Here is a 72,089-nt window from a genome sequence, read left to right on the forward strand (position 1 = left end):
TTGCCTTCAGGTTCATCACTGATGCAACTGAATGATTTCCTATCCATTTGCATAAGAAGTAGGTTTCATACTTAGGAAGTACCATAAAGGGGGTGTAGAAAATGGTCCGGAACACTCAAGCTTATACTGATGCCCTCTTATTTTTCAGACCATTACCACAGAATGTCAGTGTGTATTTCAGCACTTACAAGAAGGCAGAATAACAGCACAGCGCTGGAGGAGTCAGTGGTCAGATTTCAGTAAAGCAAATAGTGATTTATATATATCTGTCCGTTAGTGGAAGGAGAGCCTTTGCGCCTGCCTCAGTGCGTAGCTATAAGGTTAGAAATTGGCATCTACAGACCTTAGTGGTTCACCCTGGAATGGCTAAGTTGCAGGCTGAGCAAGGCTAAATCCTGGATCCTGACAGACATTGGTTTGTTTTGAGACATAGTCTCTTAGCATAGCCTCTGCTGCTGACTTTGCAAGTAGCTGGGCTGGCTGGAGATGTTACGCTATCATCTCTTTACTACCAAACTTGCTGCTGAAGAGTATCCTCCTGGTAAATCTTGTAATGGAAATAAGTGTGTTTGCCTCATTCACTGCAGGCATAGCTAGAAGGTTTAATTAAAGCTGCTGATCACCTTGCAGACTGGACTGATGTGGATTAGGGAGGGTTCGTACAATCTCTTTTGTTAGCAGGGCTCTGCAAGCGGTAACCTGTAGCTCATGGGTTATGAGGAGCAACTGGGAGCAGTAGCATGTTCATCCCACACAACTAGATCTGAAAAAGGGTATACATATGCAGAAAAGCTTGTTCTTACTCAAAGTGGTACTACTTCGGTTTGTATTGCTATAGTTAAAAAGGAAGGACTTCCCCTTCTCAAACACAATTGTTCCTACTACAGCTTTGTATTTTAGCTATGAGCTGTACCAGTATAAGCAATTTTAATATCATATTGCTACCTCTATGCTAGGAGGTCTGTATTTGCCTAATAATTTTGCTGAAAACATTACACCCTTTACTGAAATTGTTATGTGGCTAGAACTGTGAAGACCAAGCCTTAAAAAGCAGTTTGGGCAAGTATTTGTGATTTCTCAGTAATGCTACTCTTGGCAGGCAAATAATTTAAAATGTTAAGTCAGGATCTTTTTTTTCAGATAGTCTGCGCTGCTCATAATAAATGTAGTAGAATAAATAGGACAGTTCTTCACCTCTGCTATGGAGCACAAATATATAAAAGCTGTCTTAATGCTTTATTGACTGTGTATTGGTTTTATTCCTGGCCTGCAATTTGTGAAGAGATACTCAGAAAAGGAAGTGAAAAAGTGTTTTAAACTTGAACTAGTTTTGATTTCTAGCAGACTTGTTGCAACATCTATACAGGCGCCTTTGGGAACGTGACTATTCTCAAAAGAAACGTTTCATGCCTGCTTAAATGCTATTGTAGGTTTACTAGTTTAACATCAGCAAATGGAGTGGCAGGTCATCCCAGGGCTCATGACTAGAATGACTGTAATCTGTTTCTTCACTTTTTTTTTTTCTTATTTTAGCATACTATTTGATTCATTAGGGCATATAGTATATTTTGCATTTCAGAACATATTGCAAAACTGGTGCAATATGGCTATATTGCATAGCCATTGCTAAAAAGATTATGATGTGGGTAGAAGGAGATTTCAGAAGCATTCAGTATAAAGAGATCAGTTTGGGATCTTAACATCTCATTTCAAAGGACATTCTCTTATGGAATATGTTAGGGTGATGAAGACTATTGCTGACTTTGTATCAAAATGGGAAAAAATCACTTATTGAAATTAACTCCTCAACCATAAATAAAAGGTTCTAAAAGTAACAAACAATGAAATGAAGAAGAAACTGTGATTCCAGATACTTGTCAGATGAGAAAAAATACAAATACTGTGATGATGAGACTGATATGGCTAGGTGTGGTTATGGTTTATAGTGTCATGCTCTATGCAAGATGAAGGGGATTTTGAGGGAATGAGGAGCTACCAGCTGGTGCAGTTTTTTTACTTGTGAAGATGGGTCTAGTAAGTGAAAAATATATATGTGGCGTAGTTCCTCTGATATGAACAATGCTGTGCTTATTTACACCTGTGGGGTGTCATGCGTGTTTGGTTACAGTGATCTTAAAATAATATCAGCTGAATAAAACTAATTATGTGCACAGGTTTCTCCACAATCTGTACAAAATTGTAGATCACTAATTGCAACTGTTTATGCTTGGTGCTGCCTACTGTTGTCTACATTGATGAGCCTTACTAATATGACTAACATTCCCAAAAGCGGAATTTACAGGGCTCTTATGCTGTGCTACAGAAAGAGGCTGGGAGTTCTAAGGGTGGTGGGATGTCTGGTGGAATAGTTTTCAACACCACCACATGCTTTGAAAGGATTGACGATTCACATAATATATGCCCAATACTTCACGTTGTTTTTGTTTCTGGCCTACGGGTTTTTTTTGCCTATGTCCACAAAAATACTCTTTGCCCTGGGGAGGATGGGAACAGGAAGAAAGGTGAAAATAGTAGCGCCTCAAAGCCGAGAATAGGAAACTGAAACTTTGTTAAGAAAAGCTAAGATTTTTGATGTTCAAAGCACAATTGGTTATTTAGCTTCTCAATACATTATTTGTTCCCTGTTTCTCTAGTCCAGTTGTCATTTCTAATATATCCCTCTTCATAATGTCTGGTGTTAGGAATTAGGGCAAAATTTCTAATACTGGGGAAGTGTAGTAGACAGAAAGTCTGTAATCTGGGCTATGATAGTATATTTGTTCTCAGAGAGACAGCAAAACTAATTCTAATACCAACAGAATTCTAATAGCAACAGAAGATACCTGGAGACTAGTTTAAGGGCAGATTTAAGTGTCTTATTGATTGAGGAGATTTTAATTTAAAAGGTTAATACATTCTCCCACTGCGCATCCAGGAGAGAATTTTACAAAGTTCAGTTTTCAAAAGCCATTAATGACATGTATTCCAGAATTAGAAAAAAACATGGGATATGCATTGAACATGCATTGAAATGTGACCCTAGTTATTGCACAAAAAATGATAACCTGTAGCATCTCCATCTCAAAAAATATGCTGCGTAGGCAGCAGCTGAGAACACCACCACCAAAGAGAGAGGGAAATGATTTCATCTTAAATGGTCTTGTTTAAATGGCATGAGGCTTGTAGGTGTCAAAATCCATCATTCTCGGGTCTTCCTCCTTAACCACTGAAATCTTGCGTAAGACAAAATGAGGCTATCCAGATGCAATAAAACTGAATAGGGAAAATGTTGGGCAATACCTGCTGACATCACTGTAACTGGACATAGACTGTATGTGACTACAGTCAACTGAAGTATGTAAACTTTACTGAACTGTGGCGTGATGCTAAGATGAAGCTTAGTCATGCTAGAACCCTAAAGTCTTTTGAGGGGAATCCACTTCTGTGGAATTTGATACCCAAAAGAACTGAAAAGGCAGAAATTTTCTCAAGGTTAGAGGATGACCAGGTCCACGGGGTGGTCACGAAGCTGACAATTCATGCGGGTCTAGAACTTGTCGTTCTTAAGAAGAATCAGTGCTTGACTGGAAAAAGTGAAAGTGATGCCGGTGTATGTGTGCTGCAGCTTTAAGTTTGTCACATAAGCCTAGCAGAAGGGGGCTGAGTTGAAAGCTCTGCCAGGAGTAGGAGGAGGGGGAAAAGCAGCTTAAGGTAGGAGTTTCCAAAGCTTCTGACCAGTGCATGACTGTTAGCCTCACTCTTTCTCTGGTACCACTGCTCAGCTGTGTCACTGAACCTTTACAGAAACACTGCCGAAAACTGCATTTGATAGAGTTTTGCAGGCCAGCCTTACAGCATTGAGCTTGGCCTCATGGACCATACTTTGGGAGCGCCTTCTTAAGGGGAATTCTGGTCTACTTGTTCTAACAGCCTTCTCAATTCATTGTCAGGAGAGTGAAACTCTTTGGGGGATTCTGTGCTATTGTCATTTGACATGGTGGCTGTCGGGGGTTGTAGATGGTTTAGAGGCATATGGGGGGTGCTGGCCTATCACAGATTCCCTGGGAGCTGCTGTGGTCCAGGGGGGGCCTTGCAGCCTATTCTCTCTTGCAGAAGGGGCATGCTTTGCCACCCCCAAGGAACAATAATGTTCAGACAAAGAACATTTTTTCCAGATCTCTTTTGCAAACATGGAGCTGAGCACAGAACCCTTTCTGAGCCAGAAGGAAGCTGCAGATTTTTGTATCTTTGCTGCACCTCGAAGCCAGGGCAAGTACTGGGCAGATGCATCTTTGGCAGGTGATGTTTTGGGACCATTTGAGTGATGTTCTAGTTCTTGCTGTTCTAAAATCAGAGAAAGACCTTCTGAAACCTAAACAGACATTTTTTTCTATCCCTCCCCATAAAAAGCTCTACCAAATTATGAAGAAATGAATAGTGAAAACTGTAGCACTTAGAAAAGCAGAACTGAGTGCCCTGAAGCCATCAGAGGAGCTCTGATTACTGAGGCAATAAGCTGATTTTGGTGGACCTTCGCAGTATCTACCATATAACTGAGATCAGTTTTGGGTCTGCACCACGGGTGGAATATGCAGGACAGAGCCAGGCATATTCTCTCAGGCAGTATCTTCTTAGGGGATGTCCAAATGAGATATAATGAGCAGATATACCAACTCACCACTATGAAAATGAAGAGGTCCTCCTCCCTTCTGTGCCCTTTTAATTCCCGTCATATAATTTGTGTTTTTCCTCACACCTGTATTTCTCCAGTATGAGTGCCACAGCTATCAAAAGGCACAGGAGCTTACCTAGTTGTGAGCAGGGGAGGAGGAAAGAGAGGAGCTGGGGCAGGGAAAGAGTGAAGCAGGAGGAGAATAAAGGGGTCCTCATCCTTTCACCAGCAGGGAACCATTAGGCTGGCTTATCTACCGGAAAAACTGTAAACTTAGAGCTGTGGCTTTATGCCACTTAAAGCAGTTTTTTAACCTATTCAAATTAAAGAGTTTTCCTTCATCTTATTTTTTTGTATGTAAATACCTTTTTTTTTTTTTTCTCGCTCAACGTGAGGAAGTGATAGCTGAATTGCATTGTTAGCTCTTTATGTGCCTGAACTTTCCTACTTATGCTGAGTTTAATGACCTAGATGATGGTCTCTTCTTGTTCCATGATGTATGTTTCATGTCCTCTGTAATTCATTTTTTCACATGAATGATTTCATCTCTAATAAAATCTTCAGCTAAAGAAAAAAGAGATAAGCAGAAGTCAAACAACAACAACATCCTGAGTATCGTCCATATGAGACTTACATTTAAAATGTGAAGTAAACTTCACTGCTTTACTACATGCAGTTGTTCCCATGAACATTCGGATTAGCGCTAGAAGACATGGGCCATAAATACAATTGTCCTTAGAAGCAATGACTAAATAGGGAAAGGCAGGTCAAATATCAACCAACAAATTTTAGCCTTGCTCCCATGATGATTATACACAAATAGCTAAACTTAGGCACATTCTCCTAAATACAGACAAATTAATTAAGGCCAGAGAGAATTTAATGTGGTTCAGAGCCTGCTAAGAAAAGCAAAGTTGTATTAGTTGGTAAGTCTGATTTCCTGCTCTCAGTGCACAAATTGACTTGACTGACTGATGACTTCAGCACTCGGCTGTCCAAAACAAAAACTTGTACATTTTACCCAAGACTGTAGACTTTTTTTTTTACTACTGGAGATCCTACTATCTGTAAAAGAACCTCGGGGAAGCCTAGGTGTAGAATTTTGGGGAATTAAACTTCCTATACGCTCTCTGGTTTTAAAAAATTTTGTTCCTCAAATGGTAACAAAATCTGCCAACAACTAGACCCATTTTAAGTGATAAAGGATTAGCGTTAAGGGATCTTGCATTTAGACTTTAGTACATCTGTCAGGGAGTGGTTCTTTCTATTTTCTAGAAGAAAGAAATTGAACCAAAAATCCTAAGAATCATGTGACTTTGGAGCCAGCCCATACCTCCACCACTGGGTGCAGTGGTGAAGACATCCTGTGGTTTGAAGCTGTGCTGTGGGGCTTGAGGCAAGCAATGGGTCTGCATCTGAAGCCAGGATGATAAGTTTCTTAGCTGAAAAAAGAATTATTCCTCTGCAGAAGCCAATGAAGAAGCCATCCTGCCATGCCGGTGTGAATTCCTGGCCTGGCAAGCAACAAGGAGTAGGAAGGCTCAGGTCCAGAGGCATAGAGGCTGGGTAGGGAAGGGATCATGGCTAAAGAATTAATTTCTTATTGATCATTTTTTATTGATTAAATTCTTACTGGTCATGTTATCTACCCCAACTGTATTTGGAATGGCAGGGATCAGGAGAGAGGCCAGATTTGCTAGTATGTAGGAGCCTGTGAAAATTAGCCTTTGGCCTCAGCAGCCCTTTGCATACAGCTGTGATGCAGCTATGCCAGGATGCCTGCCAACTCATACCTAATCAGGCTCTTTGGCTGGGCCTAGACTCGAGGGTTTTGCTTGTTGTTGATTATAATTAGCAGTAACTCAAGATTTTCAGTGCATGTAGAAACAGAGCTGGTAGTGAGAGAGAATAGGGGCAGAGCCCTTGGCAGGGAAGGGGTCACAGAGCCGCGACGTTGGGCAGCGGACAGTAACAGGAGGAAATGAATGGGAAACACTGTCACGAAGCGCACCCGAAAAATGAGGAACATGAGAAAAAGGGATGACCTGGAATATGGTGTGTTCCTGCCATTTTACTCTGGCAGTGCGGTGTGCAAGGGATAAAAGGGTTCCACATTTCTGCCATTTCTTACACATCCTTGTCATATTGGCTGGTTTGAAGGCTTATATCAGAGCATTCATTTTAATTTTTTATTTATTTGTGAAAGCTGCTGTAGAGGAATTTGTAGGTCCTTCAGTGTTGACATTTTCCTCCTTTGTCATTTCTTTATTAAAGCAAAGACCAACCCCCAATCTTTTATATTTCTTAACTAATTTTTATTGAGATGTGTATTACATCTTTCTTGCCTGGGGAAATTCCCATTTGTCTTGAGCACTCAGTAATTTCTGCTGTTTCCTGCAGAAAGCCGTTCTCCTCGGTGAGCTGTGCTTCAAAGACACTTGCTCTGAGATGCAGGCTCCAAAAGCCGCGCCGTTTGCTCTATCTTGTCGGCTTTAAGCAATCACATAGTAAGAGCTTCTCCTAACACAAACAAACAAAACTTCCTAAAACCTGAGTGTCCTTATAAGGGTGCTGATGGAACAGTGCAAATTAAACAAAATCAAATTAGTGCTATTTTTTTAACCTACTTTTATGACCTGTTTTAAGTTTAAATTTCAAATAAGCACAAAGATTAGAAACGGAGAGTGAGATAAAGGATCTCTCTGTCTCTCTCTCTCTCCAGCACGTCCACTCTGTGCATGTGCCAGCACAGCATGAGGATCTAGCTTTACGCTTTTCATGAGTTTCTATGGACATGTGCAGATGTTGTTCCTGAGATTATTTCATATGGCAGTAGGGTAGATAAAACCTGTTTAAAAAGTAGAGAATCCATACTGTGAAGCTGCAGAAAACATCCCGGTGGACTTTGGGACAGATGTGGGATTTGCTCCACTTTAAACCAACTTTTAAAAGGGGTTCAAATGTCAGTGTGATATATCCCCTTTAAAGAGATGGCTAGCACTTCCGTGATCTGCTCTGTTGAAGGGTGACTCCAGAGTGTGATAGACTACTTTTGGCTCGTAGTGGTAGATTTACAGCTCCTAACTCCACGAGCAGACACACACTCTTCATGTATGCTGCGTAGCAGCCCATCAGGGGAGCAGAGTAATGACTCTGTAGATATCTGATCAATCGCAGGAAATAGGTGGTGCACAGTTCTCGCTAATCTCTAATCAGAGATCAACTGCATGGGAGAAATTTCTTACTTCTCTCCATGGTTATATAGTATGGCCTTGAGTTTTTTATTTTAGATAAGATCTGATAAGAGATTAAGGACATGATAAGAAACTGTTTTATATGAATTTTTGGAGGCCATTAACATTCCACTGAACGGTACAACTGTCAAGCTCAAACCAGCTCTCCTGGTGCTCTGTGCAGATGCAATAGCAGACCACTGAGTCACAGGAAATGATTCAGTCAACATTTCTAAACTTCTAATGTGTATTTTATGGAAGAAACGATGTAAATGTTTAGACAGTTATGGTTTTGGAGACAAATATTGCAATTTTATGGAGTTAAGAGTTTGACGTGTCGGAATTGGGAAGCATAGTTGTCAATTTGCTGAACATCTGAAGCTGTTCAATTACTGTATGTGGTTCCAGAGTGGGATGTATTTTCTTTGGCTAGTGTAATATGGTATTGTATTGAGGTATAACAGATTGCACATCAGAAAATCAAAGGAAAATTACATTTTAATCACCCAGGATTCCCTCTGCAGTGCTGCAGGCGAATTTGTATAGACCTCTACACAATTCTCCTTAGTTTCTTGTCTAGTCATACTGTCAATACAGTGATATGACCTCTCATGGCAGGTTATCCTCTGCCTAATTGACCTCACTGGGATAAGCTGCTTTAGAAAGTTAAGAGAAAATGTTTCCTCTCGCATTTTAATTTCATTAATTGCAACAGATATGATGCTGGAAACTGAAAAGTCACCTTTTCTTATATCAGTTTCCTGCTGTTAGAGTGTTTTTTGTATTTTTAAAGTATTGTATTTCAGTAAGATTTTTAAAAATGTTTTACTTTGTAAAGAAGTTGAATGTACCTGCAGTGTGCTATGGCTTAAAGGACATGAAATCAATATTACAATATTACAAAACTATTATTCCTCGGTATGCTGCTGTGAATCTGAAATAGCTCTAATAAAGCCAGTGCAGATTCTCTAAATTTACACTGATTTAACTGAGAGCCATCTGGGCCTAAGTATTAAGTTTCATGATTAAAACATAAGCATCGAGGCATAAGAACTTTAGAGTTCTTATTACTTGTTGTCGTTAAAGAGTCCATGGCAGGACTTTCAAAAACAGACCTGTTAGCATCAGCACCCTTGTCAAATTCCAGCTTTAAGTATATAACTTTCATGTGCATAAATTGTCCTTACAAGAAAAATATCCCAGGAGGCAGCTTTTGCAAATGAGCAGTTATCTGGTTAATGTGCCAGATGTAGAGAAAACTAAATCTAGGATACGAACCTGGATGAGAAAACTCTTCTCTTCCCCTTTCTTTGCAGAAAAATGGTAAGACCATCCACCCCGATCTGCTTTTTTAGAAAAAGAAAAAAACCATTTGTTATCCCTGCAGCAATAGCGATTAAATATATGGCACCTGCATAGTCAAGGTTGAAACACAAGCAAACAGCACTCACCCCCTTTTTCTGGGGACAACAGAGCATTCATCCGCTTCTGAATTGTGCCAGAGTTCATCTGCCTTTTCATTTCTTACTTTGCTGCTGGTGTGTGAGAATCGATATTTGGGCCTGAGAAGGTGGGAAAACTGCAGAATGTCTAGTACTTCTGGCTATAACAGGGGAGGACAGGCATGCCAAAGCCAGTAATGTCTTTGTTGTTCTACATTTCCGTCTAGAGGTGGACAAGGCTAACCCAAAATGGAGAGAGAGATCCCTTTTGATGTCCCTGCAACGTTGAACAAGCAGGATGAATAGTCACCCTCGAGAACGCAGGGCATGTGGTGACCAACTGATTTGGTTCAAGCTGGCCAATGCGTTTTGTTACGTGTGGTAACTATGACTGTTCTAATTAACCAAGTACCTGCTATGTAATTCCTGATGATGGGGTCTTTGGTGTCAGGTTGTTTGCAAGGAAAATGTAAAATGAAGGAGAGGAGGGAGGAAGACCTAAGATTCAACAGATGCTCAACTGGCAAACATAAATAGCTTTCACTGAAAATTGTTCTGAAAGGAATGTAACGACAATGTTTCTTTTTTATCTCCAGCATGACTTTTTTAAAGCAAAAGGCAATAAAGCAGTTAAAAAATTTGCGGTATCAGTGACGTAAGTAGCAAAAGAGTCAAAAATTTTTTAAAGAAAATAAATTTCCTTTGTTCAACTGCCTGTGACAGCTAGTTTTGAAACTTTAGTTCTGAAGCTTCTGCATTTCCTTTTAAAAAGCTTAAAACAAATATTTTTAATAATGCCATTTAAAATTATGTACTGTCTCAGAATCACAGAATCACAGAATCGTTTAGGTTGGAAGGGACCTCTGGAGATCACCCAGTCCAACCCCCCTGCTCAAGCAGGGGCCTCTAGAGCAGATTGCCCAGGATCACATCCAGACGGGTTTTGAATATCTCCAGCGAAGGAGACTCCACTACCTCTCTGGGCAACCTGTTCCAATGCTCTGTCACCCTCACAGTGAAGAAGTTTTTTCTCAGGTTCAGGTGGAACTTCCTGTGGTTCAGTTTCTGCCCATTGCCTCTTGTCCTGTCGCTGGGCACCACGGAGAAGAGGCTGGCCTCATCCTCTCGACACTCCCCCTTCAGATACTTGTACACGTTGATGAGATCCCCTCTCAATCTTCTCTTCTCCAGGCTGAACAGGCCCAGCTCTTGCAGTCTTTCTTCATAGGAGAGGTGCTCCAGCCCTCTAATCATCTTGGTAGCCCTCCGCTGGGCTCTCTCCAGGAGTGCCATGTCTCTCTTGTACTGGGGAGCCCAGAACTGGACACAGTACTCCAGGTGAGGCCTCCCCAGGGCTGAGTAGAGGGGCAGGATCACCTCCCTCCACCTGCTGGCAACACTCTGCCTAATGCACCCCAGGAGACCATTGGCCTTCTTGGCCACAAGGGCACACTGCTGGCTCGTGTTTAACTTGTTGTCCACCAGCACTCCCAGGTCCTTCTCTGCAGAGCTACTTTCCAGCAGGTCAACCCCCAGCCTGTACTGGTGCATGGGATTATTCCTGCCTAGGTGCAGGACCTTGCACTTGCCTTTGTTGAACTTCAGGAGGTTCCTCTCCGCCCACCTCTCCAGCCTGTCCAGGTCCCTCGGAATGGCAGCACAGTCTTCTGGTGTGTTCGCCTCTCCTCCCAGTTTAGTATCATCAGCAAACTTGCTGAGGGTGCACTCTGTCCCTTCCTCCAGGTCATTGATGAATATATTGAACAAGACTGGACCAGTCTCCTTGAAAGGACAGAGAAACTGATCTTTATGGAGCTTACACTATGCATTCCTTTATTATAACTTTAAATTAATAACATCTTTTTTTTAAAACTATAATATCTGTGAAATTTTCTGGGCAACAGGTGGCCAGAAATAAATTATTTTTGCAAAAAACAAAAAATTCCTATGGATTTCCTGATATATGCAATGAACTGAAATTTAATGAAGCTACTATTAACTGATTTGTCAAGCTTATATTCCTCACTTATCTATAAATCCTTTTCAATATATGTATTTCATAATACATATAAGTACTCTTGCAGAGTACTTATTACTGCTAATATCAAGTTGGCTTAAAGTAAATAATTCAAGGACTGTTATTATAGCTAAGGCTTAATATTGAAATTGTTCATAATGCATGATTATAGAAATTACTTTGACCCATGGTTTATCTGACTAGCACAACAGACAAAACGTTGATGCTTCTTAGTGTACGACTTCTTTAAATTGCTATAGTTCTGTTGAGGCCAAAGGAGTTGTAAAATGACTCTGCAGTAGCAGAGCAAAAAAGAGAGGAGGAAAATGTTAAACTGCAGTTTAAGACCTGTTTATGGAATTACATATAGTAATGAAATTCAAGAAATGTGAAGTCCTGCACCTGGGAAGGAAGAACCCCATGCAAGAGTAGGGGACAGAGTGTGTGGGGAGCAGATCTGCGGAAAAGCACGTGGGGCTCATGGTAGGCAGCAAGCTGGACATGAGCCAGCAGCACGCCCTGGCAGCAAGGGCGGCCAACAGCATCCTGGGCCGTACTACAAGGAATATAGCCAGGTGACGGAGGGAAATGATGATCTCTCTTTTCTCAGCACTTGTTAGACCATATTTACAATACTGTGTCCGATTGCGGGCCTCCCGGTACAAGAAGGACATCGATAGGCTGGAGAGAGCTCAGCAGAGGGCCATAATCAGGGGATTATGGAGCACTTGCCCTGTGTGGGGAGGCTGAGGGAATGGGATTCATTCAGCCTGGCTTTGGGACACCTAATAGCAGTGCTCCTGTAGCTATGAGGAGGTCATCGAGAAGATGGGGTGAGGCTCTTCTTTATGGTGCATAGTGGAAGGACAAGAAACATGATTCAAGCTTAAGCAGAAACAAGAGATGTTCAGACTGGGTATAAGGAAAACTTTTTCACCATGAGGACAGCCAGATATTGGGAGACGTTGCCTAGGGAGTTTGGGCAGTCTCCATGCTTGGAGGATTTTGACCTTTGACTCAATAAAGCCCTGAGTAGCCCCATCTGACCACAGAGCTGAGCCTGCTTGGCGGAGGAGGTTGGACTGGGTGACCTCTTGATGTCCCTTCTAACCTGAATTGTCCTATGATTCCGTGCAATTTTATTGTAGCAGTCACTTTCTTTTCTGTAAGGTTGAAAAACTGTGGAAGAAAGTATTATTTTCAGAGTTTACATTCTGTCCCATTTGAATCTTAAGTACTTTTTTTCATTTGTGCTAAATGTGATTTGATATACATGAAACACATTGTATCTGACACAGAAGACTCTAAAGTTTTTGAGTCTATGATCAAAAGACATTTCGATAATTGCGTATTTTCCCTCAAGTACAAATATTGCCCTGCTCATTTGGGCAGAGGAATAAATATTCCTCTCCCCCATTTTAATTTGAGATGAAATTGATGGAGTGTGACTTGCTATCAAGTAAACAGTTATTTTACGTATTGTGTATAATTTAAAAAGGTAATTTTTGAATTGAAAGAATTACTTGTGTTCAACTACTGTTCATGAACTGTTTTCACTTTATGTCTTGGCTGTTTGAGAGGACCTAAGAATATATTCAAGTCAGTATTAGATGCAGTAATTACATTTTCTGGTTTTGAAAGTTCTTAATTTCTTGAACAGCCCTTACAATAGGCTCATGTGAGCTAAAAATAAACTTCAGACCATTCATATTAACTGAGTAATAACAGGCCACAGAAAAAAGCAGTATCCAGCTATGATGAAAACAGGAAGTTCATTACACAAGCTGCCCTTTCCAGATAGGTATGAATTCTTAAAGGCTTAACTAAAATAATAATCCCTCAAAGTTTTTAATAAAAGTAGAGAGTTGCCTATTGTTCATAGCTCAGTGGAAACGAAAAATATGTACCCCAGTACATTGTGAAAGATTTGCTGTGTTCTGGGAAACAACGCTATTTCCATTTAGTTATCGGTAACCCTGATTTCAATTTTAAGCCACTACGGATTTGATCCTGCAACGGATCTGCAGAAAGGTATCTTAGCCCTATCCAGCAAAGCTGCATAATACCTTTAAGCCTGGGAACATGGTGCGATTGAAATGTAAAAGTTGCCTCTGACTGACTAGGGTCAGAACTGAGTGCTGAAATCGTCATGGATGTTGAAGCTCTCTGTGCTTCAGCATCTCCCAGGAAACCACATTGCTCCTCTGAAGCAGTAGTGTCCTTTCCACCTTCCCTTGAGAAGCAGAGATGGCAACAGGATTCTTCCCTACGAAGCAGCGAGTGAAGCAATAGCTAGATCCAGACTACACCCGGAGAGGTTTCGCTAGAGACACGCTACTCTTTATTTCAGTGGTAAGAAATGGTTAAAAGAAATAACCCCAAAGAAGGCCTGGGTTTTGGAAGCAAGAAACCTAAAGCCAAGAGGCTGAGTGGAACAACAGGGACTCACTCCTAATCCCAATCCAGGATCCAAAATGCACTTGACTGCGAAGGGTGGGAGGCAAAAGCGTGCTCACCACCTTCTTCTTCTGTTATCACGTCCTATCACGCTGGTATCTCGGAGCAGATAAAAATCCCAGATGAGGAATGGAATATTTCGCCATTTCTAGAGCTATTGTTTCCAGTTTTCTGCAGGTTTAGGCATACGTTGTCTGATCATTTCTTGTCTGGTCACATTTTCATGTTTTACTTTGTAGTTGACAAGAACTGTGTGTGTGTGGGGGGGGGGGGCATGTGTGTGTATGTACATTTTTAGTAAAAGCTTTGTGTCATGATTCAAGCAACTGGGAATCTAAGGCCTCTAGTACATGTGTTTTAAGTAAGTTTTGACCTATATGGAAAGTAGTTAAATTTTTATGGGTGTTGAGCATTTGCAGTCTTTTTGACTTCAAGGATAATCATCAATTCCAAGCGTCAGGCCATTTTTATTTATATGAAAGTATATGCTTTGGTGGAAAAAAGTTTTGCCCTTCCTGCTTGCCTTTCCATACAATAGGTTCTGCCTTTCCAGAACCCACAGCTGGACTTAGCTGTAGAATGCAAATGTTTGTTCCCCAAATCTATACCAGATTATTGCAAAATCTTTCACTGAATGATCAGAAAACAGAGTAAAATATATAAATTATATGACATAGAAATGTAGTACATTACATAAAACATATAATACAATATATATTTTCTGAGGGAATTGGGTAGTTAATGATCATAATTATAATACAACAATTTGCCCCCCTTTTTTTTTGTGCCAGACAACAGAATGGGTACTCAGACTTCTGCCAGCCTATGGAATCAACCCATGTTAGATTGAGCTCTCTGAAGAAAAATGGAGAACATGCCATTCCACAAAGCCACGTTGCATGTGATTTAGGGGTAGGGAATTCTGCTCTTCTGAGGGAAGCATGAAATACAAGATTAAATTAAGTCAAATGCCAAAGTTAATTTAAGCTTGTGTTTCCCTCTTTCCTAATCTGTGCCTGACAGCCCATGGTGCTGTCAATCCCTTCCTAACACTGTGTGATAGACAGTGAGGCTGCAGCGTTAAACACGCCAGAAACGGGCCCGAGCCACTGAGGCCGTCTCAGCCCTCTGAGGCCCAGCAGGTCAAATTTTGCTGTCCAAAATCTTACTCTCTCACTTTCTTCGTGTCAGAGATATTTTCTTTGAATGAAATCTATTTGAAATCTAACATTGAAATGATTGCATGGACTGCTTATTAATTTACTTTGTCATTAACAATCATGTTACTGAGTGATAAGACTTCTAAAATAGAATTTACAGAGGATAAACTATGGATAGTCTATGTGGAAATCTCATTATGGCCTTACAGATACTTACTAATCAAAATGCACTTTTTTTTCCTATCACAATTAGTTTTAGGATTTATCACTGAAGATAAGACAGCAGTAGGAAGAAAGAAACTGTAAAAAATTAGCCATCGTGGAACGACCAGTGTCTGTGCTAGCAAACTCTCTTACCCTGCGGAAGGCACTGTTAAGTTTGCAAGCAGGGAAGCAGTCTGCCAGGGTTATTTCTTTGCTCTGAGTTTGCCTCTACGTTGCTTGGCAGAGGGAAAGGCTGCCCAAGGCAGTGCCACTGAGGGGGGTGAAGATTACACTGGTTCAGATGCACTTGTACACGCTCAAGGTGGGAGAAGGTGCCAGACTGCAGGGAAAATCAGTGAGAAGAGGCTCATGGCAAGGGACTGGAAGTCTGCAGCTGCAGGAGAAAGGTGGCTGAGAGGAGCAGGCGTGCAGCCAGGAAGAGAAGTTTCCTCAGGACCTGTGGGGCCCAGGCCCTCTCTGCTGAAGCTGGGCATGGAAGCAAGGACCTTCCCGCAAGGACACAGTAAGTTGGGGTGGGGGAAGCTGTTTATAACCGCTTTCATTTTTGTTCCCTCTCATATAGCCACTATGAATTTGCTCTATTTAAAAAGTTCAGTATTGCATTTTTGGGTCTATTTTTTTGGATTTAAGAGCTTTTGGTCTTCTTTGGAGAGCCCACTCTGAAGAAAAGGTCTAGATAGATCTGCCCTGAAGCTCTGGTCAACCTCGGGTCCTGCTGCCCACCCAACGAGTGTAGAGAAGGCCTGTTTTTTCTCAGCCCCTTCCTCTTCTTGGCTGCTAGTGAAGAGCAGTTGTGTGCACAAGTGAGCATCCAGTGCATGCAGCTTCCCTGTGTGCACCAAATGCTTTTTCCAGTACGCAGACAGGGTGTTTTGGATGTAGGACCATCTTATTTGCATTTTGGGGGTTCACGCTTTCTTTGATGTGCTAGTGGGACAAATTACAGCAGCTTAAGCATGCCCTGTCGGAGAAGTGCCATTTTCTTAGCTCAGGACCCAGCCAGCCAGCAGTGATAGAGAGTGTTGCCTGCCCAAGAAGGGGCATGGCTCAGCCTAGCCATGACCATCCTCATGTCTTGTAGCACTGGTTGATCAATAGCGCCTTTTCACTGCTCTTTTCCTTGCATCGCTGGGATGCCAGGTGTACCACTGGGGAAGCTCGCGCCACCTTTCAGGGAGCACACCCTTCCAGAGCATGACCCTGCCTCTGAGGCCTTGTGTAGGAACCTGTGGGTATATGGTGAACATGGTGCAATTCAATTCTGTCTCACCCGGCATTTTCAGAATGTGTTTGCATGACAAAAAAAAAGTCAGTGTGTATTTTCCTTGCCAGATGAAATCATGTCAGGCTTTTATGTTTGTTCTGACTTGGATGCTTTTTATCTAATTCTGCTCATCCAATAAAATGACCTCCTGAAATTAAGATGTTTGAAAGTCAGAATTGACTATTTCCACTCAGCAGGATAGAACACAGTCATATTATTAAATAATGACAATGCTGATTTACTGTCAACAAATTCTTCGTAGAAGCTAAACACATTAGACAGTCTGTGCAGATTATACTGGTATAAACCCAGAGCAATGGACAAACTATTGCCATTATGATCTTATCACACGCTTTTGGTTTTCAAACTGGAAAAGAACTGATATTTCATGTATTAATTAAATGACCGTCTGATCCTCAAAGGCTTAGTATTGTGTTTCAGAAATAAATAACTCTCATAATTCTTGCAATATATGACTGGAGAAAGCTTCTTTGTAAACTTAAGACAAGGTTTCCTGTGGAATCTCCTCCAATTTAAAAATTAGAAGTCACGTCATTCCCTACTTGTTTTGGCTATGTTTAGCTCAAGGATTACAATGAGTATTTCCACTTTTAACCACTTCCTGCTCCAGCATATTTCTGTTTGCTGCTGCTCTAGCTGCACTAAGTCCTAGCTTGAACTGCTGTGTTGATTGCAAGCACCTGGGAAGATGCAGTTCTCTTAAAGCTTGAAGCCTGGAATGGGACACCTCCAAATGAAGGGAAGGGGGAGAAGATGCAAAATTATCACAGAGGCTTGTAGCTCTGACATCCTTTTGGCGTGTAGCACTTTTTCTACATTAAAAATATTTAGTTTTAAAATTTTGTGAAATAATATTTCGTAGCAGTGATGTGGAAAAGAGGTTTGTTGGGATTTGCTATAGGAGAGAAACAAAGAGACAAAAGCTGGGAAAAGGTGAAGGGATGATAGAGAGTGTATTGTTTTAGGGACAGGGACAGCAAAGCTGAATGGCTGATGTGTCGCAGAGGCTGCCGGCTATGGAGGAGGAGATGAAGGTGCCTAGCAATCAGGAGCGATACAGTTCAGTGGCAGCTCTGAACATGTGTCCCAGCTCTTGCTGCTCCCTATCTGCAGTAAGAGAAAGAGGCTGCTGGATTTCTGGCCCCAGGAGTTCTCTCTCATTCTTTGTCTTCTTTGTTTGCGTTTTATTAAGCCATTTCTCCTAATAGATAATACTAGAGCGTCCCTTTTATTCCATTAGATTGCCAAAACCTTTGGTGGCACTGAATGGCAATGCTTGTGATGTTCATTTGGGTTCTTGCATTGTCATGCTGTTCAGATTCGGGACATTACCCTATTTTGATTGGCTTGTGGGGGGAAAACAGCTGCTGAACATGTCTTTCAAAGATCTTTTTTGACTACTGAGGAAGTTGAGGTGTAACTGGGAAAGGAACTTCACTAGATCTCTTTACCTTCTTCTTATGTTCTTGAGTAGAATGTCCTTTTCAACTGATGGTTGGTTGTGAAGGGTTAGAGAGTTCTCCACTCCCCCATCTGGCTTCATAAACCATAACTAATGTGCAAAGACTTCAGGCCTTAAACTAAGATGGCACGATTACAGTGGTTTTGACACATAAACATGGTCAACGTGCCAGACGAGCATTGTGGGGGAGGTCCTGTCTATAAAAAACTTTTCTGTTGTCTCTTGCTGCCTGAGACTAGTGAGCAGGGAGGGAAGAGGAGACCTTTCTGACTGCAGATACTTCTGCTTTGCAGAATGCCTGTGTGAAATAGTGCACTGTGGTAGAAAGGACAAAAAAGTTCTCAGCCACTGCTAGGAAGGAATGAGATTGGACGACAAAAGACAAGTAAGGGCCCAAAGAAAGTCATGGGATGGGAAAGGGTACACCTGAAAGGAGAAGAGCTAAAAATAGAGCTATAACTGGAAATGACAGTGGTAAGAGGAATTGTAACATGTAAGGATAGAGGTGGAGGGAATAGCTAATATTTTCCAAAGTAACTTGAAAGTAACTTGAAGTCACAGCTGGACCAAAATGATTACTTACTTTATCTATACACTTTTATATATACTTTATATATGCACCCCTTGATGTCCATCACCAATGTTAAAAAAAATTCTTAAAAAATGCAATCTGAAATGTCAACAGTAGGATGAAAATTTTGAATGAAATGACAATTTCCTACAAAAATTATCATGTTAGTTGTAAAGTCTTTTTTTCCAAAATTGTTTATCAGAAAAATTTGTGGCAACCTCCTCTCATGAGTGTAGACTCATTCCCAAACTGATGTGATTTCTAGTGTTTATCTAATCCTCTATTAAATGTTCTCTTGTTTAATTCATTTTCACAGGCCATTGAAAGTTTTCCCTACTATTAAACTTTAATTTTTGTCAATTATTTCCTTGTTATTTGTGAAATACTCTCATATCTCCCTGAATAATTCTGCTAATGAAACAATTTAGAGTTTACACACTTTAAAGAGTTGTAGTAGATGCAATCATAACATAACTGTCATTTAGCCAGCACTCTACATGTATTTCTCTTTTCATTTTTGCTCTTAGTTTCATCTCCCATAATAATATTTGTAGCTTTTCTTTGAACTTAATCCAATTTGTCTACTTTTTTTTCTGGTATTTAGGTGCTGATAGCATAAACCTATTTGGACAAATTCCACGTGTTATGTGAAGAACCATCTCCTTTTGTTTCTTTGAACCCGTCTCCTACTGGCTTCTTTTCATGGCCCCTACGTCTTGTGAATGAAAAAAGAGTGAGCAACCTTCCCTATGTCACATGTAATGTGATTGTTTTGTATTCTGTAAATCTTTTGTGGTTCGTTTCTCTTCACTTCCTCAAAGTTATTTGTCCTGTTATTTTTGTACGGGAAAGAAGTTAGATTTGTTCCTCTAGTGATTGCTGGGACAGTATGCTTTCCTTTCTTCAGGAGTAGAGCTATCTCTGGTTTTCTCTGATCTTCTAGTATTTGTCTAGTTTTCATACTCTGCCTAATGACTTTAACAGTTTCTAACGCTTGCCTCTCATCTATGAGCATACACACACCTAATCTATTAAAATAATACTAGTGTGGCAAAGTGAAAATCTTAAAAAGAAAGCAAAAACAGAGCAGCAGTTGGATGGCAACATTAATTTTGTCCTCCTTCACTTATACAATGTATCTTTAATTTATGATCATATATAATTTTTTTTACTTAACATTCTGTCTCACTAAATGCAAGGATTGATAACATTCAGTGATAAAAATCATTCATGTTTCTTCTCTCCTTATACTTTAGTTGTAGCATCCTTATTTAACAGGCAAGGAAAATATGTGATGAGATGTTATGAGATAACATAACAAGTTTTTCTGAGGTTAGGAAAACATCTGGCAGCGTTCAGACTCCTGGCACCGCTCCAGTCTTCAAGCTTGGCCTTGAGCACGCCTGGGAGCACACACCTCTCAGTGCCCTTGCTTGCAGTCCAGAGGGGTCAGAGAGCTCTCCTTAGTGTGAGGACCTCAACCAGAACATACTAAAAATGAGGACTACAAAATATTTGTCTGTTGGGTGCAGGGGGGGAAATCTGAAGAGATTTCCATGAAATCTGTGGAAGAGTCAGGAGTGAAGGTAAATTCACCTGACTGACAATCTGTTTCTTAAACTATATATCTGCTCTCACCTTGAAGTCTCCCTGCCAGTTGCTGTAATGCGTAAAGTCTTGTAGAAAATGAGGTAGAGACTGAACCAATAATATTGCGTGGTCTGGTCTGTGCATAGGTACCATTCGTTCTGTGAGGTGTGTCAGGTGAGGGGCATATAAGAAAAATTAGGATATGAACATATAATTTAAAACAAATCATTTTCCTCATGGATAGTAAGGATTATGATTGCTTGGGCACTCTTAATTTTGGATTTCCCTGGCTTTAAGTGCTAGATGTTACAAATTATTCTTCATATATGGTTTAGGGAAAGGAGGAAGAAAAGAAAGAAGTGAAATCCTTCACTTCGGCAGAAGACATATGTTGGGCTTCCCATGTCTTTTATGCATAATTCTAGTATCGTTTCCAATATCAAAGTTTCAACTTGGGTGTTCCAGGATAGGTTTCTGCTAGTTCACTCAGAGAAATGAAGATTAATTGTTGCAGTATCTATCTGCTACCCTTTGCAGGAGCGAAGCACTGGAAGATGATGTGACCCATAGCACAGAAACTCTGTGATGTGTACTATACAAAAACATATTGATTTTATTTATGGGTCACCCTGAGGTTGTCTACAAAACTATCTGGTCTCTGTTGGCACTGAGCCTGCAAAAGTGGCTTCAGGTGAGGCCAGATGGCATCATGCATGATGTGCAGATTTCTCTGATACAGTGAACATGTCTAGTTGTCACCTTGGACTGAGAGTATTTGTCTGTTTCTTAACATACCTCCATAATGTTTTGCTCTCGAGACGCTTAAGAAATCTTTGATACTTTAAAAAAAAAAAAAACTTTCCTTGTCTAATCAAAAGGAGCATTTTTTGCAAGTAGGACAATATTATGATGCGAAATACTCTTTGTTATTCTCTTCTGCCCACCAAACCTTTCATTTCTTTTGCTGAATTCAGCCATTCTGTGGCAATTGCTTACAACTGGTACGGCGCATGGCTTTCCATATGGTGCTCAATAGTGCTGCTCACCCTTGTACTGGAACCGGTCCTTGCTAAGGGCTTCGTGCCCTGTTGCCTCCCTTCACTGACTCCCAGTGGAAGTTTATCTGAACCGTTGGAAAGAGCCGTGCAGCAGGGGGAACAGGGAAGGGCAATGTCAGCCAGTGCAAGGATTAAGGTGCTCCCTTATGTAAGTTGTATAGTCCATTTTTCAGTATTTTTGCAAAAATAGCAGACATATGTGTAGCTTCTAAATTTGTAAATAAGTCATGGTTCAGTTCCACTTAGAGAATGATTCTCTCAAGTGGTAGGCATTTCTTGCGTTATTGGATTTAATTCTTCAATCTTGGATTCTGGTGTAATGGCCTATGCTTTAGCCGCTGTGAAACAGGAACCTGAAACTTTGCTTTAAGATGTGAAGCTTTTCTCTCAGTGAAAGATTATAAGGTTTCCAGGCAGAGTGGCAAAAATTAACAGGTGATTTGAAGGCATCTAAAGATCAAGTGTTGAGAACTGATCTATCATAGAGAAGTTTGACAAAGAAACAAAACCTGTAACGAGTACAGATTACCATGAGCATTCTGTGTTTTTGTTTACTGTGAGATAATTAAAGGAAGTATCTGATAAAGCTTATTCCTTCCAGGCTTTAGCCATAGAGGGATGCCAGGAAAAGTGAGGAAAATTTGAATTTAATGAACTTTGTAAAAACAAACAAACAAAAAAAGACCCTGTCTCTATTTTGTGATTTTTTTTTTCATTAGTAAGTATATGTGAACAGTAGGGGTTTCTGAAAATTGTTTCTAGCAAAGCAAATTTTTGGTCATACTAAATTTCATTAATAGATTTATTTAATTTTTTCTTGCTCATAGTTCTGCTATGACAAAAAAGCTTGATCTTTTGGCATCCAGTAATATTTTTGCTGGATATTTTAGCCACAAAATGAGTCTAATTTGGTCTGAATATGTTTGGGATTCTTACTGTTCACTTTCTTATTGGCACTCACAGAATCAAAACTCAACTCAAATAACCAATAATGTGTTTACAATAACGTCAAGCAATATTTGGCATTTTTTTCTTTGAATGATTCAGAAAGGTATATGACAATCTCTTGACTGTGTCTAGGAACAGTTGTGAGCTTATGAAACCGAGAGTGGAATTATTCACTAAACAGCTAGTCATCTCTGAATGGAGTATAGCAATTAGCCCCTTTCAATAAAACGTGGTTTCGTGAGGAAATTTATTCATTAGAGACATGGGTAAATAGTATTTATTGTAGAAAAAATTCCTACAGAAGAAAGCTTACTAGTCAGTGTGGCTACGCAAGACCTTGCTTTGAGCTTTACATTTCAGCTTAATCCTGTTTCATATTAGTGTACTACCGTACATAACTGGTTTTGACAGGATTCCTGAAGGGATTCAGTCTACTGCGGAATAAAACAAACTGGTTAACTGATGTGTGTTGCTCTATTTGAGGCTACTGATGTACCGTGTATACAAATAGGGACTGTGTGAGGCCACATTGAGTTGTATCTAACCAGGATTTTTTAAAAACAGGTCTTGGTCTTTGTCTTGCTGGATGAAGAAAACAGAGATTATTCCAAAACATAGATCTGATGTCCTGGAAATACAGGTGGGTCTAATAGGCAGGCAAGTAAACAGTGAATTAGTTAATATGAAAAGAATAGTTGATTCTATCTGACTGATGCCACAGTCCAGGAAACAATTTGCAAAATAATGTAATTTGTCTGATCATTCTTATTGATCTGGACAGGAGGATTGTAATGGGTAATGTTACTGACTTGCAGCAGTTAGTAAGGTCTGGGACAGAGTCAGTTAAAGTGTTTTGGTAAGGAGAGATGGTAACTGGCTTGGGGGTATTAGTCTGGTTAGGTTGGATTTAAAATCTCAAATCTTTATTTCATCTTGGGACTAGTTTACATGTGGTTACTAATTTTAAGATTTGGGAACCGTGCAATATTATTCAGTTTTTATAGCTTATAGGTAGAATGAATATGGCATAAAAGGTCATTTGCTGAAAAGAGTCATCGTATAAACACAGAAATAACTGGGTGTTGGTTTTAGTGTCATTATTATGGTGGTGGATATTATTAACAGTCTTCTCAGATTTTCACAAGATCTCCAGCCAGACTCACTGCAGCTGAATTTAAGTCCTAATACTTTCTACCAGCTCCTAATGATTAAGAATAGCGGATAGGTACATACATTAAATTTCAGTGCAATTTTCCCATGGATAACTATACTTTAAGATTTATTTAGCATAGGAGAGTTTCAAATTCAGCAAGAAATAAAAATGATTAGGTTATTTTCTTTTTCTCAGTGAATTCTCTGAAAACCTGAGGAGAAATTGCATGGGCTGTGTGCTTTTGACATCATTAGAACTCAGAAGCAGAGTGGCATTTCCACAAATAAACATACAACTTCAACATAAAAGAAGCCACCAGATAATTTGAAAAACCATTTGCCTGAGATAAGTATCAAATGGTAAAAGTACTGCTTTGGGTTTTTTTGCATAAGTACAGGTATATTTCAGAGACAAGAAGATGAGCTCGATTTTAACAGGACAACTCCAGCCGTGAAACTAAACAGAGTCCATGTATTATTGGTTAGTTTAAGATAACGTATACAGTAAATGTTCATGTCTGGACAGACCTATTCAAAGCCAGTTACAAGTAGCTGCTATTAAAAAGAAGCTGTCAGGATGCGTGGGCCTTACTGATTTGCTTTGAAGAGGAAAAATACGGTCATACTATCCAATAAAACACTTACCATGATTAATACTGATTGCCCTAACCTTACTCTGCAGAAAACAGTATGGGAAGCTGCTACTCTCTCCCTTGCTCCTGAACCTGACACAGGAGTGCCTAGCCAAGGAGACTGATTGATATTTTGGCATAGAAAATGTCATATTATCTCCTGCCAAATCCAAATAGTTTGTATGTGCAGGTGAAATGTTGCTCTCCTTGGTTTTTGGGATATCATTCTCAACCTCCTATAAATCACCACATACGTGGGAAAATAGGAAAAATCTGTCCTTTTTAACAAGTGGAGATATTTATTTGTGCTCACCCACAGATACACTACATGTTTGTGGCTTACTGATAATCTGGCTTGCAATATGAAGGAGGTTACTTTCTTATGGCATTTGACCTGACACTCAAAAATTGCAGCCACTGCTTTCTTAACTGATTGGTCCTAAAGAGGAATTATGAATGAGTTAAAATCTACTGTAATTTCTCTCCAAACATCCCTTTTGTGCAGGAATGATGGAAAAACAAGCTTTACAAATAATCTCAGAGTCACTTAAAGTATAATTTAGAGTGAATTCAAACAAAAAAAAGTTTTAACGTTTTTGATTCATATCTGCCATTTTTCTCTTGAGTCAGCCCTACTGGCATATTTAGAGGCCCTCCCACCTTGCTGTTGCTTAGCTCAACAATTCGCCTTTGGAGAAATGGAATCATTGCTGGAGACTGACTGAATTTACTGTTTTGTGCATTGTCAAATTCATGAGTTTTGCCCAGTGTTTATCAAACCTAAAATGGTTTCAGTAAAGTCTAATGGATTGTATTTAAATGAAAGAGACCGAATCTCACTTACACAATTATACACTGGAGAGGTATATGCTTTGCTATCTCACTTACTGAAAGAGAATAGCTTCAGAATGCGTTTCCTATTTAAACATTTCTTCAGATGCTTATAGTTTTGAATATTGTAGTTTCTCTGTGAGTGAAGCACATTCATAGGGTTAAAATGATATAAAAGGAGCAAAATGAATCTACTTTCCCTGAAACTTTTCAAATAACTTCCTAACTTTTGCCTTTCTTTTCTTCATGTCCAGCAAATCATTCTGTAGTACAGAAGTTGATAACTATCTTGGGGGTCTTTGCTTTCTCCAGAGTCTACTAGAGGGTTGTGGCTGCAATTGTCAAATGTGGGAATTGGTCTTAGTGGAACTGTTGGGAGACACAGACTGTGGACAAAGTGGTCTGTCACTTATATGTAGGACTATTTTTAATGACCATTTTGAGGTCTTAAGTGGGACTTGTCTGCACAAAAGCTTTTGGGATATACTTCAGAAAGGTGAATATCCTTCTCTGTGTGTCTCTGTTTCCTCTATAAATTTTCTAGGGTTGTTTTTTTTCCCCTTCTCCATGCTTTGTGGGGCTCAGGATGAATGCAGTTTTCAGATATTTTAGCATTCAGACATTTTAAACAGTATCTCTGTGTTCTAAGGAAGTCTTATTTTTCAGTGAGGTATATTTGTTGCTTTATTAATACCTTTAATATTGTCCTACCATTCCAATTCAAATTATTGAATAGTCAGGAAGTGCTTGCACAGAAACACACTTCCATTTTTAGCTTGTCTTGCTGGAGGAATCCTTGCACTAAGCAAATCTCTTTTCTTTCCACTCTCTTCCAGTCTGATGAAGTCAGCAGGCAGGTGATGCTACAGGGACTGCTTTTCTTGCTACCGGGTAGTAAGCAACAAGTTGAGCTACATAAGAATCTACCTCTGTACGGTTGCTTGCCGTGTGCTCTTGCTTCTCATTTTCCCTGAGCTGAGAGTTTGTTCTTCAAAAAAATAGCTCCATGTTGGCCATTTACCAGTCTCAAAAAGCGCCCAGTGTTGTGCTGCGTTCAGGTTCTGTTCAGACTGACCGCTTGAATTTTGTGGCTGCCCAAACACCCAAACAGCCCTTACTTGCAATAGGAAAATTTCTGATGTATTTGAGAAGCCCAAGACAGCTAGGATCTTGGGTGATGGAATTTAATAGTTGTAGCCCGCTGTTCTGATTAAAGTGACTGCATCAAAAAATTCCTTGTGAGCAAATGCAGTTGTCTGATGAATGCCGACCAGAGATGCTTCCGTTGTTTATGAGGATTTTGTGATGCAGTACCTGAATTAAAAGTTCACAGTCAAAAAGCTGGTATTACAGATGTTTATAATTGGGCTGGTACAAAAAAAGCTTAATCTTAAATGGTCACATTTTAAATGTAAATATTTGGATATGTAGTTTATCTTGAATTCAGATATGGATTTACTTTACAGTTTACAAACAAGAAAATATGTCACAGTATGTGAAAACAAGATAAATCCCTAAAATGAGACATATTCCCCAAGAGAAGGCTTAGTATGCTGGCATGGATTAGTTCCACTGTGGTAACTTTTAAGTGTTTTGATTTTTACCTGATACTCTGAATATTTTATAAGAAGTTTTTTCCCTTCACCTATTTCAGTAAAAGAATCAGTTGTCTGAAAAAATACAGATGGGCTTCTTTTGATCAGCTTTATTTATCATAACTATTGGCTCTGGGGACAGTCACAGAGTCACAGGATCACAGAATGGCCAAGGTCGGAAGGCCATTGTCTGGAGATCATCTAGTCCAACCCCCCTGCTCAGCAGGGTCACCTCGAGCAGGTTGCACAGGATCGCAGCCAGGCAGGTTTTGACTATCTCCAGCAAATGAGACTCCACAACCGCTCTGGGCAACCTGTTCCAGGGCTCAGTCACCCTCACAGGAAAGAAGTTTTTCCTCATGTTCAGATGGAACTGCCTGTGCTTCAGTTTGTGCCCGTTGCCTCTTGTCCTGTTGCTGGGCACCACGGAGAAGAGGCTGGCCCCATCCTCTTGATACCGCCCCTTCAGATATTTGTATGTGTTGATGACATCCCCTCTCAGTCTTCTCTTCTCCAGGCTGAACAGGCCCAGCTCCCTCAACCTTTCCCCACAGGAGAGATGCTCCAGGCCCCTCATCATCTTTGTAACCCTCCATTGGACTCTCTCCACTAGTGCCATGTCTCTCTTATACTGGGGAGCCCAGAATTAGGCATAGCACTCCAGATGTGGCCTCCCCAGGGCTGAGTAGACGGGGGGGATCACCTCCCTCCACCAGCTGGCAACACTCTTCCTCATGCACCCCAGGATACCATTGGCCCTGCTGGCCATAAGGGCACATTTCTGGCTCCTGGTCAACCTGTTGCCCACCAGGACACCCAGGGCCTTCTCTGCAGAGCTGCTTTCCAGCAGGTCAGCCCCCAGCCTGTATTGGTGCATGAGAATATTCCTCCCTAGGTGCAAGACCCTGCACCTGCCTTTGTTGAACTTTCAGGAGGTTCCTCTCCGGCCAGCTCTCCAGTCTGTCCAGGTCCCTCGGAATGGCAGCACAGCCTTGTGGTGCGTCAGCAGCTCCTCCCAGTTTTGGATCATCAGCAAACTTGCTGAGGGTGCACTCTGTCCCTTCCTCCAGGTCATTGATGAATAAGTTGACCAGGTTTGGACCCAGGACTGACCCCTGGGGGACACTGCTAGCTACAGGCCTCCAACTGGACTCTGTGCCACTGATCACAACCCTCTGAGCTCTGCCATTCAGCCAGTTCTCAATCCACCTCACTGTCTACTCCTCTAACCCATCCCTCCTGAGCTTGCCTATGAGGATGTTATGGGAGATGGTGTCAAAAGCCTTGCTGAAATCAAGGTAGACAACCTCCACTGCTCTCCCCTCATCCACCCAGCCCAGTCATTCCATCACAGAAGGCTACCAGACTGGTCAAGCATGATTTCCCTTTGGTGAATCCATGCTGACTCCTCCTGATCACCTGCTTGTCCTCCAGATGCTTAGTGATGATCTCCAGGAGGAGCTGTTCCATCACCTTTCCAGGGACGGAGGGGAGGCTGACAGGCCTGTCGTTCCCTGGCTCCTCCTTCTCGCCCTTTTGGAAGCCTGGAGTGACACTGGCTTTCTTGCAGTCCTCAGGCACCTCTCCTGTTCTCCAGGACATTTTAAAGATGATGGAGAGGGGCCTAGCAATAACATCAGCAGCTCCCTCAGCACTCGTGGGTGCATCCCATCAGGGCCCCTGGATTTGTGGATGTCAAGTTTGCCCAAAAGATCTCTAACCTGATCCTCCTCGACCAAGGGAAAGTCTTCTTTTCTCCAGACTTTCTCTCTTGTCTCCAGGCTCCGGGATTCCTGAGGGCTGGCCTTAGCAGTAAAGACTGAAGCAAAGAAGGCATTCAGTAACTGTGCCTCCTCCGTAGCCTTCATCACCAGGGCACCTGCCCCGTTCAGCAGCAGGCCCACATTTTCCCTAGTCTTCCTTTTGCAATTGATGTATTTGAAGAAGGCCTTCTTGTTGTCCTTGACATCCCTTGCCAGATTGAATTCCAAACGGGCCTCAGCTTTCCTTGTCACATCCCTGCACACTCTGACAATGTCCCTGTATTCCTCCCAAGTGGCCTGTCCCCTTTGCCACATTCTGTAGAGTTTCTTCTTTTGTTGGAGTTTCGCCAGGAGTCCCTTGCTCATCCGTGCAGGTCTGCTGCCTGCTTTGCTGGACTTCTTACTCAGAGGGATGCACCGATCGTGAGTTTGGAGGAAGTGATGCTTGAATATTAGCCAGCTCTCCTGGACCCCCCCTTCCTTCTAGAGCCCTCACCCATGGGATTCTTCCAGGTAAGTCCCTGAAGAAGGAAAAGTTAGCTCTCCTGAAGTCCAGGGTTGCGATCCTACTTATTGCTTAAGAAATGGGTTTTTTAAACTCTGTTTCAAGACTTATGGAAGATACTTGTACTGTGGCATTTTCTCTCTATCCCTCTGCCTCCACTACGCAGCAGTGGGCTGAGTCTGACTTTGGGCTGTCCACAGTGCCTGTGCTCCCTTGCCTGGTGGAGGTGGCATGGTGGGAGCTGGCAATGTCAGTTAGGTTTATCACATGGAAGCTTCCTTAGTTCTACTGCTTACAGAACAGCTCTTGAGACTGGTATTGCTATGGCTACCTTAGTTCAAAAAGAGGAGATTGTTAAAACCAATATTATATGCTTTATTAAACTCAACTCAAATCTTAAGTAAGGCTATATATAATCATTTTATTTTCTGAAGCTTCACAAGTAATCCTAGTTAAATATATTGAGAAGATTTATCCAAAGAGTGTTAGCGCCATTTGTCTTGATTATCACTTACTGAGGCTCCAAAGTACTCACTTCACGGTGCTTAAAAACCTAATTTTTTTTTTTTTGCCGGTACCTAATAAAAAGCAGATTATACTGATTTACTGTGAGGCGCTAGAGATAACTAGAATGTAAGTTTTTTTTACATGACCATGCCATAGGATTATGAGTTATTCCAGGACTACAGGCAGTGTAGATGATTCTGTGTTACAGATACAGAACATTTTTGTATTACAAATAGAGAACATGTTTTTTAAAAACAGTGTGTTGTTTCAGTATGGCAAAAGATATGCCAGAAAGGAAGCTTTGCCTTCAGACTTAAAGCCACAGGGATTCACTCTCATTTGGCATTTCTTCTAAAGGGATGTCTCTAAAGAAACAGTCACCGGTTAAAACACGTCTGCATGGCCTTTGGCAGGTGGCCACAAGAATGCACATTACAGACTTTTGCCCTCCATACATAATGCTACCTTGCAGGCAACCTACAGCTGACCACTCTGGTTGTGCCTGGTATACCAGCAAGCTGCCTCACGCCACTCAGCCTCTGAGTGTCTTTGGATGCATGTCTGGTGTTGCCCTTGCAGCTCCTCTGTATGAACAGAGAACCTGGTCTTGGAGGTCGCCTCAAGGAATCCTTCAAAACTCGATCTAGACATATCCTCTGGCTTGCCAGGACAGTTAGGTCACTACTGAGGTTGTGAAATTCACTCTTTAAGAAAAAAAATTTCTGTGGATGAGAGCCTCTTAGGTAGCCCATGGAGAGCTCTGAAAGAAAGAACTGAGTCATTCAATTCTAACTTGCTGTGAGTGAATCAGGGCAACGTGTGCTCGGTGACCGGTGTGGCTGAAAGAGCTGGGCTAATGCACTTTGAACTAGCTGAAGCATTTCAGGCATCAGTTAAAAATGGCAAAGGTGTCTTGCAGCAGCCAAATCTGGAACTTATGTTTATATGAAAGAAACATGGCTGTGCCATAACATGTAAAAATGGTAATTTTAGTGGCATCTCTATCTGCAGCTAAAAACTATTGAGATCTTGGAATCATAACCCCAGTACAGGTATCTTCAAGGCTGTCATTTTCAATTTCACAAGTTCTTCACCTTGTTAAGGTTTGGTTCCAGCCTGGCAAAGCAATGCACTAGTTGGGCTGTAGAGCTAATTATGCTACACCTAGAAGAGTTGTGCAATCAGCTTTCTTTAACATACTTTGGAGGGTGAATCTGCAATATCTTGTGACTTCTGTGAGCACCTTCAGCTAGTTGTTCAGTGAGGCTGGAAATGAAATTGGACCTGCAAAGACAGGAATGGAAATGATTAGGATACTTCCTCAGCACAAACCTCTGGGACCATTGCACAGTTTGTATCTGACTACTGTTTTGTTTCAATTTGTGACTAGAACAATCTAGTAAAATAGCACTGACCAGTTCTGGCATAAAATCCTTATCCCTAGCCTATCAAAAAGAAGGATGAGAAAATAACATTTATATTATGAACTACATTTTAACTCTCACTCAGATACAATGAAGGAAACTTATTCTCCTATTCTTAAAATTTGCCTAGCCCTAAAGTTGGTTATAAGTGACTTTACCAGTAATTTATTAATACTGTTCTTTGCTGCAGAGAGTGCCAACCTACCAGAACATACTGGGTTATATCAGGGCATCCTGCATTACTCTTTTACTGCTATCCTTTCTACATAAACTTTTTGTGCTCTTCCCTACTAAGCTTCAAGAATCTGGTTCTGTGACTGTAACACATTGGCTACATTGTGGGGAGAAATTTCCTTTGGCAGGTCTTGATTGGCACCTCTCTAGCAAGCAGTAAGCAAGAGCAAAGCCAGAGTTTGGGGAGTCCCTCTGAACTGTGTTAGGGACTTGATCTAAAGTCCTCTGAATTTGGAGTGAACATCAGTGAGTTTTGAAGTTAAGTGAGTACTGAAGTCCTTCAGACTTTACAGAAACCAATAATTAGGCTAAAAATTATCATTTCATATAGTTGCAGGCCAAGTGGCTTTAAGCCTTAAACAAAGGAGGAGTTCACTGGAGATACTTGCTGCTGATCCCAGAAAAGAGCAGCCCTTTCCTGAGCATCTTACAGGTATTGAGCCCTTTTGAGGAGTCAGTGCTCTGTGGATATCTGCTGAAGTGTGAGAAGAGTTGATTAGATGGTACGTGGTCTGCTTTGTAAGTTAGTTTTGAAACAGCTGACATCCCATTTTAAAAACTACTACGAAACTGCAAAATGAGAGGAAATGAAACTTCTGTATCTGTGTTTGTGGAGGACTGCCCACTGCCATTGTGTTGCAATCTGTAGTAGTGGGGAAATGAAGCCATGGTCCAGTCACGAAAGTGGAAATGTTTCCTTTTTTCTGGACTCATTGGAGTTCCTTTTTCTGTAAAGAAAGCAGGAGTGGCCAGGATGCGTTGGCAGTATGGTGCCAATAGATCACTGAATGGCATAGTGGGTATGTCAGCTACTGGAGGTGCCTGGCAGATTTATATGCACAGGCAATGGTCTAGTTGTGGCGGAGACCCATTAGATGCTGCCATTGAGTGCAGGAGCCAGGAGCAGGAACAGGGATCACTAGAAGAACCTTCCAAAACTGCTCATCTCTTTGGGACAACAGATCAATCAGTAGCTGAATTTATCCGAAAAGTGTAATGGGTTATACCCAGTGGAGGAGGGTGGTAGCTGGTTACTTCAGCAGCCACTTACACTTGTGGGAGGAGGTCGGGACATTTACTTGAACACCTTAAGAAAAGGAGGAGGCAAGTGGTGATAGTTTTGATTACTCTTACTCAGGTCTCCCAAACTCAGCTTTGCTTATGTCTCCATTTCCAAACCCATTGAAGTTCTGCTTATTTATAATCCTTTTGTGTGATTCACTGCATGTGAGTGAGGATGTTTTCTCTTGGGCATAAATTATGCTTCAGACAGCATAATATAATTCCCTAGGCTCCTGGGTGGGGATTCAGGATGACGTTTAAGAATTTTACTAGGAAGCTCTAAAAGTTGAACAGATCATTTTTTTAAAGCTAATCAACATGGGATAGGAAGGTTGCCTAGAGAGTTAAATTATTGGAAAGCCACTCTGGCAGTATTCTGATTTCAGAGTTGCACCATCTTGCACTCTTAAATTCTTTGTTGCAGCTTAGCAAGCATTAGAAAGCACCGGTTCTTTCATTTAGGTTTTTGGTTGGTGCTACACAAAGAATTATGGGTCCTCAGCATACCAGAAGTGAGGAATTAATTTGGGAAAGTCATCAGAAACTGAGGCTAAGATAAGACTTGTATCAGACTAGACTGAAATTTTGGACAGTAGTTTGAACTGTTGCAATGACTTACATCCAGAGTCTTCAAATACTTCACTATGTGTTATGATTTTGAATACCTCTGTAAGATATCCTTTTTATGATTCCTGTTGTGGATCTCTTGCATTTGAATAGCCCTGGTAAAGTATCAAACCTCTTCCTCTCTCAATGGGAGTAGTGGGTGATGAGGACATTCCTGCTTTATGTAGTCCAGCCTATTTTTCCAAAGAAAATGATGCATGTAAGTTAAGTAATTGGTGGATGCAGGTGTCTGTGGCAAAATTTGGAATGAAATCGGGTATGAATCCTGGTTCTTACTATAATTGTTAGGCACTACATTACAGCAAAGTCCACTGTAAGGTATTAGTTATGAAACTTAATGGATAGAAATTTGATGGGGTTTAAACTTGACTTGCATAATCAAAATAAAAGACTATAGGTGGTATCACCCATAATATCTCTGATATGTCTGATTATAAGGACTTTCTTTCCAAATGTGTCTTTGGCTGTAACAAACAACCTCTTGCATCAAACCCTTCTGTACTGGATAACTTTTTAGCCTTCAGGTAAAATCAGCTATTATGATCCTAAGCCATTTCAAAGAATGTTGTTCTATCCATTTAAATACAGCTGCATGATGCTTTTGATGGAGAACTTCTAATACCTTTTTTTTTTTTTCAACTGAGAAGATAATTGAAACATGGTGGAGATGGCTCTGGTGACAAGGATATTACCTTTTTCAATTTCTGTAAAAGCTTCACAAGGGTGGGCAAGTTAGAGAATCTAAACACATCTTAGATTACATGTGCAAATAAGGGGTTAAGCCTGTTAGCTAGACTATCTGAAGATGCTATCTACTTGGTCTTTAACATCCTGATGGTTTGGAAGGCCATGATAAATTGTCTGGAGGGGGTCTGCAAAGCTGTGTGGAAATATAATGTTTATGAATTTACCAGGGTTGTGTGGTAGTTCACCAGCAGTGACTTCTGCTGCAATGTATCTCCCTTGCTGTGTATCCGCACATGACAGCTTTCTCCACAGCACTTGACATGTCCCACATGGGTGGGACAATATATCAGGAATGGTTCAGTGCACCAGAGAGATTTGAGAACCAATGATTTATCCTGTAGATAGAAAAGTATTTACACAGTTTTACACTGTTTTACTCTTCTGCTAGTTGCTGATGATGCTTGTGGAAGAAAGGATGGCTGTCTTTTCTGTGCCATCAGATGCTTCTGCTGCTGGAGCCCAGGCTGCTGCTGCTGGAGCCGAGGCAAAGAGATGGAGAAGGATGCTCTTACATTTTTCTGATAGCAATATTTCTTTTTTTTCTTAACTTATAGTTTCAGCTTTATAAATAAATCTAGAACAGGATCTGTGGAAAAACTCCACTACTCTTGCTTTGTCTGCAAAATTACGATTGCATCTTTACTGAAGAAAATACAAAGCTTAAAGGTTTAGTTATATCTATTTATTGGTAATTCCTTTCCTCAATGGCAATAGCAAACTTATGTGGCACTTAGGAAAATAATAGGCATTATGTGCTATATTTAAAGGACTAGACACATGCTACTCCTTGTTCTTGTTACGTAGTAACACACTTCCTCTTTCCTAATCAACTTGTTTGTATTGCCTTATCCTGTCAGTAGCCTGCAGTGGGGTGGAGTGAACAATATGATATTAATCATGGGAAAAGAAAATATATTAAACTGTAGGCAGTTGAAAATACTCAGAATCAAGTGCCATACAAGAAGGCAGTGTTAACAAGAAAGGCGAAATAGTCTAGAACTGAGAACTGAAGCCCTACTTCAAAAAGTAGAGGAATTATAAGGTACAAAAGATACAAAGCATTGATCTTTGTCCTGGACATAGGATCACAGAATGGTTGCGGTTGGAATGGACCTCTGGAGATCATCTAGTCCAATCCCCCTGCTCCAGCAGGGTCACCTAGAGTACGTTGCACAGTTCCTGTTGGGTTTTGAATAACTCCATGGACGCAGACTCCACAACCTCTCTGGGCAACCTCTTCCAGTGCTCAGTACTCTCACAGGAAAACAGTTTTTCCTTATTATCTTCAGCTGGAATTTCCTGTGTTTCAGTGTGCGCCCATTGCCTCTCTTCCTATCACTCCATACCATAGAAAATAATCTGGTCCCGTGTTATTTACACCCTCCCTTCAGATATTAAAACACATTGATAAGATCCCCCTCAGTCTTCTCTTCTCCAGGCTGAACAGGCCCAGCTCCCTCAGCCCTTCCTCATAGGAGAGATGTTCTAGTCCCTTCATCATCTTAGTAGCTCTTCGCAGGACTTGCTCTAGTAGCTCCATGTGTCTCTCATACTGCGAATCCAGAACTGGACACAGCACTCCAGGTGAGGCCTCCCCAGGGCTGATTAGAGGGGAAGGATTACCTCCCTCGACCTGCTGGAAATGCTCTTCCTAGTGAACACCATTGGCCTTTGCTGGCCATAAGGGCACATTTCTGGCTCCTGGTCAACCTGTTGCCCACCAGGACACCCAGGACCTTCTCTGCAGAGCTGCTTTCCAGCAGGTCAGCCCCCAGCCTGTATTGGTGCATGAGAATATTCCTCCCTAGGTGCAAGACCCTGCACCTGCCTTTGTTGAACTTTCAGGAGGTTCCTCTCCGGCCAGCTCTCCAGCCTGCCCAGGTCCCTCGGAATGGCAGCACAGCCTTGTGGTGCATCAGCAGCTCCTCCCAGTTTTGGATCATCAGCAAACTTGCTGAGGGTGCACTCTGTCCCTTCCTCCAGGTCATTGATGAATAAGTTGACCAGGTTTGGACCCAGGACTGACCCCTGGGGGACACTGCTAGCTACAGGCCTCCAACTGGACTCTGTGCCACTGATCACAACCCTCTGAGCTCTGCCATTCAGCCAGTTCTCAATCCACCTCACTGTCTACTCCTCTAACCCATCCCTCCTGAGCTTGCCTATGAGGATGTTATGGGAGATGGTGTCAAAAGCCTTGCTGAAATCAAGGTAGACAACCTCCACTGCTCTCCCCTCATCCACCCAGCCCAGTCATTCCATCACAGAAGGCTACCAGACTGGTCAAGCATGATTTCCCTTTGGTGAATCCATGCTGACTCCTCCTGATCACCTGCTTGTCCTCCAGATGCTTAGTGAGGACCTCCAGGATGAGCTGTTCCATCACCTTTCCAAGGACGGAGGGGAGGCTGACAGGCCTAGAGTTTCCTGGCTCCTCCTTCTTGCCCTTTTGGAAGACAGCAGGGGCGTTTTCTTGCAGTCCTCAGGCACCTCTCCTGATCTCCAAGACCTTTCAAAGATGGCTGAGAGTGGCCTTGTATTGACATCCACCAGCTCCCTCAGCACTCGTGGGTGCCTCCCATCATGCCTGTGGACTTGTGTGTGTCCAGTTTGTTTAAATAGTGCCTAACCTGATCCTCCTTCACCAAGGGTAGGTCTTACCTTCACCGGGACTTTCCCACTGGTCTCAGCGACCAGGGGTTGCTGAAGGCCTCTTACTGGTAAAGACCAAAGTGAAGAAGGCATTCAGTACCTCAGGCTCCTCCATGTCCTATGTGACGTGACCCAGTCCTCCTTCCCATTCAGCAGCAGGCCCACATTTCCCCTACTCTTCCTTTTTCTGTTGTTGCACCGCTAGAAACCTTTCTTGTTGCCCTTTGCGTCCCTCACCAGATTCAACTCCAGGTGGCCTTTGGCTTTCCTAACCCCATTCCTCCAGCAGGAGTCGCCTGACCCTATTTCCACCTATTTTAGGCTTCCCTTTTGTGTTTGAGTTTTGTCAGGAGCCCCTTGTTCATCCATGCAGGCCTCCTGCCACCTCTGCTTGGTTTCCTGCTTGTCAGGGTGGACCATCCTTGACCTTGGAGGAGGTGATGATCCTTGAAAATCAACCAGCTCTCCTGGACCCCTCTTCTCTAAAGGATGGTCACCCATGGGATTCTTCCAAGCAGATTCCTGAACAGGCCAAAGTCTACTCTCCTGAAGTCTAGAACTGTGATCTGGCTTTCTGCATTTCTTCTTCCTCTCAGGATCCTGAACACCACCATTTCATGGTCACTGCAGCCAGGGCTGTGCCTTAATCTTTGCATCCTGCTCCAGTTCTCCCTAGTTTGTAAGTATAAGGTCTAGTAGAGCACCCCTCGTTGTTGGCTCCTCAGTCATGTGTATCACGAAGTTATCATGTTGGATTGCTTGTGCCCTGCTGTGTTGCCCTTCCAGAAGATACTGGGGTAGTTAAAGTCACCTCATTTGCCGATAATATCCTCATAGCAGAAAACTTGTAAAAATACAAAAATGTAAGAGTATGTATTGTTAAGCACGTTGGAGTTAACCATTCTGCCCCTCCTGTCTTGCACGCCTATGCATGCACAGCTAAAAGGCAGGCACAGACCTCAGCTTTGATCAGATGTATGGCATGTTTACACATGCTATTTGTACATAAACATTTTAAATGATGTGCACTTGAGTTTTAAATAGTCTCTTACCAGATGCCACAAGCCTCTAAGGACTGCTTCAATATTTATGAAGAATGGTAAGCTCCTGGAAATGTACCAGTTAAATTGAAATACAGAGCCATAACCTTCTAAGACATATGTTCTGGCCACACTCTAGTTATTTAGTGCAAGAAAGCTGGAAAAAGGTAAATGTGTTATCCATTTATAATTGCTGATAACCTGAGAATATATTACTTGTATAACAGAACTAGTGTAGTGACTCCACAAACCCTCTGCCATTAGATGTTACTCTTTACCTATAAAAAGTTCACAGGGTCCTGAGGATGAGAGTGTCATTATGGTGGTGAAACACTCCCAGATGATTAGCCTTCAGTGGAAGTAGAGTAAGACCAATGCAGAACACTTTTCACTATCTTTCTTTGAATTTTCAGATCTGTATTTGGAGTCTAATGTTGGTTCTTAGAACTGTTGATGTCAGAATCTCCCTTCTTTTAAGAAATGCCCAGATTTTTTAGCTCTTTTTAACTTTTTTTCCATGTCTTGCAGCAGCTGTCTCAGAGATGTTATTTTATTGGTTAAGCAGTGCCTAATCCTCGTGGGTGGTAGGTGGCTGTGTCTGGTTCTGTTTTCTTAGTCTGTGTATTTTCCTGAACATAAAAGATTAAAAAGCCTCATATAGACTGTTTTGTTCACTGTCTCATATGTGTCTGTGACAGGACTTGCATAGATTAAAAGCAAAATTAGTTTTTGGTTTGAAAACCAAATCAGTTTCATGCATGTGAGGTGCAAGTGGAAGCTCAGAGATGGATGGCACTTTATTTTTACTCTGCTGCTGTGATGTTTTGCTCTTCCATAGAAAGAGAGTGGTAGAGTCAAGTGGAGACCTCTGGAAGAAAGGAAAATCTCTCTTGAGATTATCTGAACATATACCAGGAAGGAGAAGCTTTGCTATATGCTGGGCAGGCAAAGGAGGAATGTCTGCAACTGAAAGCTAGGAGCCAAAAGGTGACTAAGGAGAGCAAGGAGCAAACGCAAGCAGGCCTGAGTGATGGAAAGAAAGATTTCTCAGGATCGGGAGGGGGGGCTGCACAGTTTCCTGCAACCTCAAGTCAACAAGCTGTCAGATTTCAAGAAAGCCTAAAAGAAAGGACATGCTTTGGAAGGATATAATAGCCAAAGGACCTTTCTTTGCAAGTCATTTTGTATATGGAACTCACCCTGAAGAAATATTGATATTATCCGTAGTCATTCGTATAGGTCTCTAGATTGTGACAGAAGATTAAAAAAGTACTATTTTTCTAGGTTTATCCACAACTGAAGTGATACTTCTTGGTAGCTCTAGAATTTTATGTATGTGCTGGTAGGAATTCCTCTGTCATTTCAGAGAACAATTAAAGGATTTAGTTGGAAAGGACACATATTTTCTCTCTGGTCACCACCTCAAATCATGGAAATAGTAATGTTTCTGAGAGTTGTTCGTTATTACACCGCTGAAAGGGGAACTATCCTCTCACTTGATTACCTAAAAACCAGCAATGAAACTGCATAAGGAATATTTGCAAATAGGAAAAGGTACAGTGAATTCAAAGAGTTTGGCTTTTGAAAACATAATCATTTATAGCGGCTAATGCTAATCCTGACTTTCCAGAGACACTAGTAGTTGCCCAACTCATTTATAGCCTAACACAACAAAGTACACTGTACATAAATAATTATTCAGTTTTAAAAGCTGTGTAATAAGGCTTTTAGTCACTTTTTTACATAGTTTTTTTTTACACAGTCACTTTTCCTCACTACGAAAAGAGTTTGGGAGTTACAGAAAGTATTTCATTTTATCAGCCTTGAACATCTGGAATTACTGAAGCAAGTCTCCACAAAACTGTTACCTTAACTGTTAAATTAAGATAATTGTATTAACTGTGCAGTTGAAGGGATCTTGAAATTTCCCCCACTATCAGAAGTTACTTTTCTACATTAGATGAAGGTTGTGAAGATTTAAGTGTGATGAGGGTGGGAGTGATGCTTTAGATGGGTAAATAACTATTTATATTTATTTCATTATGTGTTAAAAGTTTATTGTTATGATGCACTCTTAAAATTGTAACAACCTGATCTTACATATGTTGAGTTTATGACAAAATACTTTCTGTGAAAGTTGAGCTGCAAAAAAGAATTGGTGACACAATCATGCATCACCAATATAATTCTTAAAAACACTTTATAGCAAAGCAGAAAAAAATACCAAACAATTTCATTCGTCTTTCATATACTTGAATTCATTTTTAAGACACAGCAAACAAAACTAAATTTAAACTGATGTAGTCACGTTTTCTGGAAAAAGTTTTATCCTTTCAGGAAACCACAAATGTTCATGAAAGAATGAACTTTCAAGGCTGGATGTGGAATTTTTGTCTGAGGAATTTTGTGTATTGTGAGAGTTTCGTTAGTATACCTGCTACATGACCCTTGCGTAAAGAATTTTTCTAGCATTCTATCCTTTAGCTATAATCTCTCAGTTTTCTCTTAATTTATTCTTTAATGTGTCCACTGCTAACTTGTATGCACATTCTGGGGGATATTTTTTCCTTTGAAAACAGATTGTGTAGAAATCTGTTAAATATTGATTCTGTTAAACCTAAGCTACAAATTAATGTTGCTATTTTAGCTGAACATGTAAAAGGATGTATGAATTGATTTTAAAAAACATCTAATGATCTGAAATGCTTAAAATGATATTCATTATCAGTTTTATCACAATAAATTGAATTTGGTAGTATAACAGTGACGGTAACAGGAATGCTGAATGAGAGAAAATTGGATGAGAAATATTATTTCCCTAAGACACCTCTCTTTTAATATGTGTCTGTCCATGAAAGATGATGAGCCAGCTTCTCAGGCAATTAAAACCTGCGTTGTCAAGAATATGGCATTTCGTATGGATTTCTGGTAACTGTACTGTTAGTCCAGCCTTTAATCAGAACAAAACTGATCTCTTTAAGCTGTGCCTAATAAATAGGTGTCAATATAAAGTGACAGTAGTTTCAACAACAGCTTTCAGCCCTACAGCTGTTTATGTTACATTTTTGTTCTTTATAAAGATTCTGCTCATAAACACATTATATGTATTTGTTCAGGTCGTGTCTTCCTTACGCTGACAAGTAATAATACTGAGGGGGGGCAAATGAATAGATCTAGGTCCTTTAACAACCTTTATAGGTTATCTATTCCAATTGATTGTTTTTTGCGGGGGGAGGGGAATTAGGTTTTTCTTCCGTAATCAGCTTTTAGAGCTGTGGTACTCAAATATTCCAATTAAGACCTAGTCACTGCTGTCTAGACTGGAGTAATTATGTTGGTTGTTTTCCTGTAATAACCCTATCGATACGCCCCAAAATAGCACTGTCCCTTTTTTGTCAAATACCCGATGTTGGCTGATTGTACAAATAATGGGCTATCATCCATTACTATGTAGTCTGTTATTTGCCGTAAAGGGAAACTGAGCACTACAGTTTAAAATTTTCTTGAAGGCATAGGGAAGTCTGGAAAAAACCTTTTTCAGCCCTGCTTGGAGAAACTCATATCCAAGCTCCATATATGAGGTTTCTTGGCCCTAGGGAGTTATGTCAGCTTTCCTGCGAGTCCCTCATGGCAAAAGGGGTGAATGGGAGAACTGGGAGCTAATGAATTACAGGCCAAGGGCAAATTCGCCTTCCTGTGAAAACTATGTTTTAACACCTTTTCGATAAATTTATTAGCCTGAATCCTACTGTATGATTTCTTGCGCTTACATTTCGCAATTGGCCATCTTATTTAGCAGAAGCACCAATACGACTCTTCTAGGCACTAAGAATTATGTATCAGTTACAAATTGGATTGATGTGATTGTAAGATTAGGTTCTGCTATAGCACTGCCTGGTCTTGGATGTGTCTGGGGAACCTCCAAAGAATCATTGGCTAGCTAACATGACAGGAAAAATTTCTGCAGTTGCCAGGCACACACAAGGTGTTCTGGCAGATTCAGTCTCCTCGGATCTATGATTAGGTCCTTTCACATCCTGAAACCAACGTGAATAAACTTGCGGAAGTAAGATATTCCCTCCATGGTGTCAAGGTACCTCAATACCTTCATGCTTCTTTTCTTTAATTTGGAAATCTGCAACTCTTTAATGAACTAAAAATAATCTTAACATTTTACAAAGCAAAAGGGCAGGACAGCACAATTTCACAAAATCAAAGTTTGCATTTTGAAATTCAGTGTGAGTCTTATTTTGTCTAGGCTCATGCCTTATACCTGTGGTTTAGCTGGAAGCTATGTCAGAATGGGTTGATGTAGCTGCTTTTCTCCTGTGTACCTGTGGAAAAACTTGCTTTACCTCTTTATCAGAAGATTTTTGGATACCACTGATGCATTCAGAAGTGTCACAATACTGCTGAAATGGTAAGATTTGTTATTTATCCCCATTGTCAAAAACATGTTAGGTTCTTGGGAATGAGTACTATATGAACATCCCACAATTTTTCATCAAATATTAGCAGCAATGATGGGAGGCCTTAGGTATTGGGAATGGTAAGGGTGGATTTTGCCTAGCTGTTTTGTACTGGAATAGAGGAAGGAGTTTGGCAAGAGGACCTCTGCCACTGGATGCTTACATCAATACTAGAGCTTATAGTGGCTGTTGAGATCAGGGGAATGCCAGCCAACCAACCAGCCTCCTATATTTTAGGAAGAACAGTCTCTGAATTCCCCCAAGGAATGGCACAACTGCACTGTCCATACTGACAGCCATTGAGCTAACTCCATCATCTGGCATGAAATCCTTCACAGGTGCATGTTTGGCTGGGAGAGAAGTTTCTTGTTTTTTTTTAATTAATAAAGTAATAGGCTAAAATTACACGTGTATTTTGAACTGCAGTACTTGTTACAGCTAAAGAATTCACACAAAATCATATGAGAGGAAGAAAGGCCCATGACCAGCTTTGCATGTTTGCTTCCCACACAACAGAAAACCACAAGTGTGTGCATTTCATGAGCAGCTAAATCCAATGTGCTGTGGGAGACCATAGTAGCTTCATGTAAGGTGCTCTGCTTGACCAGCTGCTCAAGAACTTATGCTGCAAGTTCTGCTAGAAGGCCAAATCCGTTTAAGACCTTCCAAGGTGTTTAGGACAGTAGACCTACAAGCAAGGTGATACCAGGCCAAGTGAATGGGTCTGTCATTGGACACTGAGCACATAGGACATAAACACATAGGCTACACATCTTAAGTTGACCTTTGCTGACTGGCAAGTACAGTTGGCTGGGGGACGGGAGACCGGTACTCTCTTCCTGAGTCTGACAATGATCTGCTAGTGTATCCTGGTAAATCACTTCATCTTTCTGTGCTTCAGTTTCCCCGTCATTTCAAACAATGGATAACGCTATCTGGGGGAAAAACTTTACCTAGAAGAATCAGGTAGGTCATCACAACAGTAGTGCTTGGCTTTAGATATTACTACGGAAAGTACGATGAGTTTGTTACAGAAAAAGAGTTCCTTGCCTCTAACACATCTATTTCCTTTCTGCTGAGCTTTTCTGAGGTGGTTGATCATGGATTTGAACTACTCAGTTTTAAAGCAAAGTGGGGCTCAGTGGCTTGCAGTCACTCTTGGGCAGCACAAAGAGAGTTGTATTGGGCATCTACTGTTTAGCTGCAGAGGAATGACTGTGAAGTCCTGCAGACATCCATTCTCAAACTAGTCAACACCAAAATGGAACAAAAAGAGATTTATGGCTAGAACTATGCAGGCAAACTGTTGCAACAACAAGCTTATGGATAACAATCCACATCAAACATATACATTAACTTTATCTCGCCACATATAATCTAGCTGTATAAAGAATGAAGATAATGTGCTTGATGAATATTGGGCTATTTGTCCCAATGTAAGTACCCATTTGGGACTGAATTTTTACTGTAATCAGATAGAAGCACATGCAAGACTGAAATTTGCTTGATGAAATTTGTGAAAGGAGAATTTGATCATTCCTATGACTGCAGAAAATGAGCTATGTACAATGTCTCTTGAAAGAGGAGGAAGGATTATGTATAGTGGTGGTGGTGGAGAGATCAAAGAGGGAAAGATTTAAACATATGGCAAAAAGGGAACAGAATTCACAGAGGAAGAGGTAGTGCATAGTGTTCCTACACTATGCACAACACAATCGTATTTTGCAGGAACAATTTTTGCTATCATAGAACCAGAAAAAAATGTCAGACATTACTATTTAAGCATATTCTTATTGTTGGGAGTTATATAAATTTAAGGCTTGACTGTTTTTTGAAAATTGCCAATGATCAAAAGGGAGAACTGTGGTTTATCTCGCATGGCAAGGAGCCCTGAAGATTGGAGGGCAGAAAGGGAGGATGTGAAAGAGGAAAGACATTCCAAAGTATATAACCAAGCAAAGAAAGAAATAATAAAGAAGGGAGAGAAGAGAAAGAAAACCAAGGCTTATTATTGCACATAGATTCTATGTAACAAATAGTAACAAATTAGTGATAGCATAATGCCAATGTATTAAATTATATATATATATGTGTATATATATGTATTAAAGTATATGAAATTAACACATACAGATGTGTTCCTCCCTCTTGTGTCCATAACTGAACTCAGTCCAAAACAGTTAAGAGAGTTATTATGGATAGCCCTGAGTATGACAACTATTAGAGGTGCTGGCAAATGACTAGGTCACTGATGAGGCCCATGCCTAACATGAAGCTAACTGAACAGAAATTCCTGGATATGACATAACAAAGTAAGAAGCTGACAAAAGCTACAGATAGTGCTGTCAGGAATGGAAGAATTTCACAGGTGGGGGTTATGTGAGAAACAACCTAATTTCACAGGTAAGTACGGGGAGCTTTGGGAACCTTCCGGGGAGTAGAATCTCACAAGGCCAACAACACCTAGGTAACCATATTGGTAATACCTTGTAAGTCTTTAGTCACCTAGGTAACTGTATCAGGGTGTTAATTTAGCAACACTGGGGCCCATGGGAAAAAGTAAATAGGGGTAGGTTTATTTGGGAGAGAGAGAGGATGGTAAAGCAGAGGAGAGTGGGAGGGGAAAAAGGGAGTATAAAGAGTTGGAAATCATGTGATCAGTACTGTCTGGGGGTTCTTGTTGGGCAGTCTTGTGCTTGATCACCGTGGCCTAAATCAGGACAATAAAACAAACCTGTTGTTCTAACCGTGCCACGTGCATCAAACTTACTTCCACAGTTAAGAGGACCAGGGGTAACAAGGTAATTTCTTTAGCTAGCCAGGGAGCACCTGGGACAGGTTGGACATCCTGGTATCACAGTGCCTGTTCCAGGCCTGATGGCATCGGCATCCTCGCAATCACTTCCTAACAGCAACAAAAAATGCTAGAGGAAAGGTTATGAATCAAACGCACCAGAGGCTTTGGAATCTGCTCTTCCCTGAAGTCTGAGGGATGAAATTCAGAAACTATTTGAAGTGGTGGGAAGGACCTCTGATCACTATCTGAACATCAGTTTGGCTAAACATAACCACCCCTAAAACTGACTAGTGGCACATTATGCCAGTTATCATTAACGTGGCAGATACCATCTCTGGAAAGGACTTGTTAATGAAAAGACCTCTAGACATACTTCCGATCTGTGATAGAGGTGAGACTGCAATATGATTTTATAGTTGCTATTCACATGACAGCTTAAGTGAAAAGGAAAAATGTGAACAGAAGAAGCAACTTTCTTCTCTAATATCACAGGAGAGCTGTGCTCAGATAAACCTATAGCTGTCCTATTAATATTCTTCCAGATACTAAACAGCTAAACCAAACCCACAGAGCACAATGGATAGAGCAAAAATAGGGGACCTAACAACGTAAACTAGCTCCATGATTCTTGTCTGGCTGACCCTGGCTGACTTCTGACTTGGTGCTGGGGCAGGAGTTAGCTACACACAATCTCCTTCCCGTTTCTCCCACTGGGAGGAAACATGGAAAGAAAAGAAGAAAAATAGCAGCACTTTTCCATAGGTGTCCTTGCCTGGACAATCAAGGACCAGCTCTGTGGTGTACATGATGAAGAGGAACAATCTCAACATTTTAGATCTGGTGATGTGAACTCCTAATTAGCAGAGAAAAAAGAAACATGCTTTGACACTTTATTTGCATCCTGTAGCAACCAAAGTCCCTCTGAGTACAAGTGGGAGGCAGAACCGTGAGGACAAACTCTGGGAATTGCACTGTGAAGTGGGGTGCTTTGGAGTGGATGCCGTCTGTATTGGCCTCAGAGAGAACTTCAGTGCTGACAGGAATTTGGTGGTGAGTAATGTTTAAAATTGTAGTTTCTTATTTTAAGACCTTCTTCTGTCACTGTGTTCCTAGGTTTGTAACAGAGAAAATAACTCCTGCATTACTAGAATGAACCTATTGTTTTCCTCGTTAATGTGGTCTAGTGTTAAGAGTCGTCTCTGGAAGCCACAGCAGGCATGGAAAGAGTGGATGCGAACAAAACCTTTAGGATTCTCTTAGCCAGGAGGCTTAAGCTTAGGGATCCCTGTGTGGTCCTGCTAAGAAGCTGTGAGTGGCAGTTTGAGGGCCAGTGTCACAACACAGGAGCCGGTCAGGCAAGGGACAAGCAATAGCGAGGCAGCCCCTAACTTTAGGAGACTCTAGATTATCACCCACAACCAGAAGTAAGAGATTTCCTCTCATACATTGTTATTTTGTTTTTTGTTATGCAAGTTAAAAAAAAAAAACTTTCAGATTTTAAAGAAAATACGCTTAAAATGTGCATAGCTTTGTTATCCTTCAAAATCTCCTACCCAGAATAAGAAACTGAGGGCTGCATAACCTCTCTAAAATAGCCACTAATAAAGTTTTTTAGGGTGCATGCATAGGCATTGTATAATTGCGTCTAGTTCCAAAACTGCTCTAGATACTTCTCCATTCTTTGCAGTATTTAGCCTAAGCTCATAGGTTAATAACTGTAAAGTGATATGACTGTGTATTTTGGATGAGGAGGTGTGTATAAGCATACGCTTGATACCTACAGCTGACCTATGCATCTGTCCAATATAGCTACCAGCTATACATTAACTTCTGTTAGCTTCTGTTAACTTCTGTTAAATTCTGATCTCAAAGAGTTAATACTGCCAGAGACATCACTGTTGTGGCTTGCTCAAAAGAAGACAGTGTGACAGGATTGCAGAGTATGAGACAGCTCACTTGAAAATTTGCATTTCTCCTCTGTGGATGAAGCAGAATGATTTTTTCCCCATCAAGTGACCTGGTTTGCGGTTGCTGACGGGTTCGTAAGTGCTATTTGCAGCCAGGTATTTACAACCTTGTTAGCCAAAAGGAATTTTTTTCAAGACTTGGCAGGTAGCTCCAGACTACTTGCCCACACTCAGATTGAATATGCTAGCATATATGCCTAGCTGCATGGAAAATATACAAATTTTTACCATCCAAAATTACCTCAATTCTGGTAAAAATGTGTTGAACTTTAATTTTTGAAATTGTTTAACATGACTTTCAATTTGTAAATATTTTTAACAAAGTTCATACTTTTTCCTTATCTGCAACATTTTAAAATCAATTATAGAAGTATTCACAATTTTACTGAGTTAAAAAAAAATCTGACAGTTGTGGGGAAGAATTCTCCTCCTCCTATCTTTTATTCTCTGACTGTTATGACCTACTGTAATGGCTTGTAGGATGGTGGGAAGGGATTCTGAGGAGTAGTGAACTCAAGAGTATTGTGCTTATCTTCTTCGAGGTCTCCAAAACTATCCTAGCAGACAGATGTCAGACTGCCTCTTGAGATGACACGTTTTCTCTTTTGGAGATCAAGTGATGCATAAGGGCCCCATAGTGATTCTGTGCAGTATTATTGCAATGGACTGCAGTGACAAGAATCAGAGAGTGGGAAGTTCCTCTGTTTCTTAGAACTTGTGTCTTTCATTTATACTGGAAAGACTGCAAGGATTTATATAAAAGCATATGTATCTAGCTGTAGTAGTGCTTTCATATCAGCCATCTTTTAGTAGGCCTGACTAAAATTTGCTCATTAATTGGAGCCTTGCTAGTTCTTTGCAATCTGGGATAAAGAACCTGCAGAATCCTGGGAAACCATCTCCACCGGTGCAGTTCTTCTGACTCTGCCATGAAATAGTCATGATGTCCTGGGGAAAAGTAGATTTTGGGGGGAGTAGGGAGAGGTACAAGCCAGTTTACACATTGCCATTTGAGAGGAATCCATTGATCAAGAGATGAGAGCCGGCCGCAGAATTTCTGGTGCTTGGCCTTTGGAGTCTAGCTCTGGTGGGCTTAACTGTGGAGGTTTAAAGGCATGCCTGGTCTCCCGCTGTGCCATTTGCCATGGGTTATTGCTCCTGTTGCAGAGGTAGCAGAGCAGGATTCATGCCTGTGCGTTGGCTGCCCCACTCCACTGCCTGGCATTTTAGCATACACCCACCTTCTGCAGCAGTTTAGAATAAGGTACTAGATAACGGACTGACGGGCAGACCCATGTTCTGTTCCACTGCCCATGCTCTCGAGGCAGTAATCTCTGGCAGTGAGGTGCAGAAAAGAGTTGTGCAAGTATATCACTTCACTGCAGTGATGCCACTAGAAACACGCTGATATAAGATGTAATTACTTAGCTAGAGTTTGTTCTGAAGTGATGTGCAAGGATGTGACATAACATCAGTATGGAATAAATCTTTCTGTATCTCTCCTCCCTAAACAGTTTTGTTCCAAATCATTACAACAAAAGTGCTTCATTCATACAGGCACAAACTTCCTTGAAAGTTTAAGTCAAATGCACAGTGGAGAAATGGAGGCCATCACAGGTACTTCATTAGAGAACCCTATTTCATGTTTGAAGTCTGGATGAGATTTTTCAAATATATCTAAGTGAATTACTGCATGGTGACTGGAACTAGTAATTAATTGAAAATCTAGTGATTACCTACAATGAAGAGCAATAATGGATATGTCCTCCTATAGGGTTTTGGAACTGTCCTTACTTTCAGTATTGCAACCATTGACTGTAACAGATTTCAGTCAACTAAGTTGCCAACTATAGTCTACCAGAAAAGGAATTGTCTTGAGACAGGTGAAGTAACTTTTCTGAATAGTTTGTCTTTTAATAGTTGATATACCGTTGAGGAAGTGGATAGATTAGCTCTAAGTATTTGACAGATGTGCTAGTCTTTTAGCTGAACTAGCTCTTTTTCATTCATTCATGCATTCATTCATTCGTTCTGGACAGCACGGGATGGGGCAAGAAAGGGGAGGGGAGGGGAGGGGAGGGGAGAGGAGGGGAGGAGAAGAGAGGAGAGGAGAGGAGAAGAGAGGAATTCTGTACAAATCTCTGAGAGAAAACTATGCAGTTCCTTCTATTATTGTGCTCTTAGAACTGCATTTGAGTGACTAAGTTAAATAACACAAGCAAAAGATGATGATTCATGCTGCTTTTCCTGATAGTTTCTAATGTTCAAAAGCCAGTATCACAGCTGCAGCTTTGAATAAATGCGTGGGGAAGGGAATAAAATTATAGTAGGTATGTTAGCGTAATGTTCCCAATGTGCAGCCTGGGTATGCGATTACCTAATATTCCTTACCAGCTGTTTCTTAACATTAGTCATAGTGATCTAAAACAACCACCTTCTCTTCATTTATCTCGGTAAACATTGTTCTTTTTGAAGAGGTAAGCTGTTTAGGAAGAAAAGTTGTTCCCTCCCTCCGCTTCTGCTCTTTCGTATGCATGTCGTAATCATCTCGAATTGGATACAGCTATAGCTGACTTTGTAGGTAATAAGCATTGGAGAGATATTTAAATATGGTAATAGCTATATTTGAGTATCGTTGTGAATGTGTGTTGTAGTAGTGTCTGCAAAATGCAAGGCTCTGTTCTCAAGTCAGTAGAAAAAAAATAAAAAAGAAGAAAATGTTTTCATTTTCTCCTGTAACACTCCCCTTCTCTCTTTCCAATGGAATCAAAATATCCTTTGCAATTAGCCCTTTATATTTTCATTTGAAGTTACATTTACTGTGCAACCGTTTGGGTTTTATTTCAGACATCTTTACTTTGCCATCATTCATCACCTGCTCATCCTAACATCTACCTATGGGTCTGATTCTGTCCCACTTACGCTCTATTTGCACTTTGCTTCCTCAGAATTCAGGGGGACACTAAATGGAGTAAAATACTGCTCCAGGAGGGGAAAGGTGCCTGAAGGGGAAATGGCAGGGGCATTTATGAAACTGAGGAGACGCAGCAAATGGAACTCCTCACCCTGTGGCCTTAGAGTACCTGGCTTATTTCTCTAGGCAGGGTGGTGAACTTCCTTGCCGTGACAAGCTGCAAACCAAAACCTTCCTATAGCTGAAACCACAGGTCTGACTCCTTACTCATTAAGAAGGCCACAATCAAAACATGACATGACATTCAGAGTCATAAGCTGATCATAAGCAACCTGGTTTGGACCATGTGATCTTTAAGAGGGCTTCTTTGTTTTTGTGTTATGCCTGTGTGAGCAAGAGCGTGTTTTTGCCCAGCATTTAAAAACGATCGTTTGACACGGCTTGCTCTAAGTAAAGACAAGGTTAGTCTGTATTGTAATGAGCGGAACTGAAGTGGAGCTTGAAATCTCCTACATGGTCTTGAGCACAGAAAAGGTTGACAAGAGTGCTTTCTTGTCAGCTGTCAGTAATAAGAAAGATTTGTGCAGTAATGTTTCTCCCCTGCAAAAATAAAGCATTGAGGAAACTGAAATGAGTTAATAAGTGTTTGGATAACTTATGGATAACTTTATGAACAGGTATTTGGAAAATGATATTTAAAATCCAGGACAATCAGAACAACCCAAAGAACTAACTGTTGTTGGAAAAATAATCAAAGTGCATATATGAAGGGAAAAAAATGCTTTATTTCCAAGTTTGAAGGCTAGTAAATAGTAGTATAGCCCAGATACCAAAGAAAAATATATAGAGATTCAGCTGCGCTTTGATTGAAGATCAAAGGAGGAGGTCTCATTAATATGTAAAGTGCAGTGTATGCACCTCTTTGTCAACATACAGCTGGTGCGCACTTCAGGTTGATTTCTGTATGAAAAACATCTATTTTCTTTTGTCTTTCTACTAGCCTACTCAAACTGTGCCTGCTCCCTTTTTGTTGGTGCCATGTTCCTGATCAAACTGATGAGCAACACATAACAGAAGCCTTCTGTTCTCAGACTTTTTTGTTCAAGAAAACAAACAACTAAAAGAAATTCAAGTTATTTTCTCAGTACTTGCCATTATGTTACTGAAGAGCCAAAGATTTTCTTTGTAGAAGACAATCTTCATACTGCAGTCCTAGAAAAAGAAGTGTGCCATTTATAGACAGGAAAAAAAGATTCAAAATTGAAGTACATTGGTCAGTACCACATGTTCTACTCTGAAGGTTATTTAGTATATGTAGAATATCATCATAAAGTGCATAGAGTCAAAGTTACTGTTTGTAGTTACATTTAAACATTTGCTGCAGCTCAAGAAAGAGATACGCCAGTTGAAGTATGTGTTAGGAAACCTGACAGACTAAAATTCAAGGCATAGTAGTCAAATACTGAATTCAGATATTTTGTATAGGTAACCAGCTGTTGTTTAACAAAAAGATACTGCATAATTATTCACTGTGAAAATATTTATAGGTAACACATAAGCAACGAAAGTATGCATTCTGGAATACTTGAAAAACAACTGTGTGAAAGCTATTTATTTCTGAGTAAGTTTAATTCAGTACACTGCTGTACTAACTCACACTCCTGCTGTTGCCCATACATTAGGTATTCATGAAAAGTTAACAGCTGTAACATCTGTTATCATTACAGGATATTTTCCACAGATCATTAAGACACATTTATACCATATACGCAGTCTTTCTCTTCTCTTTACCTCTTATTCTGAGATAACTATACCTTCTTCACTATAAACATAGTGTGCTTATACAGAAGTTGAAAGGCGTTCACAGCGTATCTAGATCTATTGACAAATAGATCCCTGACTGACTGGGAACATACCTCTGGCTGGTAAATCCTCAGCATTAGGAGCATGCAGGGCTCCTGAAAATGAGTAGTTTCTTCTCTCTAGTTTATCAGATTCAACAAGAATGTTCTGTGTAGACAAAATATTAATATTTCTGGGATGTCAGCAAGGAAAGTAACCCATTTCCTGAATTTCTACAAAACACTCTTTCTTCTTCCTTACACTTCCTTAACCAGATGAATCAAACAAGGGATTTAAAAACTTGAATCTCACTCAGTTCTGCCTCTTTTATGTTTGTTTTTTTGTTTGGTTTTGTGCCTACTGGGAAGGAACTTTGATCAAGCAGACAAATGTAACTGATACACTCAAATTCTTCACAGTCCTCCAAATTTATAAATTTACTATGGAATTTACCTTTTATTTTAGTAGGATTTTCTCTAGTAGAAAAATGCTGAAGTTCCAACTGTTTATCATCAAACTATTGCATATTGGGAAAACCAACTCTGATGATGTATCTTCCAACTCTTTTTTGATATTTGTCCTCTAACTTGTGCATGTTGGCTTATCACTCAAAGCCTCGTTGAGTGTGATGCACCAAGCATTTGAGTTCTAATTGATCAGCACTTTTAAACATCAATTATTGTGCAACATATAGAGACACAGCTACACATCTAGTTCCAGCTAGATCTTGTCTTGTTCCTCAAATCTTCCTGCCCCAGTCAAACATAGCAAAAATTAATTATCAATACTAATGTAACACAGTTTCAAGATCATGCAAAACACAAGCATTCAATGTTGTCTGATTAATTGCTGATGCCGCAGGTGGTTGTCTCCCTGCAGACAGTATATGTCCATAAATTCTGATTATGTCCTATGGGCTAGCTCCTTAAATCAGCTGTGACTGTTGCTTGTGTGGACCTTCTCTGGACAAAACAGCCTGCACAGATGCCCATATGTTGCTGCCTTACATGATTTGAAGAAGCTGTTGTTCATATGTCTGTACTGTTAGACTGTTTGAGGTGACCATCATGTGCAAAACTAGAGGTAACTTTTCGGTAACTTATCACTGCTATCTGTGATCTTTCTTGTTACAAATAGACACAGTATCATTTTCATAAGATAATGGTAGTACTCAGAACTTTAAATTACACATAGTCTTGTTTTGTCACCTTATCTGTCCTATTAATAGCTACAAATCCCCCTTGACTTGGATAACCATTTCCTGGATGGTGGAATAATAGGCTATTGATGCTATACTTAAACCTATATCTCATTACAAGCTGCTTACACCTTTGTCACTAATTGGTAGTTTATTATTAAACAATGTTGTGTCAAGTATGGTGCATCTAGAGAAAGGTGCAGGATAATAACCCTGTAGTAATCCTATTTCAGGGAAATAATAGAATAAGTGCATTGAGTTCATAGTCCCTCTTCCCTGTTAGTCTGGAAATTTGCTGTTCTGACCATCCTGTGCTTAGACTTTTCAGTATGGTCTCACCTTCAGCAGTAGTTTCTGAAAGTCTCAGTTCATATTTCATCTAACCCTAGTCTCCAGTAAATAAAGACATGGAGCTTTGTATACCCATAGAGTAAGAGCAAAGTTTCCACTTGCATATATTGCCATGTAGATTTCCTGAACTGATCATGCGGCTATGAGCAGACCTTCCCTGAAGGCTTCAGCTTTGCACTTGTTTTCAGAACGCATCAGGATGAAGGGGAGAGGAGGCAGTCACGGGTTCGAGCAATATTTAAAACTGATAATAAAAATCAGTGGAAGATTATGACCAGTCATTCTGAGTGACTTTGGCGAACCCCAGAATTGTAGTGCTGGACAGACAGATTCCATGTAATGGAAGTAACATACCTGGCAGAAAAGGCAGTACAGCTAACTGAGACCTCTGATAATATGCCTTCCCCAACAGATAAGAAAGATGTAGCAGGCTTCCTGGAAACAGTGAACTATGTGGGGAAACATGGTTGGGCCTCCTTCACCACCTCCCCATTTCAATGGAAAGGAAAACCATTGTGCTGCTGAGCAAAGATGTCCAAAGTGGAACCGGGTACAGCTGTGCACGGTCTGGAAAGCGAAGCATGCGAGCACAGGCCTGAGTGTGCGCACAGCTGCTTCCCTGGCATATGACTAGACATACATGTGGTATGAAACGGCTTTAATGGGCTAGGTCACGGCCTTCCTACCCCGACCTTCCTGTCCCCTGCTGCCTCCCTGCCCACTGAATCTCCTCCTGGTTTCCATTTTCTTTTGAGTTTGGATAGCTCAGCTACTGTGAAAGGGCAAGGTAAACTAGTTTTACCACCACTAGCGGTGGTTTCCACAGTGCCTCCAGGGCAAGGTAAACTAGTTTTACCTCAACATGTACCCTTTTGACTGCATTTAAGATTCTGTTTAATGGCATGATTCATTGTTTCATCTTCTAAAGGATATTTTAATGAATTTTGCAGAATGATTGCCATATGAAATACGGGCAATAAAACATTGACAGTTTTCATAAAGTAGTTGGGAACAACACTGCTCTTTAATCCAAGAAACCACAGGGTGAAATTCTATGTCCTGTGTTAGACAAAGAGGTTAGAAGGCATAGGCCCTTTTTGGCCTTAAAAACGCACAAATTACTTTGATAAAAGTAGCAAATGGCATACCTTAGAGAGAAATTCAAGAAAACAGACATTGAGTTTTTTTGTATTTGTTTAACAGCGTGTAGGAATAATGAAATGAGAACAGGACTGACAAAAGTAATGTCACTTTGAAAGTAGAACATATAAGAAAAAGAGACAATAAAAAGTTATGAGAACATATTAATCACAGAGTCTCACCATCTGTTGACTCCATATATATACCCCATCCCACTACTCCATATGGCACTGGAAGATAAATACATATAATGATGGATAACAAGTAAAAAATAGCACACAAAAGGTCTAACACATACATAGTAAATAACCATATGGCATAATAACCCCATTTTGCTATATCTGGTATGACCTAACGGAATACACAGAGCAAGAAAAGGAAGTAATCAGTAAGTGAGCAAATGTGGCATTAAACTGATCCAGTGACTTCAGTTACTGAGAGCTCGAAACTCTCTACTATGGAAGGAGCCTTAACTGAATAAACAATCTAGGAACATTAAATCCCCAAAAGAATGGGACATCATAAAACCAGATAGCTCTGCCCTGTCGCTTCTCTGCTCTGCTCTATCGGTTTTCTTCCATCAGTATGTTGCAAATATCAGTGATTTTTTTCTATAAATGTCCAATTTTACTTTTTAAGTGGATGCTTTTCAGGGATGGGCTTGTACATTTAAGGAACTATAAATCACGAAGACACCCTTTTGTGGACTGTGGAGCAGAGGACAGAGGTGGAGAGTCTTTGCTTCCTTTTCTTCTGCAGATTGTTCCCTGTGCAAGGTAGAACACTGCTTAAGTAAGAACCAGATCTTCTCGCATCAGACAACTGGGCCTGCCTGTATGGCAGGTGGAAATAATACTGCTCAGGAGGTGGATGGTGCTCCAGGAGCTAGTAACTGCCCTCCTTCTTTGCTTCCCTCCCCTTGCTTCTCCTGCCATTGGAGTACTAGGTAGCAAAGAAGCTCCACTCTGAGCAACTTGAAGGTTAGTCATTTAGTGACTGCCTTTAGTGCTGCGTTTTCTTTGCACTTCATTCCTGTTAGAGAAGCTGGTTTGACAAACATGCCATGGCCATGTTCAGATGTTCGTTTTGTGCCCTCTAGTCCCATATTGGCTTGATATGCCAAATATTTAGTTCTGCACTATTTCATAATTCACTATACTTGTAATTACTGGATGGACAGTCTTTTTAGCCCTGTCTAGATTTCCCTCTGAGACATGAAGGTTTATGGATGGAGTTTCTGTTGTGCTAAGAGGTAGTAGCTCCTGTATGAAATTTCAGATGAGAAGCATGTGGTGTGTCAAGGAACTGTGCTACGCAGAACAGATATTCCTTTCCTCCAATACTAGTTCGTAAGAGTTTGTATGGAAGATTTCTAAGAGATGCAGAAATCCTGGTGCACAAATTATATTCTTTTGTGGGGACTTCCTTTCTTTTGTGTCCTCTCCCCCCTGCTTTTGGTGGCTTCTGCACCTTGCAAAAGAGATGAGCCTCTGGCCATTGGTTACTGTGGGTTCCATGGCAGCTACAAAGATTATTTTGAAAAGCTCAAGATGGAATCTTTGATCTTTATTTCTTAGTGCTTAGTTTACAAACATTTTCTGTATTTCTACTCTTATTACAATTCAAAGTATTATTTTAGCTTTTTTAGGGGGATATTTTCAACCCACCAAGCAAGTTATGCCTGTGTCTGAAGGAAAGTGCCTGCTCATTAGCTGTGCTCTAGAGTTATTGCCTTGGTGTGGCTGTGAAAGGAGGTCAGCACATTATGGGAGCGAGCATTTGTGTTCGCTTTCCTAGCCCTATGCAAGCAACTTACAGGGCATGGGCTGAGACTCTTTTCTGGGGTATGGAAGAAGAAGAGTCCTGCTTTGTTTGCTCTACCTGCCCTCATGTGTACTTCCAATGTTAAGAGCAAGTGGTGCTGTTGCCTTTATACAAGCCCCAAATGAGAAGAGATTGGATTAAACATGATGTAGTTGATGGGGACTTTTATGATTAAAAGCAGTCTTGTCAGACTCTGTTTACTCTTCTTAGTTGTGTTTTGTTTTCCTGCAGCTATGTGGGTACTGATGGGTTCTGATCATTGCTGAAGCCCTGTTTATCACTTCTGTTGTCAGAGCAGTGAAATGTGTTCCGTCAGGTAGCATGTACGGACACATGTCTCTTCATGGCAAAACAGTGAGCTAAGAGAGTTTCATGAGAAAGTTTTTATGACAATTTTCTATTTCTTGAAATTTCTAGGTAATATTTTACCTAGATATTCCTAGGTAATATTTATTACCTATTTCTAGGTAATGAAAGATCTGATATGAGCTTTCATTTCTGTCTGGAAAAGTGACCTTTCTGGAGGTTCAGCTTTTTATAGGTAATCCTTTTTCCTTAATTTTTGGTCAGCTGTTCTTTTCTGGTTTTGGCCAGAAGTGGAAGTATTGCACTGCCATGGGAAATGCTTTTGTGGTGATATTTCTGATCCACTGCAACAGGGAAGCACTAGAAATCTTTGTGAGAAATCTTATTCTCATCAAATTTGGAGCTGTGTTTGGAGCTGTTTTCTCAGCTCCATGTCCTTGCTGGGAAGAAAGACAGGAGGTTGCTGAGCAGTATAGCCTTGCATCTGTCTTCTGCTGAGCTGGTTGAGTAACCTAGAAGGGAGAATGAGTGCAAATAACATGTTAAAAGAGAAATAGGTGCAGTGGAGGTTATAAGCAGGCTGTGACAAATCATGACATCTGACTGTGTCATCCCTCCCAGCTGAACACACAATAGTCTATTAGCTATATGCTCTGATATATTTTCTGTACTTAATGATGCCTCATACTAATTTATGTTGATAGGGCTTTCTGGTTTTGCAAGCCAAAGGCAAACTCTAACCTTATTCCAATTCCAATATGAACGACATGAGTTATTTTTTTTCCTCTTGTAGGATAAACTTGCATACTAAGCTGCAAAAGGGAGAATGTTCAAAGATGACTCCAGCCAGCTCAAAGATGAGGACTATATAACTTATTCTAACTACTGCCTCACAAAAAACTGACTTCTCTCCTGTAGGAGTGACCCACTATGCAGGGCAGGAGATGGAAACTGTCTGTGCAGGTAGCATGTTTGGCTCATACAGCTGATACCCATCTCTTCTGGAGGAGACTGTAGGATTGGGACTTGGTGAGTCGATCTAGACCGAAGCCTTGTCCTCATTAATTCCATGCACTCCACATGCATAGGTGATACTTTTTCTGAGCACAATAAAGTAGATTTTTAATGATGAGTTCAATTCTAATCTAAATACGTATCCAGAAAACAAGACTGTGCAGATCATTCCTGGATGGGCTTGTGGCTGTCCCTGGCTGCATGCCATTCTTAGACAACCAGCTTTTTTGCTTTTGCCTTAGGCTGGGCCTGGCTAGGTAGGTACATTTCAGTTTGGCATCCTAACTGTACTGTCTGATCTATTTGCATTTTCTGTGTAGCCTGATTTTCAGAGATGTCAAGCACTCACAAATCCAAAAAAGTCAAAGGACACTTGAGTGCTCTGAAAATCTTGCCACGGATTCATACATTCTATTCAGCAAGCATAAAGTTGAGATAATTTATTACATCCTCTCATTCACTACTTCTCCTGCCATGTTTCTCTTCTAGCTCTTTATGGGATTAAATTGTATTAACAGCCTTGCCAGGTCTCTGATTGTGAAGCTCCTGCTTATGGATTCTTGAGATTAGTTGAGAGTTTATGCTTTCCCCTTTATTTATTTACTTTTTAAAAATAGATGTCTACACTTCCTAGTTTTAGATAAGGTGGTAGAGAATGACAAATTATGGAAGAACTTAGAGATTATGGAAAAATCCTATTGTATCATTTCATTAGATAATTAAAGCATTTAAGTAACTCAGATTTTTTAATAACCAACCTTAGTATTTGGAAATACTCTGGGAGCATTTTCGAAGCTGAATAAGATATTCCTCAAATGACTCATACATTATTTTCTCCAAGTTCTGTTTCTAAATCTGCTGCAGCTATTTGGCATACACTGAAACCTATTTTTCTACAATAGATAAAGAAAGAGTTGTGAAGCATGAAGTAAAGGCAACTTCTATCTAAAGAGAAACTTTGTGTATATCAGTGTTTTTGGAGTGCCACAGGAAAAATGACGGATGCCCATATCAGAGTTCACAGAGTTCTCTTCCTTTTGCTTTTGACCAATGGTATTTGTTGAGTTTTTGAGGAAAGGAGGAAGTGTCAAATTTTCAGACAACTTTCATTGTGATTTAATCTAGGTATCCATGTAGGAGAACATGCTGGGGTCAAGTACTGTCTCATCAGTCAATGCTAGCCACCCCAAGCTTGAAGGGCATTTTGGCTCTACACTGCATTGCAGAGGACAGCAAAATTAAGCCAATGCAAAGGGTGTCTGTGATTGGAATGGGCAAGTGTCCGCTGCATCAGCTGAACTTCTGTGAAGTCAGTGCCTAGAACTACACTGAGTTGATGTCATTAATGCCTCTCAAGCCTGTGCCTTGTGGTACAAGCTTGCACCCGTAAAATACTTGATACTTTATTTGTACTGAATAAAGTAACACACCTTGAGTATACCAAAGAATTACTGCTATAGCACAGACAGCATGATGTGGGTCCAGAGTAATTTCTAAAAATGCACAAGGGTTCATTCAGCTGTCATCCCTAGTGAAGACATGGAAAAATACAAAGCTGGTATGTGCAAAGGCAGATAGAGGATCCACCTGACTATCTTCTAGCTAGGATAATTAATGTGCTGTTGCACAGTTTGGGTTTAATGGAAGAACAGCTGGTGCTCAGAGATGAGAGTGAGTGAAAAGAGTGTTCCTTTGGAACTAAGGTCACGAAAAGGCATGGAAGACAGCAACTGTGAGGCTGCATCTTCAAAAGAACCCTTTAATTCTCTTCAAACAATTCAGGAAAAAAGAAGGCTCAGGTCCATTCAAGCAAAAGAGTGAATAGAACCTGGGCTTTGGGGAACATGCGACTTGTGCTTCATGAGCCTGTCATTGCCTCCTCTAAGAGCGCACAGTGGAAATACCCTGGAGGGAAAAGTCACATGGGAGAAGATCAAAGTAACCTGAAAACTGTAACTGAATGGTACCAGAGAGGCAAGGGAAGGGATAATAAAAATGCCTGCTACCTAAAGGCTCTGATACTGACAGGGTCAGGAAGGAAGAGATCAGCTGGGACAAAGAAAAGGCACCCTCAATAAACAGGAGTTTTGCCATTGTGTGCTGTAGTGATCCCAACAGGCACCTTTCTAGAGTACTGTTCACGCAGTCTAAGGAAATAAGATGGACTTTTTTACCCCATGAAGTTTCTTTCATTTTAAGATGTTTTAATATGCTTAGTACAACTGCTTGACAACCTAGGTGCCTTTTAGACTTTGGGATTTTAGGATGGACACCAGGTAGAAATGGGACACCTTTCATCTAAAAGATCAGTAATACAGAAAGAGCGTGTACCTTGAAGTCTACCCTGTCTGTAGTGTGTCAACATAGGGCATAAACTGTGGACCATTCTCCCATAGGGTCAATTGCTCTCAGGCCCAGGCTGTGAAAAGCTGGCATATTCTTATTACCTCTCTTTAAACTCCACAACTCATTCTTTCCTTATCCAATAACCTGTTTCAATTTCTGCTAAAGTGTAAATTTTCTGAAAAAGAGGCTACTTGTTACATTAGTTGGCATAGCATGTAGCGCAATAGCGTACTGATCCTGTTTGACCTTTAGATACCAAATTAGTTTTATTAACAAAAGCAATAAGTAAACATTCCATGACTACAAGTGGAAATTGTTCAAAGAGCTGCAAAGTGACACTCATTAGCCAAAACCTTTGAATGGCAGAAGAATATAGCATCACTTCCCAATTCCTTGTCAGTTAGGAAATATCTGTGGTTAGAGCATTTTCATCTATCGTGAACCCAGAATTTTAGATTAAGGGAAGTGGCTAAAATGGACTTTTATAAATTCAGTACAAATGCCACTGTTTTGAGGAAGTAAGTTTCTGCTCAGGATGCACTCTTCTGAACTTACTGCTTACTATCCAGGTTTTGTGATCCAAATGATTTAGGGTTTTTTGCCTCTTGACAGCTGAGAAATCTCATTCTTATGATGAGAACTGCTGGAGTTGCACTCATTTGTAGAGTGCTTCAGTTCAGATGACCTGAATATGCATAAAAAACTGATGTTATTTTGTTAACTTTTTTTTTTTTGATTTTGGGGTCACAGTGTCTGGGGATTATAATCTTGATTGGGACTTTCAATTCAGGAAGGAAGTAGTAATTCTTTCCTTCGTTTGACTGGGATTTATCAGAGTAGTGCTTTTTTAACCTTGTGGGTATTGTGGTGTGTTACCACTTTTGGGCCTGACAGTCTTGGGAGATTTCCTTCACTACCATCTGTGACGTAGCTGTGCTAATGAAAAGGGGAACTTGCTTTTACTTCAGGGAACAACTTGCTTCTACTCCGATAAGATATGGTGTGTTTCACATCTAAGCGCACCCAGAGTTCCCAGAGATGAAATTATTACGGATAAACTGAAGTCCTGCTAGGGACTTCAGAGTAGCTGAGTCAAATGAGGTTTTTAATCCTTCAATTTTAAAAGTAATACTGAATATTTGGAGTGTATTTTGCCAGCCTTCTAGTGTTGCGGAAACTCTTATTGAATAAAGAGGGACTATTTCAAGCCTGGAACCAGTGCAGGGGTAGGCAATTAGAGGTGTTTCTTGAATTACTTACATGAGGGAGCATGCTAGGCTGTTACCAGACCAACAGCAGCTTGGTGCTGTCATGCAGTGTGCTGAGATGAGTTCCCTGTTGCGAGAAGAAGGCGGACTCCTCAGATGCTGCTGAAGAGGTGTTGGGTGGCTTGGCCTCATGTACAGCTGCTTAACGAGGCCAGCCCACAATGAAATCCTGACTGAGCCCTCTGCTGATCAGTTGCTACCTCTGATTAATCCTAGAGCCCCCTTCCCTTAGCTTTTCAGTGTACATGGTGAAAGTCTTGGTCACCTAAAGATTTTGATATGGAGCTCAGCAAGTCAGGAAGATTAACCATCCTGGTGTCCTGTCGTTTCTCATTCATTCCGTAGCCAAGGGGTCAGAGGTGGGAGCCACTCTCTACCTAGACCGGTTAGTGGCACACCTTAATTTGTGGTAGTGCTGTTCATTTACAGTGATATGTGTGCACTATGCTGAGTGCAGGCACATTCGCTCCCTCTGTACAAATCTCTGCAGGGCTTCCACTCTATCGGTGTTTCAGTTTAGTTTCGTAAGGAAATTAAGGTTATGCAGTCACACAGTGTGCTTGCATATGACTCTGCCCCCTTTCCTCCTTCAGTAACTTCTGAGTCAACCAAAAGGTTGAGGTCTTAAAGAGGTATGTTTCCTACAGAAGCCATGAAACTGAGTAAAACTGAACCAAGCTACCAGTGCCCTTACTGAGGGGCTAGTTGCAGTGAGCTTATCTCCTGCTGGACACCAGAAAGCCAGAGACAGACGTTATAAAAGCCTCAGCCCTGAGAAGAGTTCATCTGCATCTCATACCTAATTGGATGCCGAAATCAGGCAACCACAAAGCATAAATCTGGAGACAATTTCAGTCCTTAGTTCTGGAGTTCACAGAGTGACCTTATAGCCTAACGCTCTGAGGCATGGCCTCAGCTGGAGACCTTCCCTTCACAATCTCCAGGCCAGTCCTCTGCTCTCACTCCAGATGCATAGTGAGGAATTCCTTTTCTGCTCTTCCAGATGGAAGAGAAGATACAAATTAAGAAGCAGCCCACAAGGGAACGGAAAAGAAAAGCCTGCTGCCTCATCTCTGCACAGGCTGCTGTCTAGTGCTCTGCTCTGCATGAATACCTCCAGTTTCTGTAGGAAGCCTTATGCTAGCACCAGTGGTGCTAGTGCACTGCATGTTTCTATTGCTCAATATTTACTCATGTAAGAGGTGGAAGAGCTATGAGGCCAGGGTGCCTTGGACTGCACAATATCTCTGGGGCATGGACTATATCTATGCTTTTTCTGTAAAAGATTTGCCGTATTTGTTGGAGTTATTTAGAAAATGCGCTGAGAAGCATTTAATAAACATAATGCGTGTCTACTTAGTGCCATATGAGAAAAGGCATTAAATCTCAGCTAAGGGATAGTAATGAACTTAATTTTGAGACAACATTTGATAGCAAATTTCCTCTTCGTGCATTCAGGTCAGAAGCACCCATCAGCTGTTCTGTATAATGCCCTTTTCCTCTATATATACACCTTGCCCTCCTTTACTTCACAAGGGCTGCATGTTAAGCTCAAATTTATGTTCAGACATTAAATGATCCATTGTTTCATCTGTCTCCTTGCAAAGCTCTCTGAAATGTCTGCTGTGAACCTCAGCCATCTCTCATGTCAGCAAACTTTCAGTGTAGGAACCTGACAGGAAAGTAAGACCCTGGGAGTTACTGGCACACTACTGAAAAAAAACCAAAAAACCCAAAGAATTTATGATGCACTATTTGAATTCTTGGTAGATGGGATCATGTCAATTATCTGCAGCGTTAGTGGGTTTCCAGGAAGGGGTACCTCATGCTCATATTTCCATAGGCAATTTGAAAAGCTGGAACTGCCTGACTGTTTCACACTTACAGACAGAAATTGCAAATGTCGCTGGTCAGCGTAGGATTGAAAGTGAAGGCACATCAACGCTCTCTGCTGTACAGAAACAGGGGAGAAGAAACAGCAGATTCTTCAGTCTTCTCTGATTTGTGGCAAAACCAGATATCAAGTGCCTTGAGAATGTGCATCTTGAATAGCTCAGCCGGGGAATAGAGATGGCTGCTTTTTCTGTCACATTTTCATCTTTGGCAAATTTCCTGTGGTAGAGGAGGCAGGGCTTCTGCTGAGGCAAGTCCTGCTAACCTCTTGTATTTTCATTAATGAATGGAAAGTGATGTGCGACCATGTGATACAAGAACAGCATTTTCCATGTTTGCCTGATTATCGAAGAACTGGAATCAGCATTGACGAAGATAATGTGATGTCACTCTTTAATCTGGCAAGCCTGTAAAACCACTTCCTCCTTGTGTAGGCTGGAGGTCTCATGATTGCCATTTCACTCTAAAGCATTCATTGAAAATGATGTAAGATAGTAGAGCTTTGACTTTGTCTTTTTTTTTTTTTAAATGAATGAATGCTATTGTGAAACTCCTTGCAGCTATATTAAGAAATATGTTGGTTATTCAACAGAACATACTGATTATTTAAACAAAAAGAAAAATTAAAACGATCAGCCTAACTACAAAATTCAGATTTCTTTTCAAGCATTAGCTTTGATTTCATTTAGCATAGACCAATAAGCTGGGCCTCAAGTTAAAATTCATGATCTGAAACATCCAGACCCTGGGTATTGCCAGCACTGAAGAGAAGTTGATCATCTTAAAGCTGAGGGGAGTTTCATTTTGTACCATGAGGAGCCTGTCTGTAACTTTAATTTAATATAGCTTTAATAGGTTTCCTGGAATGAAATACTTGCATTTCCTGAGATGTCTAACTGCGTAGCAAAAAGCTTGTAAGAAATTGCTCTGGTGAGGTTTTGTACTGCTGTGACGTGTCTAATGGGGTATTTGCTTTTGCAAGGGATGATAGTCTTAGTAGTCAGGGGTCCTTGTGGATGACAGTGAGGACTCAAAGTCCTTTTTCAATACACAGTGCCGCAGCTGTTCTTAAAGTAATGCAATACTGCAATCAGGGACTTGTCCAGTAAAAATACATTATAAATGCATTCATATGCATTCATATACATTTCACTCCTGGTTAAATGCCTCCAAAATAGGAGCTGGCTGAAGATTTTTTAACTACCATTCTCATGCTGGCCTCATTCTCTAGTCCTATTCTCTCCTACCTGTGAGGACTGTGGACTCTTTAGGTGCGATAACAGCCTCTTCCAGTAGCTTCATATAACATCTAGCCTATGAAACTATCACTTGATGGGGGCCTTTGGAACCTGACATGCTTCAGGCAATAATCACTATTTCCTTATTAAAACAGCTCAGTTTGCTATCTGACACTGACTGTGTAAAACAGAATAATTAAGGTAAAGCCTTAGGTTTTATTTTGAAAATAGAAGAAAGAATGGAAAAAGACCAAGTATTTTTTCTCAGCAACCATTTGAACTAAATTCTTAAATGACTGGTGAAATTCAAGAGCAAGCATTGGATGTCATTAAAACCAAAAGGCAAGAGACGAAAGATGTATTATATCATCTAATTTATTATATTTTTAGTTTATAGATTTTCAGGAATGCTGCTTCCACATAGTAATTTAAACTCTTGAGGAACTTCCGGAACATCATTTAGAAATACAAAAACCGCAGAGTTCTGCAAAAGATGGCTGAAAAATATTAAACCTGCAGAGGTCTGTTGTTTTAGGGCATCATCATTTTGGGGAAAGAAGTATAAAGGATATTTTCTTTTGTTTATTAAAGGAGCTGGAGGAGTTAAGAAAAAGTTTACACTTGGGTTAATTCAAATGTAATTTTTTCTTTCTTTCTGTTTATTTACTTTTTCTTGCATTGTTGAGCTGAAAAATCAATTACTGGCATAGCCCTATTCAATATAGACTTACATGAGTGGGTACAGCAGGCTCTAAGAGCTTTTATTACCTATATGTATATCCCATCTGTTAGAGAATAGGATGAGCCTTCTTAAAAATACTCTTTATTATATGTGACATGAAACACAAGCATGCATGCACATGGATTAGGACGAAATGCGACACTGAGTCTGATTGCAGCGTACGCTGGATGAGAACACTAAAGCTTGAGGGCATGGCTGAACCTTGCGTGGTCACATTGCATGTGCTGCTCTTAGTCTTCTGGAACCTCACACTGGCTGAAGGGTGATTTGGAAGGATGGACTAGTTAGAAGAAAGGCCAGTGGCAAGGTATTCCACTGATAGCTCAGAGAGAAAAAGAAAAAATGAAAATATCTAGAATACTAAATAGAACATAAGAATTTGTAGCACCAATTGATGTGTATCGATTTCATGAAGTCTTCAAAGTCACTATTTGGCTTCTGAAACATAAAAATAAACCCAAGGCTTTCTTTTTTTGAGAAAACCGAAGACTCTGAGATTTTTTTAAAATTCTGTTATTTAAAATCCTGGCCAACGCCTGCCAGGTAGTTCACCTTGAATCAATTTTATGTCTTCTGTGACACCTGTGGCATAGCTGAAAATGCCAACAGCAACAGCCTTTGACTCTCAGCACAAGCCATTACTTGGCAATTCAGCTGATGAGCTGAGCAAGATCTGTGATGGTGAACACCTCCCAGCATGTTCCTCGGATACTTCTGATAACAGCATTGAGAAAGATTATCCTTTCACTAAGCTACGGTCAGGAACACAACAGCATAATGCATTTCCAGGACATTTCAAGATGGAGGTATCAGCATCCAGGAGGAACAGTGTATTGCTGTGTGCCTGGGAGGTACAAGGAAACAACAGTGACCTCAATAGCTTTTTACTAAATTTGGCAGGTAAAAGCCTTCTTGGCTTCATATATAGTGCTAGGATTGTAAGAGAGAAGAATATCTCAAGACATAGAATAGCTGTAATATGTTGCTCTTAACGATATAAACATTAAGCAAAGTTCACTTAGCGAGTTCTCACCTTTCTTCATGTTTCTTGTGATGACACAGGTTTTTCTTCCGCCATCCTTACTTTGTTCACTCAAAGGCCAAAGTGCCTTTCCTAAGGTACCTGTGCACTATTCAAGGTCCTAAAATTAGGAATTAATGTACAAGAATACTTCTTTTTCCTAAATAGTCAGGTAGTCTGTTCTTTTTATGTCTTTCAGTGATCCTTACTGAGTGATTAGTCCAGCAAATTTCCAGCTCTGGACACAGAAGGCAGGCAAAACCTTCATTCCACAGGCAAAGCATGAAAGACATGCCCGCATAAAACAGTGTGAATGTATTTGGCAAAGATCACTGAAGTCAATCCTTGTGAGTGCGAATGGAAATCTATCCTCCATGCTCTTTGAAAGAGCTGAAGAATCAATCCAGGTCATGTAGGAACTCTGAAATCAGTATTTGAGGGTATTTCTGGTACAACTGCCTGGCTCTTTCCTTCTTTTTACCCCCTGGGGATGGTAGCACCACTGACTGGGCCACTACAAGGAAAACTGAAAGATGCAGCTTGTGGCCTTCCAACCACCTTCCTTCCACCTGTTGAAGGTGGCCTTCCAACTGACTTTAGCTGCAAATCCTGCAGTTTGACAGTTTCTGAAGGAGAGCCTTCCCCTACCTTGCCAGTCAAAGTTTTCAAATTCTTCATCTTACTCTTGCTGTTGTAACTCTGACAATTTTTCCTCATCGTGCTGGAAACAGAGAGAGCTTTGCAACTATGTAGTGATCAAAGTGATTTATAACTCTTTTCCTACATCCTTTCACCTCTGCTCAACCTTGTATATGCTGTCCTTCACTAGGACAGGATGCATCAGATTATGTTCTGAGGCTACTTAAAAATATCCTTGAGTATCTCCTTTTGTATATGAAAATCAGGTCCCTGACATGCTGCAATTAAAGGTTTCTTCTGATTTGGTTGTGTGTCACTCTTGAGCTCTAGAGAAGAGAGGTTAGTGGAAAGTTTGGGATCTCCTCTTCTAGCACATGCCTAGATGACTCATTAAGGCTAATTTTAAATGCTGGGTGGCATGTCCTTCACACTAGCATAGTTTGCCATTATTCTTCGTCCTTGTACACGGGGCCAGTGTAAGTAAGGTCTATGCACTGCTCCAGTCCCACTGTGCGTGTCAAAATTTGATGTCACTGCACTCTGCAGCAATTCTTTAGCTGCAAAGCAGTCGAATAAAGGTGTTCGGAGTCAAAGATAATACCTAGTGCTGAGAAGAGGTCACATGACCAGCTTGTATATACCAATATATGTGGTAGAGCAATGTTGATTTTTACGAGGTAGGCACTGAGAGCAGGATATCCAGCAGCGCTGAAAGTGTTGCTGTTCTGATTTGTGACCTTTCCGTTGAGTTCATTTGTTGTGCTCCTCTTCTTCCAGAGAAGTCTGAAAGGTGCCTGCCCCACAACAGATCCCAGTTTTATCTGTAGTTGAGAAAATCATTGCGAAATGCTGTTCCTTTCTCTATTTATTCTCTTCATCTCTGTTCTAGGTTTCTCTTAGGGTTTTTATATATTAGCTGTCTTACAAATGTTAATGGCATATTCTTGACAGTTTCTTGTGAGAAGACTTCAGCAGAAATTTAGATATGTGCCATAGATATCTGTTTCTTAGAGTCACTGGAGTTATTCTGGATTCTTTTACTGGTTAAAAGAGCAGAATTTTTTACTATTATTTAGTATATATCGCAAATCAGAGATTTCTACATTGCAGCAGGAACCAAAATGCAGAGAGACATAGTGACTTGTTCATTGTGATGCAGGAAGCCAGTAGAAGAAAGTAATTAGAAGCCAAAGCTCTGTTCTGCCCTAAAATCTTTTCCTGGCTTTCTAATATACTGTATCTGAAGGACGGTCGTCAGGATTTTAGAGAATGAAAAGCTGTCATAATTCATTGCTACACAGCATGTTTGATGAGCTGATTGACCAGTCCAGAAATGATCATAATCTTTTACTGTCCTCTGTCACATATCATTTACAATAGGTTAACTTGCAAGACAGAAAAAGTGAGCGATGAGGCTTTCCTAAGGAGAAATCAGCTAAGAGGCTGCATAACACTACTCTTGCAGCCACCATCTGCCTGCTTTTAAATTGCAGTGGGGAGTGAAGCTTGTCCCGTCTAGCATCCGTCACTGCCTTGGGTATGGTTTTTGTGTTCTGCTGCGGAGATGTTGAGTGTAAGATCTGTGTCTCCCTAGGAAGTATTGGGGGACACTGCCATCTACTGTCTCTCTTACCTGAAATAGTAGTTTGGTTATCAACTTTGCAGAACAGTCAGGTTTCTTCTACTGCTATTATTATTATTTTTTTCCTCCTCACTGTTTTGGATTTGTTGAGTTTCCTGCTTGCCCGTCTCTCTCGAATGTGGAGGGATCCTGTCTGTATGCAGTATCGTATACAACACAGGTCTGGGGTTCAGGCAAAGGTGCTTCTATTTCTGTCTCCACCACCTGGCGTATTGGGGTATCTTGGGCAAGTTCCTCTGTCCACGTTTCCACGGTGCTAGATGAGGAGATAGATACTGATCTGCCCTGTAAACCGCAGAGTGTCAGCAGCAGATCACTTTCAGTACTCTGTTGAATAGCTACAGATTGGAATAGCAGAAAAGAGGAGTCCTTCTGGTCTGGGTGATCCATGCAGAGGTGTGATGGAAACCATTGAAACAATATGTCTTTTCAAGAAAAGTAGCCAGTGTTACGCGCTCTTTCTTTTCCTCTGGTGATGAGGAATGTGCCATAACATTTTATCACAATTCTTTATCATTGCCTTCACCTCTATATAGAGGTGGGCTGTTGCCCTGGGACAGGAAATAGACGGACTCACCATTCCTTCCAATGAGAGTGGCACATGCGCAACAGTTGAAGGGAGCATTCACAGTGTCAGAGTGTGGTTGTAAGAGAGTGCAGCCATCCCAATGGCCTTAACTTAGTCACACTGCTCTGTGCAAAAAAAGTACAAAAACTGCTGGGTTCTGTTTTAGTCATGCATTCATAATTAACAACAACAATCAGTGCTGCTGTCCTATTCATTTGATGTCTTTTGTACAGAAAGTTCTGCATTATTTTTTATGAGTTTCTCTCAAAATTAAAATATACTCATATGTAAGACAGCTGTAAGTAAGCAGTATACTCAACTTGTAGAATTAATTGTTTTGGGCAGTGAAGCTTGGTGTTCAGGAGAGGAAATAAATAAAATTGTAATGTGTTGTAAAATATTTTATTAGTTTTTGTAGGTCTGACTTTTAGACAATAGTTAGCACTGAGGAGTAAATCACTTAGATCAACCTTTAAGTAGGACAGAAGTGCAACAGAGCTGACATCAAGCACTCCAAGACATACCTTTCTATTTCCCTCTGAACTGACTCATTTGACCTCCTGTAGCGGGTACTGCCAACTGAACGTGCTGGGTTTGTATACCTCAATGCTTCTAGGAAGTTAGCACTGTAAGGGTGCTTTGGGCAAGCTCTACCGTCCTACAGTGGATTTGCATGGTTGGGAATTAAGTTTTATATCGCATCTGTAGCAAAGAATCTACACGGGCCGTATTGAGATATTTAATGTAGCAACACACACACACACACACACACACAAACCCAAAGCACTCCAAAACTGAAATAAGAATTCTGTCTACAGTCTTGGGAAACATTCCTCAAGCTGGCAGTGAAAATAATCCAGCGTGACGGGATGCGAGCTTCTTGTGTTTGGAATAGGCAACCATGCAATATCTTACTTTGGCTAATCTACACTTCATAAACCAAGATTTCTTAAGCTTCTAAGATTAAGTTCTCATTTTTCAGGTTTCTTTTTTTTTTTCTGTCTCTCTAACCCATTTGGGTGCTTGGAGGTTACATTTATGTCTTAGATGTGTGACAGAGGAAGCAGACAAGCAATGAGCTGTGCAAAGGGTTCTAAAATTTCTCAGCATAGCAAGCAGAAAAGATGTGTAGAACCAGAAAAAATAATAACATCCTGCATGTATTTCTCAGCTTCCTCATCAGTTTATAACATTATGACCAGTCCTCCAGGGTGACCAGAATCCTCTTTTTGCATGTCATGGCTTCTCCTCAAACTAGCGATTCTCTCTCTCTCCCTCTCCCCCTTTCTCCCCTGTGTCTTCTGTAGGCGATCTCTTCTTTTAACCATGTCTAGCCTAGAGGTCAGTCCCACATATTATGAAAACATGCTCCTTATAAACATGCTCTTGCTTGCGTTTTCCTTAGTTTGTAAGACCTCTCACAAATGCCAGAATTCTTGCTGTGGCCTTTCTGTGGTTCTAAATTCAAAGAAAAAAAAAATCTCTCTAAGAGTTAAGTCATCCTGACATCCTGCCTATGTTACTGAATGATTGTCTCCTCTAGAAGAGGAAGACTTGTAGTTATTACTCTCATATCTCCTTAACGCAGAGATCGTAAGAATTACAGTAAAAGACTATCAAGACTACGGTAAAAGACCATCAAGGACGAATAGTCCATAAAAATCAAACTAGATTTCAAAATTTGTACGTCTGTCTTCTAACCACGAACACCACCAAGATTTGCTGCCTGTCTTCACAGAAGTGCTACTTTGACCTCCAGTTCATCTCTAGTCCAATATAATGCATCAGAAAAGAATTTATGCAGAAGTTAATAACTGACCCTCAGATATACGAAGCCAAATTGGAGTCTTCAAGGTCAGTGAAGTTATTATGATTGGCCTTCGCCTGTAGAGAGCAGAACTGGACAAAAAGGGAATGATTTTTATCTATGATAGATTAACACGGTGCCACAGATGTCAGCAAAGCAAAGTCAGTTTCAACTCATGTCAGTAAATACTGCTTTTCTGTTTCCTATGTCTTTAAAGGCAAATGAAGATGCAATACAGGGCAGATGTACCTGTCTAAGAAGAACACATTTTTTCTGCTAAGACTGTAGAATTTGTAAAAAATAAAATTCCAGGCTAACTAGCTAGGTAGTACCTCATCTGGGATCAGAAGCGGATGGGTGATATGGTCTGAATTCAGTTACTGTGTTGGATGTCTGTAATAGCTGTTGGAGGGTCTTTCTATGTCTTGTGGAGCTATCCGTGACTTAGGGGAAGCAGTACTTTTCATCCGCTAAACTCGCTGCTGTAAAGCAGATCTGACTCCCTGGAAATTTCCCTGTTCTGGTGAGATAGAGTTAGATATCTAAGCATTGGCCAGATGCTGACAGTTACTGAGCATATAAGTTTCAGAATGTTTTAAGTTGGCTTTTTAAAATGAGATTCAGTCTGTTACAACTCTTTACAAAAGAATTAGAAAGTATTACAAACCCTCTTTACAAATGTGCTATCAGCTGTTTTGTCAACTGGAAAACACTTGATGCCATTCATAATGAACCCTGTGATATTTCCATCACTGTGCAAAATTATTCAAATAATAGTCCTCTCATCCCTTGAAGTGGTTTGAGCCAAATACTGCTGTGATGTTGGAAGTTACTTAACAAGTGAGCTGGTTATATCCTTAGGCATTGGAATCTCAATGGACAGAGGGCAAAATCATTTGCATTGAGTCTGATTCCAAACAATCCAGCCAAGTAAAAGGCCTCAGCTGGGGAGTACAACATATCCTGCTCTTGAGGACTTGGACATGGCAAAGCCAAGAGAAAAGATATTTGCTACAGATTGAAGTATCACTCATGACCAAGTGAGAGAATGAGGTATCACTCATCAATGATAGCGTATAACACAATACAAGGCAAAAGAGGCCATAAACAAGAGCCAGTCAGCATACAAAAATCCTAAAGCCTGAGGCAAGAATGGTACTCACTGTGAAGGACAATACCACTCCTCACAGCAGTTAGCCTGGATGAGCTTAGCAAGTCAACAGCCATGAAGGAAGTTCTAGTTACTATCATTAAAAAAAAGTCTCAATTTTAAAGAATCAACGATGTGCTTGAAGCAGCCGCAGCACTGCTGCACAGTTTTTGCAACTGTTGCACCAAATATATGTCCAGAGACATCAGCAGTTTCTGCATAGCATTACTCATGGCTGCCCATGCAAACGTTCTCCCACTTGTCTTCAGTGGAGGACGTCCTTCAGTCAGGACTGCTCAGCTTAATATAGACAAATCTCCTCCCTCTCTTGTTGGTAAGTTGCCCTACTTATTTGGAAAGCATAGCTGCTGCAAAACATAGCTTTGTTTTCACTGCAGAGTTTGCAAGATGCATGTGGCATGCTGGTTATCAAGAGTAGTCACTTTTTGTTCACTGAGTGTGAATCCTTTTCCCAGATTGCCTGCCACTGAGGTTTCAGGACAAAGGAATGTGAAATACTAATGCTTTTCTTGCAAACATAAAAGCTGAGCAGCTGCAATGTGACTAGAATCACCTGAGTGACAATGGTGATATTTGTGTTTGTTCTGTGCCAGAAATGTTACCTGATAACTAATCAAATAACCGTTTATGGCAGTGATTTGCTCAGTAAATAAATATCCATGCATGCTGACATTTTTATTAGGTAGCAAGTAGTCATCCAGAAATACTGCTGGTCCACTACTTAGCCAAAGGCTCTGCAACTGCTTCAGCTAGTGTTTACATCATTTTTTAATATAAGGTGAGGGAGAAATTTGAAGCTTAGACTTGGGATGGCCATAATAATGATGATATATTTTAAGCTCAGCCTCTGAGTTGTTTATGGCTTGCTTATCCTTAAAACACAAAATATCATAGCTGGGAAAGCAAAGAGGAGACAAAATGCATCCTGGAATTTGAATAGCTTTCAGGTAGACTAAGCTCAGCACCCACACTCCTCTGGAGACACGTGGAGTGACACACAGACATGTTGGTTCTGTCAGCTGATCTCTATGAATAGCTGCA

Source organism: Struthio camelus, chromosome 2, assembly GCF_040807025.1.
Source record: "Struthio camelus isolate bStrCam1 chromosome 2, bStrCam1.hap1, whole genome shotgun sequence".
In the NCBI taxonomy this organism is placed as follows: domain Eukaryota; kingdom Metazoa; phylum Chordata; class Aves; order Struthioniformes; family Struthionidae; genus Struthio; species Struthio camelus.